General features: G+C 39.9%; 4 protein-coding genes across 5 annotated transcripts; 1 reads left to right on the forward strand and 3 right to left on the reverse strand.

The window, feature by feature from the left end:
- The first annotated feature begins 5674 nt into the window (after nt 1-5674).
- LOC138892599 (uncharacterized) lies at nt 5675-6280 on the forward strand. Its single transcript, XM_070176335.1, has one exon. It carries the CDS (start codon nt 5675-5677, stop codon nt 6278-6280), a length of 606 nt encoding a protein of 201 aa, XP_070032436.1.
- A 16018-nt stretch (nt 6281-22298) lies between these two features.
- On the reverse strand, nt 22299-26110 carry LOC104104985 (uncharacterized). Of its 2 annotated transcripts, none has more exons than XM_009613211.4 (2): nt 25977-26110; nt 22299-23284 (listed from the first exon to the last, which is right to left on the reverse strand). In XM_009613211.4, exons 1-2 carry the CDS (start codon nt 26016-26018, stop codon nt 22598-22600), a joined length of 729 nt encoding a protein of 242 aa, XP_009611506.1. In that variant the 5' UTR covers nt 26019-26110; the 3' UTR covers nt 22299-22597. The 2 variants fall into 2 exon arrangements, with proteins under 2 accessions (XP_009611506.1, XP_070031107.1); XM_070175006.1 differs by having other exon boundaries at nt 22299-23275; nt 25971-26089.
- A 5921-nt stretch (nt 26111-32031) lies between these two features.
- On the reverse strand, nt 32032-32571 carry LOC138892600 (uncharacterized). Its single transcript, XM_070176336.1, has one exon. It carries the CDS (start codon nt 32569-32571, stop codon nt 32032-32034), a length of 540 nt encoding a protein of 179 aa, XP_070032437.1.
- Nucleotides 32572-35071: 2500 nt separating this feature from the next.
- LOC138892601 (uncharacterized) lies at nt 35072-35566 on the reverse strand. The gene has a single exon (XM_070176337.1). The coding sequence runs from the start codon at nt 35564-35566 to the stop codon at nt 35072-35074; it is 495 nt and encodes a 164-aa protein (XP_070032438.1).
- Between the last annotated feature and the right edge of the window lie 36523 nt (nt 35567-72089).

Raw genomic sequence — 72089 nt, forward strand, 5'->3', positions numbered from 1 at the left:
CTTGCATGGGTTGAGTAATGTGGCTTTCTCAGATTTGTTAGAGTGCCCGGAGCCAAATCAATACAAAAATCAATATCTCTGTCGGGTGGCATCCCCGGCTGATCTGCAAGAAATGCTTCTGTAAATTCTCGAACAACTGGTACTGAGTCCATAGAAGGAACATCCGCACTGGGATCACGAATATAAGCCAAATTGGCTAGACACCCTTTCTCTACTATACGCCGAGTTTTCATATAAGAAATAACCCTGCTGGCAGAATGACCAGGAGTTCCTTTCCACTCTAAGTCTTGGCATGACAATCCAATATAGCATGATAAGGGGACAGTCAATCCATACCCAAGATGACATCAAAATCTACCATATCAAGAAGTAGAAGATCCACACTAGTATCAAGATTACCAATAGTAACCACACACGAACGATAGACATGATCTACTATAACAGAGTCTCCCACCGGTGTAGATACACACACAGAAGCACTCAGAGAATCACAAGGCACAACCAAATATGAAGCAAAATAGGAGGGCACATAGGAATAAGTAGATCCTGGATCAAATAGAACTGAAGCATCTCTATAGCAAACTGGAATAATACATGTGATCACAGTATCAGATGACTCGACCTCAGGCCTAGCTGGAAAAGTATAAAATCAGGGCTGGGCCCCACCACTCTAAACTGCGTCCCTGGGACGGCCTCTAACTGGCTGGCCTCCACCTCTAACTGTCTGACCTCCACCTCTAATAGCCTGACCTCCACCTCTAGCTACCTGACCCCTACCTCTAGCTAGCTGAGCAAGCGGTAAAGCAACCGGTGCCGGTATGATGGCACGAGAATCTTGCCGAGATCTGTTACTCGCCAATCTAGGGCAATACCTCCTGATGTGACCAATATTCCCACACTCATAACACCCATCCTAATGTCGTGGCTGCTGAAGCTGAAGCTGACCCAAATGGACCGGATAACCACTGTAGTAACTCTGGAGTGGTGGTGCACTGATAGGAGCTGAATGTGTACTAAATGTTGGCTGTCCAGAGTAATGCATAATAGGACCATGACTCCCTGAAGCACCGGGAGATACATGAAGTGCTGAATGAAACGGTCTGGGAGGATGACCCCTACCAAAATTACCTCTGCCTCCAGACGAGGCACCACTAAAACCACCGAAATGACGAGGCCTCTTATCGGACCTCTGCCCTCTCTCCTGTGCAAGAACCATCTCGATCCTCCTTGTGACATTAGAAGCCGCTTGAGTGAGTCCCTCAATAAACCTCCTTGTGACATTAGCACGACCTCGACCTCGACCTTTACCCCTGGCCATAGTTGCTATTAGGGGTTCTGGCCCCTGTCCATCGGTAGAGATATTACGTGTTCTCACCATCTGTGAGAGAATAAGAGTAGAATGGTTCAATCATCGATGATAAAATAAAATTGCACGACAGAATAAGAAAGAAGTGATATTGTTCCTAAACTTCATAGCCTCTGAGAGATAAGTACAGACGTCTCCGTACCGATCCTTCAGACTCTATTAAGCTTGCTCATGACTCGTGAGACCTATGTAACCTAGTGCTCTGATACCAACAGTCACGACCCGAAATTCCCTCCTTCGGACCGTGATGGCGCCTAACATTTTACTTGCTAGGCAAGCCAACATTAGAATAATATTAACCAATTTTTATTTTACAATTTTTAAATTATTAATAATCAAGGAAACAAAAGCGAAAACAAAGTTTGAAATATAGTGAAATAATCCATAAAAATAACGGTGTCTAAATACCATCCCAGAATTGGTATCACAAGTGCACGAGCTTCTAGAATAAATACAAATAAAAGTCTGAATAAAATAAAGCTGTCTGGAAATAAATACACAGCTAAAGTAAAATAGACGGGGACTTCAAAACTGCGGACGCCATAAAATTATACCTCAAGTCTCCTCTGGTAGCTGAAATCCGAGCAAGTCTATGGTACGCCGCTGGGACCAACTCTAAAATCTCCACAAGAAGTGCATAGTCTAGTTTCAGTACAACCGACCCCATGTACTGGTAAGTGCTGAGCCTAACCTCGACGAAGTAGTGACGAGGCTAAGGCGGTTCACTTACATTAACCTGTACGCAATATTAATAACAACAACAAATAATAGAAATAAATCAGGTAACTTATTTATAATAATTGAAGCCAACTCAGCAGTCATAATCCATTATTATTTCACCCAATTCTGTTACTGCGTGCAATCCGCTCTCACAATATATTCACATTCAATTCTATTATATATTTATTTCAATCAAGTATATTTATAGACTTCTAAGTAAGTCTGTTGCGGCGTGCAATTCGATCCACCAATATTGACTTTTAAATAAGTTTATTGCGGCGTGCAATCCGATCCCCCAATATTGACTTTTAAATAAGTCTATTGCGGCGTGCAATCCGATCCTCCAATATTGACTTTTAAATAAGTCTATTGCGGCGTGCAACCCGATCCCCAAATATTGTATATATACTTTCATTTCCGTTGCGGCGTACAACCCGTTCCCCCAATATATATATAAATTTAAACAGCTCATAAAATAATAAAAATTACTCCAATAAATACCACGTCCAATGAGAAATTATTAAGCATCAAGGCACACAATAATTATAATTTATTTATGAACAAACAATGGCAATAACAATTTATTTGGAAATCACGGAGAAAATAGACAGTTTAATATTTAATATGCTAAATGTCAAATAACAATTAAAACACATAATTCAAATAGCATGTAACAATTAATGCAGGAATTCAAGAATTAATATTTGACAAAGAATAGGAGAGAAACATTTATTATAATAATTAATTTATGATTTAAAATAATTTATGATTTTTCAAGTAAGCAGGCAAACGATTAATTCGACGACCTATAGACACTCGTCACCTCGCCTATATGTCATTCACATGCATTTCACATAACAAATAATTTAAGGGTTCTATTCCCTCAAGTCAAGGTTAACCACGACACTTACCTCGCTTTGCAAATTCTAATCAATTATTCAACTACAACTTTTCCTTTTAAATTTTACTCCGAAAGTTTCAAATCTATTCACAAATAATTTGATATATTCAATACTAATCATAGGAATTAATTTCATATGAATTTATAAATTTTCCAGATAAAAAACCGAAATTTATTAAAATATTTGACAGTGGGACCCACGTCTCAAATCCCGAAAAAACTCATGAAATCCGAACACCCGTTCCGCTACGAGTTCAACCATACATAATTTATCCCATTCTGATATAAATAGACCTTCAAATCTTAAATTTTCGTTTTTGAAAGATTTTATAAAAAGTCCAATTTCTTCCATCTAAATCCAAAATAAATGATGAATATAGACATGGATTTATGAAATATAATCACTTTTGGTTAAAGAACACTTACCCAATTCAAAGTCGTGAAAATCCCCCTTGAAATCACCCAAATCCGAGACTTGAAACTCAAAAATGAGTAAAGATGGCGACTTCCGAATTTACGGGCTCTGCCCAGTCATTTCGCATCTGCGGATAAAAGTTCCGCATTTGCGCTCGCATTTGCGAGACAAAGCTCGCATTTTTTATGCCAGGCTGCCAGGTGAAGTTCCGCATCTGCGGACACTCCTGTCGCACCTGCGACATCCGCTTCTGCGCAAAAAAGCCGCACCTGCGAAAACCCCAGGCCAGCCTAGTCCCGCATCTGCGATGGAAATCTCGCTTTTGCGAGCTCGCACCTGGGGTCGAAAATATGCAGGTGCGATTATAACAGAAGGCAAAATTTTAGATTTTGCTTAAATCCAATTCTTGATCTGATTTCAATCCGTAACACTCTCGGGGTACTCGAAACCCCGTACGAATATACCAACAAGTCCAATAACATAATATGGACTTACTCGGGGTCTCGTATCACGTCAAATAACGTTGGAATTACAATTCACACCTCGATTCAAACTTTGAGTTTTAAACTTTTTAATTTGCAAATCTCGTGCCAAAACATATTAAATGAATCCGGAATGACTTCAAATTTGGCACTCAAGTCATAAATGACATAACGGAGCTGTTCAAATTTCCAGAATCAGATTCCGGCTCCGATATCAAAAGTCAACCCCGTGGTCAAACTTGGAAATCTTTAGCCTAAATTGCTAGTTTCCGTTAAATGGTCATAACTAGAGCTATGGACCTCCAAATTAAATTCCGAGCATACGCCAAAGTCCCAAATCACGATACGGAGCTACTGAAACTATCAAAATACTGATCCGGGTCCGTTTGCTAAAAATATTGACCAAAGTCAACTCAGTTGAGTTTTAAAGCTCTATTTCACATTTTAATTCATTTTTCACATAAAAACTTTTCGAAAAAATGTACGAACTACGCACGCAAGTCGAGGAATGATAAATGGTTCTTTTCGAGGTCTTAGAACACAAAATTACTTATTAAATTTAAAGATGACATTTTGGGTCATCACAAGCATGCCCCAACGAATCTTTTCCTTTGCCTAATATCGATCGCATGATCGTCGCCACGACCGGCCACAAGATCCTCAGTTTTCTCGATGCCTATTCCGGGTACAACCAGATACAAATGAACCCTGATGATCAGGAAAATACCTCGTTCATCACCAAATACGGAACCTACTACTATAATGTAATGCCATTTAGGTTAAAATATTCTGGTGTCACGTACCAACGCCTAGTAAACCGGATGTTCGAAGAACAAATAGGGAAATCTATGGAAGTTTACATTGATGATATGTTAGTAAGTCCCTACGAGTAGAGGACCATTTGAAATATTTGCAGGAGACCTTCGGTATCTTGAAGAAATATAACATGAAGATGAACCCGGAAAAATGCGCGTTTAGGGTCGGGTCAGGAAAATTTCTCGGATTCATGGTGTCCTACCGAGGAATCGAGATCAACCCCGATAAGATTAAAGCTATCGAGGACATCACGACAGTTGACAACGTGAAAGGCCGTGCAGAGGTTAACCAGACGCATAGCTGCCCTGGGCGATTTATCTCAAGGTCCTCCAATAAAAGCCATCGATTTTTCTCGTTACTAAAGAAGAAAAATGACTTCACATGGACACCGGAGTGCCAGCATACCTTGGAGGAACCTAAACGTTACTTATCAAGTCCGCCACTACTTCACACGCCCAGGGCGGACAAACATCTGTACTTATATTTGGCAGTATCAGAGGCAGTGGTAAGTGGAGTCCTAGTCCAGGAAGAACAAGGTACGCAATTTCAATTTATTACGTTAGCCAAACCTTAGGTGAAGCCGAAACTAGGTATCCCCACCTAGAAAGGTTGGCGCTCGCTTTGATAAGCGCCTCTAGGAAACTAAAATTGTACTTCCTGTGTCACCCCATATGTGTTGTAACAACTTATCCACTTCGAAATATTTTGCATAAACCCGAGCTTTCGGGACGGTTGGCCAAATAGGCCGTAGAAATCAGCGGGTATGATATTTAATATCGACCCCGAACAGCCATTAAGTCTCAAATTTTGGCAGACTTCGTGGCTGACTTCACGCCGGCCCTAGTACCTGGGGTCGAAAGAGAACTGTTGGTAAAATCGGGTACATCTTTGGGAATCTGGACCCTTTTCACGGACGGTGCTTCGAACGCAAAAGGGTCTGGACTCGGCATCGTACTTAAACCACCCACGGGAACATGGTTAGACAATTTATTAGAACTGTAAAATTGACTAACAACGAGGCCGAATATGAGGCTATGATTGCAGGTCTCGAACTAGCCAAAAGCTTGGGAGCGGAGGTGATCAAAGCCAAATGTGACTCCCTCCTTGTGGTGAATCAGGTTAATGGAACCTTCAAAGTTAGAGAAGAACGAATGCAAAGATACATAGATAAGTTGCAAGTAACTTTGCACCGATTTAAGGAGTGGACTTTGCAACATGTGCCTCGAGATCAGAATAGTGAGGCTGATGCCCTCACAAACTTAGGTTCACCGATCGAGGACAACGAACTCAATTCGGGGGCCGCCGTACAACTCATGAGGACAGTCGTCGAAGAAAGCCACGCTGAGATAAACACCACAAGCTTGACCTGGGATTGGAGTAATAAATACATAGAGTATTTGGATACCGGAATGCTTCCCGCAGATCCAAAAAAATCGAGGACCCTGCGCATGAAGGCAGCACGATTCACCTTGTCCGAAGACGGAACCTTGTTCAGAAGAATGTTCGATGGCCCACTAGTGATATGTCTAGGGTCGGGAGACACCGAGTATGTTCTGAGGGATGTTCACGAGGGCACTTAAAGAAATCATTCTGGTGCCGAATCATTGGTTCAAAAGGTAATCAGAGCCGGCTATTACTGGATCGACATGGAGAAAGATGCGAAAAAGTTTGTTCGAAAATGTGATAAATGCCAAAGACAAGCACCAATGATTCACCAACCCGGGGAGCTACTCCATTCGGTCTTGTCACCATGGCCATTCATGAAGTGGGGAATGGACATCGTTGGCCCTCTTCCATGGGCACCAGGTAAAGCTCTTATGACTGATTATTTTTCTAAGTGGGTTGAAGCACAGGCCTTCGAGAAAGTTAGGGAGGAGGAAGTCATCGACTTCATTTGGGATCACATCATATGTCGATTCGGGATGCCATCCGAAATTGTGTGTGATAACGGAAAATAGCTCATCGGCAGCAAAGTAACCAAATTTCTCGAGGATCACAAGATCAAAAGAATCCTATCAACACCTTATCATCCCAGCGGGAACAGGAAAGCCGAATCAACCAACAAAACCATCATCCAAAATCTTAAGAAGAGGTTAACCAATGCCAAATAAAAGTGGAAGGAAATTCTACCCGAAGTTCTTTAGGCATACTGCACAACCTCGAAGTCCAACACCGGCGCTACTCCATTCTTATTAGTTTATGGCGCCGAAGTTCTAATACCGGTCGAAGTCGGAGAGCCGAGTATCCGGTTCCGATATGAAACAAAGGAATCAAATAAAGAGGCTATGAATACGAGCCTAGATCTATTGGATGAAAGGCGTAAAACCGCCCTCATCCGATTAGCCACACAAAAGCAACGAATCGAGAGATACTACAATCGAAGAACTAATCTTCGATATTTTAATGTCGGGGACTTAGTGCTAAGAAAAGTCACCCTCAACACCTGAAATCCTAATGAAGGAAAATTGAGTTCGAATTAGGAAGGATCGTACCAATATCTCGAGGTCAGAGGAAAAGGGTTTTACAAGCTTGGAACGATGAATGGGGAACAACTAGCAAGCAATTGGAACATATCTCACCTAAAACGGTACTACTGCTAAGGTACGACCTTTTTTCATTACTTTTCTATTTCAGATTGACACATGCAGGTGGTCGACAAGAAACGACGATGGATTTTTTAGCGAATGGCATGAAGTCTTTAGGTATGAAAGCACGTGTTGTACTCTTTTTCCCTCAGACCGTTTTTTGTCCCAAATGGGTTTTTTCGGCGAGATTTTTAACGAGGTGATGATGAATCGTGCTAACTTAGAATCAAGCCCGATTATGAATCGGCACCAAAGATCAATCCAACAATATCCAAGGTTCCTTTATAATCAACCTCGAATACTGGAGGGCTACCCTCGGATATGTGTTAGCTTCGAATATCAACTCTAACGAGAAGACTACTTGATAAAGGGAGGGTCTCGATAGATAGGATTTATTGTAAGGGTCATACGGTCAAAACGAACCGTACCTACAAAGATTGCTCGAAGAGTACTTTCCTTACAAACATCTTATGTTTTTAATAACGAGCCCAAAGGGCAGTACTTAACCGGAATATGAATGATTGCTCCCTCACTCGGGGACTGCCGTCCGACTCAAACAGATCAAGTGATCGGGCCTCAGGAGAAAAAGACCTAATAGGCAACTCCTCGACTTCTAAAGATCACAGCCACCCCGCTCGGGGACTATTATCTCGGGCAAGCCCGGATAAAACGAGAAAACAAGCCCAATAGATAGCTCCCAAACTAAAAGTCTATGGCCAATCTAACACGGCTCGGAGACGTCTGAAATTCGTAACAAATATAGGTCTTCGAAAAAAGAAAAAATTCTTTCACAAACCGGTTCTAAAGGCTACCCTCGGTAAATTCTCAAACTTAAGATATTTTCAAGAAAAACTTTGGTAACATCGAATCCCAATAACGCTTTAACCCAGAAAGGAAATAAAGGCAAGGTTTGTTCGAACCCTCGAACACAGCCTTATTGTTTCATGCTAAGGCATTTTCAACCTTTGCAAATACAAATAATAAAGCAAAGGAAAGATATGAGAGTCGAAAGGGAAAGAAAAGCCTTATATTTATATAGTTTTTTAAAAGGCCGAATCGGTCTAAACCAAAAATTTACAATGGCCAAAAACAGCCTCAGAAAAAATGCAAAAGAAAAACAAAAAGCCTAAAGTCCTAATTGGCTTGGTCTTCATCGAAGGTTGCATCTCCATCCTCGGGATCTTCTCCGTCTTCGGATTCACTTGAGCTATCGGAGTCTTCCTCAGGGAAGGCCAGCCTTCGGGCCCTAGCTTCCTCTGCTTTCAATTTCGGCCATAATATCGAAGCCCTGGGCATTAACTCCCTCGAAAGCTTCCCTTCGAGCTTGCCATTTTGCATGATCCACCATGCCCTTGGCCTTGGCCTAAATGGCCTCAACGTCGACCTGAATCTAGTCCACTTTAGCATCAGCGTTTGTGTTCGCCACGGCCACCTTAGATCTGGCCACGGTCACCTCGGATCTGGCCACTTCGATTTCGTTGGCCAAGCTTGCCTTATCAGTAACGGCCAAATCCAACTGAGACTGAAGCTCGTTGATCTTCTCGACCTACACCGAGGCTTTCTCTTTTGCAGCTTGGAGCTGGGTCTCGGCCGACTCCAATTGCACTTGGACAGTTTCCTTTTGTGAAGCTAAGATGTTCATATTCTTTTTGAATTTTTCCGCCTCGGCCTGTATCGCATCCACCTGCAAATTGAGCCATCCGATTTGTTCGAGCCTCTGCCGGACCTGCAGAATCGGATCGTTAGTAGTTATCTCCAAGTTGTCTTCACTATCGTGAAACACTCGGAATACCTGCTCGGCCATCTCGACATGCTCATTCCGAGTTGTCACTAAGTTGACCTGAAGCTTCTCACTGAGAAGCTTGTAGGTATTACTTTTCCTAGTGAGGTTCCGAACCTCAACCTCGTGCTCCTCCCGGATTTGGAGGAAAGCCTCGTGATGCAACACCGAAGCCTACAAACAAGGGAGAAGATGTTAGAATTATATACAACTACGAGTTTAAAAGAAATAATAGATAAACCTTCGAAGTTACCTGATTCAGAGCATGTTGGGACTCATTAAAAAGACAAGCGGCTCCCACCGCGTTCATCATGGCTTGGTCCTCCTCGGTCACCAAGAATCAAAGGTAGCTAATAATCTCCACGGGAGGAGAGAAAATCCGGGCATCTGCCGGGATAGAAAGCACTATATTCCGCCTACGATCGGGATTAACACTTGGGGCCGGAAATCGGTCCACCAGTTTTGGGCACGATGAAGAACCGGTAGAGCCCGATAACAGCAATTTCTTTGGTACCAGTAAACCACCAAACCCGGTGACATCCTCCGAGGCAACGGACTCAAACCCTTTCAAGAAGCCATGGATATCGGTCGCCCCCTGAATACCTTCATAAGAGCGACCTTCCAACATATTGGCCTCGCGGATCATAGCGTTCGAAATTTGAGAGGATCCGAAAATATCGATCACTCCGAGCTCGTCCCTCAAAACATCTCCGGTCTCCCTTTCGACCATTCCGGCTTGGGACGGGGTGTCCTCAATTCTTACTGGTTCAAGAACTTCGGCCAAAGCTCCCTCTTCGACCTGCGCCAGTTCGGAGGACTTTTGTATCGAAGTACCAGCCCGCACGCGGGCCACTAGTTGGGAATTATCTTCCTCTTCTCCTTTTTCGGGCTCGTTCCTTAATCGGCTAATTAGTTCTGAAGGCATAACACCAATGTCCCCCTTGGGCTTGCGAGACTTCCTCGCCGGTATTTTATTTTCCGAGCCCGGGGAACTCGGAGCCCTTTTTCTCTTCTTCTCTTTGGCCTGCTTTGGAGCAGGTGGAAGGACTTCTTCGTCACCAGATGGGGGCCTAATTGCAACTTCCTTTCCGAGGTCTGCAAAAGAAAAAAGATGAGTAAGCTCGAAGAAAAATCTGAACGATCACCATTCTAAGAAGGAAACTTACCATGATTACGGGCCTCCCGTCGACCCTTCGAAAACTCCATCCAAGCACGCTCTGAGTACAGCCTCTATAACACAAGGCCTTTGACCCATTTTCTAAGATCCGAAATTGGGTCTGGCATCTGGGCCACTGCTGCAACGCCGAAATATATTAATAAAAAAAGAAATAAGAAGAAAATCAATGAGATTAAACCTTCTAAGCGAAGTGCTACTTACGTTTCATATTCCATTTCTCGGGAAATGGCATGTACTCGGTAGGGATCAGGTCCGAAAACCTAATCGAACAAATCGGCCCATCCAACCTCGGTCCCAACCTTCATCTATGCTCGAGAATGGAGCCTTATTGGCTCGGCGAGCAAGCTTGATCAACCCCCCTCGATAAAGTCGGGGACTGTAGAGGCGCATAAGGTGGTCGAGCGTAAAGGGACATCCCTCGATTTTTCTCACAAAAAATTGGAAGAGAATCACTATTCTCTAGAAGGAGGGGTGGATTTGGCCGTGGGTCACATCATACCTATTGCAAAAGGTAATAATGATGGGTTCTGAGGGACCCAATGTAAAGGGGTAAGTGTAATCACTTAGAAACCCCTCCACGTAGGTAGTGATCAAGTCCTCGGGGCAAAGGAACCACCACATGCTTATCGACCCAGTTGCAGTCCTGTTTAACCCTAGGGAGGGGTTTTTCGGTGATTGTGGATATGTATCTTGAGACCGGTTCACATCGGCCCGCTACCAAGGAGGCCTTTTCGACCCTAGAATTAGTAACAGTCAGGCACCCTGCCGGAACGAATTCCTCAGGGCGGGGTTCTGCCGCAGCCTCACCACCAGCGGGCCGTGATGAATAAGCAGCCTCCTTTTGCGGTACTGTCTTGGACGTTTTCGCCATTAAAGAACAGGAGAAAAGAGAATTAAGATAGTATACGGATTGATGAGAATTCAAGAAATTTTGGTGCAGAAGTTGTAAAACAAAGGGACTTTTTGAGAAAGAGCAAGAGCAAGAGCAGGAAGAGCTTTTGAGCATGAAAAGTTTTGAATGAGGAAAAAACTAGAGTACTTATAGCTTGCTGGTGACGGTTCAGAACCGGTAGTGGCCGACCAGTGACTGACAGGCACTTAATGCCTTGATAACTAGACCGACAGGACATTTCGAGTTGTTGCTTACGTCATGATCGGGTATACAAGTGACGTTCGTCACTTACATCATTGCCTGTCGAGAAGAAGCTCGGAAATTCATATCTTTTCTCGTCATCTTCTCTCCGAGAAATGAGGGGACTATCTGTATACGGTTGAAATCGGGCTTGCCTTTCGCATGACTTATCGAGAGTAGAACATGGTAGTGCAAAGTTCAAACTCGTGTTATATCAAACCATGATGCGAAGGCAGATTACCGAGCTCGTGACTCAGAGATCGATTAAGATCGAGCTCGCCCAAGATCGAGACCAAGCAAGATCAAGGTCGGCAATTATCGAGACTGGCCAAGATCGAGATCGGCCAAGATCGAGACTGACCAAGATCGGGACCGAGCAAGATCGAGTGAAGCTTACCGAGACAAATGGCGAAAAGCCGAAATATCCGCAATCAGGCGAGAATCACGGCGGAAATCACGGCGAAAATCAAGGAGCGGCCGACTAATTAGCCTATCATGAGATTCCTAATTGTATTAGCATTGTATCAATAGTAGGACTCCCCTACTATATAAAGGGGGTCTAATCATTTGTAAAGAGGGATTTTTTCACGCAATATAAAGAAAATACTACCTTCTTTTAGCTTGCAATATCTTGTTATTCTGTTCTTATATTACTTGAATCTCCACTTGGTTTGAAGGTGATCGAACTCGAGAGCTAAGGCTATTCGATTCGTTTGGTTTGCGTTCATTTCTTTTACAGTCAATTTCAATATTAATATATATATATACATTTTCTCAATTTGTGCCAAGGTATATCACGTATCCTTAAAACTGCGTATAAATTCAATTGTTATCCGTTTTTCGGGTAAACATTCTTGTTTTGAGAGACAGTCTTGAATGGTGTATCAAAGTTTCCCCTAAGGTAGTCTTTTTTGTTGAAGGATAATAATAAAAAATATATTAATGGACGTAACTCATCAAAATATTTGGTTTGAATTTATTTAAAGCTCGTCTTGAGATATTAAATGTACATTTAAAATTTGTACGTGCGCTTTAAAAGGTAAATACTTATGAAATCTTTATACGTTATCATTTGTTTTTCATAATTGACTTTTATAATTGCCATTTTTACCTTTTCCTAATCTCCTTATTTTCTCCAACGTGACCTGATGAGATTTCTAGCTTATTTTTAGATGTATGTACTTCTTGATTTTTGTGAATAATAACCACGAGATAATATTCTTCTTTCATCGCTTGGGGATAACAACTGACATCACCGATCTGTTAATTGTTTCTCGCAAATTGCGACTAGCTAAAAGATTTAAGGCCGAGTTAAAGAAAATAAACAACACCTTAATTGTTTTGCAATGCAATCATTAGAAAATGTATACGACAGTGTTCAATTAACAAGTGTAAGCATGCAGATTTGTGTGAATTGTGCTAATAATTTGCACTTTGGAGGATTAACTCTTACATATTGTTGTCGTCGCTGATTAACAAGAGAAGAGTGTGTGATGACCGGATAGGTCATTTAGAATTTTAACCCTTAATTCTGTATTTCGAAACCTCAAATAGCTCCTCTTAATCTTTCTCGATTTTGCGTGCGCAGCCGTGTCTTTTTCCGGAAGGCTTTTATGTGAAAAAATTGATTAAAATGTGAATTTGTGTCTTAAAATTTTATTTGAGTTGACTTCGGTCAACGTTTTGAGTAAAATGGACACGGATCCGTATTTTGACGGTCTCGGTGGGTCCGTATCATGATTTGGGCTCGGGCGTATGTCCGGAATCGAATTCGGAGGTCCCTAGTTCGAGTTATCGCAATTTGTTGAAGATTTGAAGTTTGAAGAATTTTTAAATTTGACCGAAGTTTGAATTTATTACTACCGGGTCTGAATTTTGGTTTCGGAGCTTGGTATAGGTTCATTAGTGTATATATGACTTGTCTGCAGAATTTGGTGCTAAACGAAGTTAATTTGACGTGGTTCGGACGTCCGGTTGTTATAATGAAAGTTCTTAAGTTTTATTAAAAATTTCATTCGTTTTGCTGTCTGATTCGTAGTTTTAGATTTTATTTTGGTATTTTGATCGCGCGAGCGAGTTCGTATAATATTTTTGGACTTGTGTGCATATTTAGTTTGGAGACCCGAGGGCTCGGGTGAGTTTCGGATAGGCTACGAGTGTTTTGAACTTAAAGAAAATGCTGGTTTTTAGCTTCAGCTACTTTCTGGTGTCTTCATCTTCGCGATCACGAAGAATGTCCTGCGATCGCGAAGGCCATTTTGGCCGCTGTACATCACGAACGTGTCTGGTCCCTCGCGAACGCGATGAAGACCTGACGCACATACTTTTAATATTTCAAAAACGGGATTTCACCCATTTTTCACTATCTTTCCATTTGAGATCGACCTAGAGGCGATTTTGAAAAGAAAATTCATCACCAATTCATAGGTTAGTATATTTTAACTCATTTTCTTCCATTTCTAACATCACCAATTAATTTCTAGCCTTAATCTTTGTTCTTCCATGGTAAAAAAAACTAGGGATTTAGGATGAATTGGGGGGAGAGGGGTTTGTAAATTTGGGATTTAGACCTCAATTTGGGGTCGAATTTTGAAACAAATTATATAATCGGGCTCGGGGGTGAATGGGCAAATGAGTTTTGGTCCAAATCTCGGATTTTGACCAAAAAAGTCCGGGGTTGACTTTTTTTGACTTTTTGGGAAAAGTATAAAAATTCTAACTTTATGCATTGCAATTTATTCCCTTAGCATTATTTAATGTTATCGAGTCGATTGTGGTTAGATACGGTTGGTTTGGAGGCAGATATTAGAGGAAAGGCCCCGGTAGAGCTCTGAGTTGACTGCGGAGTGAGGTAATTATCGTGATTAACCTTGATTTCAGCTTAGTCCAGTTGGACAAGGATTTGACTTATGAGGAAGAGTCTGTGGCTATTCTAGCCCGAAGGTCCGATAGTTGAGGTCAAAGAGTTATCCTTCAATTCGAGTGTAGTGGAGAGGCCAGCCGATCGAGGCAGCCACATGGGAGTCCGAGTCGGACATGCGGAGTAGATATCCACACCTTTTCACCAGTTCAGGTACTTTTCTGTGTCCGTTCGAGGACGAACGTTTGTTTTAGAGGTGGAGAATGTGACGACCCGATAAGTCATCTAGAGTTTTGACCCTTAATTATGTATTTTAAAACCTCAAATAGCTCATTTTAACCTTTCTCGATTTACGTGCACAGTCCGTGTCTTTTTTCGTAAGGATTTTATGTGAAAAATTGATTAAAATATGAATTTGTTCCTTAAATATTTATTTGAGTTGACTTCGGTTAACATTTTGAGCAAACGGACCCGAATTCGTGTTTTGATGGTACCGGTGAGTCCGTATCGTGATTTGGGACTTGGGCGTATGCCAGGAATCGAATTCGGAGGTCCCTAACTCGAGTTATCGCAATTTGTTGAAAATTTAAAGTTTAAAGAATTTATAAATTTGATCGAAGTTTGAATTTATTGCTACCGGGTCAGGATTTTGGTTTCGGAGCTTGGTATAGGTTTATTACTGTATTTATGACTTGTCTGCAAAATTTGGTTCTAAACGGAGTTGATTTGACGTGGTTTGGACGTCCGGTTGTTATAATGAAAGTTCTTAAGTTTTATTGGAAATTTCATTCGTTATGGTGTCCGATTCGTAGTTCTAGGTTTTATTTTGGTATTTTGATCGCGCGAGCGAGTTCGTATAATATTTTTGGACTTGTGTGCATATTTGGTTTGGAGCCCCTAGGGCTCGGGTGAGTTTCAGATAGGCTACGAGTCTTTTGAACTTAAAGAAAATGTTGGTTTTTAGCTTCAGCTAGTTTCTGGTGTCTTCATCTTCGCGATCGCGAAGAATGTCCTGCGATAGCGAAGGCCATTTTGGCTGATGTGCATCGCGAACGCAGCAGGTCCCTCGCGAACGCGATGAAGACCTGACGCACATACCTTAAATATTTCAAAAACGGGATTTCACCAATTTTTTACTATCTTTCCATTTGCGATAGACCTAGAGGCGATTTTGAAGAGAAAATTCATCACCAATTCATAGGTTAGTATATTTTAACTCATTTTCTTCCATTTCTAACATCACCCATTAATTTCTAGCCTTAATCTTTGTTCTTCCATGGTAGAAAACTAGGGATTTAGGATGAATTGGGGGGGGGGGGTTTGTAAATTAGGGATTTAGACCACAATTTGGAGTCGGATTTCAAAACTAATTACATAATTGGGCTTGGGGGTGAATGGATAAATGAGTTTTGGTTTGAATCTTGAATTTTGACCAAACAAGCCCGGGGTTGACTTTTTGGAAAAAGTATAAAAATCCTAACTTTATGCATTGCAATTGATTCCCTTAGCATTATTTTATGTTATCGAGTCGATTGTGGTTAGATACGATTGGTTTGGAAGTGAATATTAGAGGAAAGGCCCCGGTAAAGCTCTGAGTTGACTGCGGAGTGAGGTAATTGTCGTGATTAACCTTGATTTCAGCTCAATCCAGTTGGACAAGGATTTGACTTATGAGGAGGAGCCGGTGGCTATTCTAGCCCGCAGGTCCGACAGTTGAGGTCAAAGAGTTATCCTTCAGTTTGAATGTAGTGGAGAGGTCAGTCGATCGAGGCAGCCACATAGGAGTACGAGTCGGACATGCGGAGTAGATATCCACACCTTTTCACCAATCCAGGTACTTTCTATATTCGTTCGAGGACGAACGTTTATTTTTGAGGTGGAGAATATGATGACATGATAGGTCATCTAGAGTTTTAACCCTTAATTCTGTATTTTGAAACCTCAAATAGCTCATTTTAACCTTTCTCGATTTACGTGCATAGTCCGTGTCTTTTTCCGCAAGGCTTTTTATGTGTAAAATTGATTAAAATGTGAATTTGTGCCTTAAAATTTTCTTTGAGTTGACTTCGGTCAACATTTTGAGCAAACGGACCCGAATTCGTATTTTGATGGTATCGGTGGGTCCGTATCGTGATTTGGGACTTGAGCGTATGCCAGGAATCGAATTCGGAGGTCCCTAGCTCGAGTTATCGCAATTTGTTGAAAATTTGAAGTTTAAAGAATTTATAAATTTGACCGAAGTTTGAATTTATTGCTACCGGGTCTGGATTTTGGTTTCGGAGCTTGGTATAGGTTCATTACTGTATTTATGACTTGTCTGTAAAATTTGGTGCAAAACTGAGTTGTTTGACGTGGTTCGGACGTCCGGTTGTTAAAATAAAAGTTCTTAAGTTTTATTGAAAATTTCTTTCGTTTTGGTATCTAATTCGTAGTTCTAGGTGTTATTTTGGTATTTTGATCGCGCGAGCGAGTTCGTATAATATTTTTGGACTTGTGTGCATATTTGGTTTGGAACCCCGAGGGCTCGGGTGAGTTTCGGATAGGCTACGGGTGTTTTGAACTTAAGTAAAATGCTGGTTTTTAGCTTCAGCTAGTTTCTGGTGTCTTCATCTTTGCGATCGCGAAGACTGTCCTACAATCGCGAAGAGTTGTTTGTGACAGGGGAGGAGATTGTTCTTCGCGAACGCGAGGTCCTGGTTGCGAACGTGAAGTGGATGGGGACTTGCCCTCCGCGAACGCGACTGCCTCTCCGCGAATGCGAAGTATTGTGGGCTTGGGGGGAGAATGGATTGAAGTGCTACACGAACGCGGACACTGGGTCGCGAACGCCATGGTCAGCGGCGAAGAACCATCGCGAATGCGAAGGCCATTTTGGCCGCTGTGCATCGTGAACGTGGTAGGTCCCTCGCGAACGCGATGAAGACCTGACGCACAGACCTTAAATACTTTAAAAACGGGATTTCACCCATTTTACACTATCTTTCCATTTGAGATCGACCTAGAAGCGATTTTGAAGAGAACATTCATCACTAATTTATAGGTTAGTATATCTTAACTCATTTTCTTCTATTTTTAATATCACCCATTAATTTCTACCCTTAATCTTTGTTCTTCCATGGTAGAAAACTAGGGATTTAGGATGAATTGGGATTTTTTACAAATTCGGGATTTAGACCTCCATTTGGGGTCGAATTTTGAAACTAATTATATAATCGGGCTCGGGGGTGAATGGGTTTTGGTCCAAATCTCAGGTTTCGACCAAACAGCCCGGGGTTGACTTTTTTTCAATTTTTGGGAAAAGTGTAAAAATCCTAACTTTATGCATTGCAATATATTCCCTTAGGCATTATTTGACGATATCGAGTCGATTGTAGTTAGATACGGTATGTTTGGAGGCAAATTCTAGAGGAAAGGACCCGGTAGAGCTCTGAGTTGACTGCGGAGTGAGGTAAGTGTCGTGCTTAACCTTGATTTTAACTCTGGACAAAGATTTGACTTATGAGGAGGAGCCGGTGGCTATTCTAGCTCGCAAGTTCGACAGTTGAGGTCAAAGAGCTATCCTTCAGTTCGTGTGTAGTGGAGAGGTCAGCCGATCGAGGTAGCCACTTGGGAGTCCGAGTCGGACATGCGGAGTAGATATCCACACCTTTTTACCAGTCCAGATATTTTTCTATGTCTGTTCGAGGACGAACGTTTGTTTTAGAGGTGGAGAATGTGATGACCCGATAGGTCATCTAGAGTTTTAACCCTTAATTCTGTGTCTCGAAACCTCAAATAGCTCATTTTAATCTTTCTCGATTTACGTGCGCAATACGTGTCTTTTACCAGTAAGCTTTTATGTGAAACATTGATTAAAATATGAATTCATTCCTTAAAAATTTATTTGAGTTGACTTCGGTCAATGTTTTGAGCAAACTGAGCCGAATCCATATTTTGATGGTACCGGTGGGTCCGTATCGTGATTTGGGACTTGGGTGTATGCCCGGAATCGAATTCGGAGGTCCCTAGCTCAAGTTATCGCAATTTGTTGAAATTTTGAAGTTTAAAGGTTTAAAGAATTTATAAATTTGACTGAAGTTTGACTTTATTGCTATCGGGTCCGCATTTTAGTTCTGGAGCTTGGTATAAGTTTATTACTGTATTTATGACTTGTTTACAAAATTTAATGTAAAAAGGAGTTGATTTGATGTGGTTCGGACGTCCGGTTGTTAAAATGAAAGTTCTTAAGTATTATTGAAAATTTCATTCGTTTCGGTGTCTGATTCGTAGTTCTAGGTGCTATTTAGGTGTTTTGATCGCGCAAGCGAGTTCGTATAATATTTTTGGACTTATGTGCATATTTGGTTTGGAGCCCCGAGGGTTCGGGTGAGTTTCGGATAGGCTACAGGTGTTTTGAACTTAAGGAAAATGCTGGTGTTTAGCTTGTGGTGGTTTCTGGTGTCTTCTTCTTCACGATCGCGAAGAATGTCCCGCGATCGCGAAGGGTTGTTTGGGACAGGGGAAGAAATTGTTCTTCACGAACGCGGGGTCCTGGTCGCGAACGCGAAGTGGAGGGGGGCTTGCCCTTCTCGAACGCGACTGCCCCTCCGTGTGCGCGAAGTATTGTGGGCTTGGGGGGAAACTGGATTTGAGTTCTACGCGAGCGCGAACCCTGGGTCGCGAACGTGATGGTCAGGGGGGAAGAACCATCGCAAATGCGGAGCACTTATCGCGAACGTGAAGGCCATTTTGGCCGCTGTGCATCGCGAACGCGGCAGGACCCTCGCGAACGCGATGAAGACCTGACGCACAGACCATAAATATTTCTAAAACAAGATTTCACCCATTTTCACCATCTTTCCATTTGAGCTCGGCCTAGAGGCGATTTTGACGAGAAAATTCATCACCAATTCATAGGTTAGTATACTTTAAATCATTTTCTTTTATTTCTAACATCACCCATTACTTTCTAGTCTTAATCTTTGTTCTTCCATGGTAGAAAACTAGGAATTTAGGAAGAATTGGGAGTTTTTGCAAATTCGAGATTTAGACATTAATTTGGGGTCGGATTTCGAAACTAATTACATAATCGGGCTCGGGGGTGAATGAGTAAATGAGTTTTGTTCCGAATCTCGGATTTTGACCAAGCGAGCCCGGGGTTGACGTTTTTTGACTTTTTGGAAAAAGTGTAAAAATCCTAACTTTTTGGGTACAACGTATATGTGAGGTGACGAGTACTTATGCGTTGTTATTGGGTTAAAGCATTCGGGAGGACTTATTTTCTTGTAATTTATTGCCTACTTTACTTATGATATCCATGCTTAGATTAATTTATTTCTTATTTGATCGATCTTTCCGCATTTATGAATTAATTGCGATGGTTGAGTATATTTGGAAGTTGAGGTTTGACATCTTGGGTCCATTATTGACGTAAGGTTTATTATTGCATTATCTATCTCCCAAAATTTTATATTCATTATTACATGGTAAGGGAGAGTGTTAAAGTACGAAGGGTGATGCCGTGCCGTTTAATGCTTCATTTATTGATTAATACATAGTGAGGAAGAGAGTAAAAGCACGAAGGGTGATGTCGTGCCGTATTTATCGTTTCATGGTGAGGTTGAGAGTAAAAGCACGAAGGGTGATATCGTGCCATTATTATCATTTCATGGTAAGGTTGAGAGTAAAAGCACGATGGGTGATGCCGTGCCATCTTTATTCATTATGTTTATCCGATTTTATTAGTTGATGATTTATTTGACTGTCTTATATTGTCATTCCTGTTGTAGTTAAGGTATCTTGTTCCCCTTTCACATGTCCCCTCCCAATCATACATATTAAATCTTTATTTGTTACTATGTTGCACATATATCTACGTTTGTACAAGTTAAATTACGTGAGTGTCCTGTCATAGCCTCGTCACTACCTCGTCGAGGTTAGGCCCGATACTTATGGAGTACATTGGGTCGGTTGTACTCATATTACACTCTGCACTTCTTGTGCAAATTTTGGTACTGGTCCTAGCTGTACGTGAGGCGCATCAACTCGGATTATCACATTTGGAGACTCGAGGTAGATCTGCTGGCGTCTGCAGACCTTGAAGTCCCCTTCCTCTTTCCTCATTTACTGTTCATTTCATTCTAAACAATTATATTTATTTCAGACTCTGTTTGTAGAATGCACTTGTGACTACAGATCCGGGATTGTACTTAGATATTTTTGGTTATTTCACCTTTTCGCACATCATTCCAGTTTATTTCAGTTTAAATGAGTTTTAATTACTTGAATTGCTTAAAATGACATACGATTTACTCTAACGTTGGCTAGCTTAGCGAGTGAAGTGTTAGGCGTCATCACGGTCCCGAAACCGTTTCATTTACCTTCCTCCTATATCTAATTCAAATATTTTTCTTTTTCCTTTTTTGTTTTTGTTTTTGTATATATGTTTCTTCTTCAGTTTTCTTTTCTCTTTACCTCTCAAGTGTTACTGTTGGTTTCTTTTTCCCGTGTGGTATGAAAGTGGCAAAGATGATATTTCTTTGATAACATTAATTTAATAGTTGACTACCATGAATTATAGAAAATATTTTATATTTAAGAAAGATACTTTATCAAAACAATTAGTTATCTCTAAAAGAAAGAAAATAACTTCCTAGAAAATGATTTTCTTTTGTAAATAATTTGAGTTCTTACTTTATTTCGCTCGTCTCAATTTTCAATTCCGAATAATAATGTTAGCGTTCTATTCTTTTATCTAAAGTATAATGTTCATGGATGAGACAAATTCCAAAATTTAAATGGAAATTTCGGGATCAATGTTATATTTTCATGTTCACTTTAGGGGCGGCTCGGGGAGGCGAGTAAAGTCTTTGCTTTAGGCCCCTAAATTTTGGGCCCCAAAATTATTTTTAGTTGTGAATTTTTTTATCTTATTTTCACTTAGACAATATTAAAGTTTATAGAAAAAAAAAAGTCCTTATAAAAGTAGAAAGAATAACGGTCTATTTTTTAACAATAGAAATGTTTTAGAAATTTGAATAAGATACTCAAATCTTCATATTGGTAAATAACTTTTTTACAGTAAGATCTAAGGTACGCATTGTAAATACGTTCTAACATCTTATCAACGTGAGTTTTCTCACTAATGTGAATATAATATTATATTTTATAAGATAACTACACTATAGGCATAAAGAGCGAAGTAAAGAAACCAACGTAAATATGCTTTATTTTTATATGCTTTAATTTCTATTGTACAACTTAAACAAATATTTTTAAAAATAAGCAGGCAATTGTCAATTTGTTATTCTTCATATAAATTTGTACTCTCTCCGTTTTAATTTATGTGAACTCATTTGACTGGACACGGAGTTTAAGAAAAGAGAGAAGATTTTTGAACTTGTGGTATAAAATGAGGCACATATATTTTGTGTGGGTATAAATTATTGCATAAAGATAAATTGTTTCCAAATAAGGAAAGATGTCATTCTTTTTTGCACGGACTAAAAAAAAAATAGGTTCACATAAATTGAAATAGAGGGAGTAATAGTTATTATTTCTTCCTTTATTGAGTTAACTAAATAAGATTAAAATCCATCATTTTCAGCATTTTATATCAAATTTGGCTTTAAATTTTATTTTGCAACTCATACTTATTATTAAAAATAATATTTATCTAATTTTGTAAGAAATTATAGTCATTGTTACGGGGTACACGCGCAACGCGCGTGCCAAAACACTAGTATGACTTATATGCACCAACTTGAGGGGGAGTGTTAGATAATAAAATACATAGTAATATATTAGTGTTCCCCATCGGAGAATAGGTATCATGGTTATATAATATCTGTATATAAATAAGGCTTAGTGTAATACAAAATAATATCAATAATACTTTTCTCTCGTGCCTTTATATCTCACATTCACCTCATTCCATTTTAGATTTGGTATGATAAGCCGTCTTAAGTTGACATAGTGATCCTTATTCTCTCCTTTGGCACTTTAATCCAACCATAAAGATGCTTGAAATTTTACATGAAGGTGCAGCCACTCGTTGGTACACCATACAAGCTCGTGAAGTCCCACTTAAAGAAGCATAGATATTGTACATTTACTTGATGAAGTCACAAACCAAACATTAAGGCAATAAGATGGTTAGATAATACAGTGTTGAAGAGCTACATTTTTGTATTCAACTATAGTCCGCATTCGCAACCCCATTCTGCAGCGCACAACTGAGAACTCTGGAATTCAAAAGAACCTTAAACTGGTGCCGCGGAACGCATCTGTTGTACACAAACTGCTCATCTCGGGTTCTCGTAAATGGATAGACCAATACCATGCCCCAAATGCCAAGAAGAAACCAGCTATAGCAACCATCTAACTCAATACTCATTGAAATGGATAGCACCAACTTTCCACACAATGTACGTTGTAGCAAACATAACTGTGCTGATAAATATAAATGAAAATGCAACGAGAAAGACATCAAATCCTCCTGGAAACTCAAAAGTCCAGCCTGGTTTTGGCATCCCTCTTTTGTTATCATCGAACAAATTCGTAGGAGCCTCTGGAAGTCCTGATCTCTTTTTCCCCTTCTCACTTTCTCGCAAGGCCTCAATTAATTTGCTTCCAAGATCAGGTTTAGAGGCTTTTGATTCATTGTACCGGCTGAGGACCCTAGCTGCCCTAAGTTTCTCTCTTGCTGTCAATGGAGATCTCTTAACAGTTGGTTTTGGAATGGCGGAAGATGCTTCCTGTTGCAAGTTTGTGGAAGTTACAGACCCATTTGAAACTTTGAATGCTTGCACTGTCGACTCTGTTTGACCACTGGACTGCACTTCACCTTCTGTTTTTGAAGATTCAGAGGATAATGGATTCACAGTAGGTGTAATAACTTCAGAGTCCTTATCATTAACTTCCGTTTGAAGACGATCATTTTTAGCAACTAAAAGAAAGAAACTCTGCTTAGTAACATATGTGCATCTTCTTAACCCTAGCACCTGAAAGGAAGATGGAAAGTGCGGAACCTTCTGTAGTGAGGCACTCCTAGAGAGATGGCAGTAGTTGGCCTGCAGCTCTCATTGAGAAGAAACAAATAAATTGTGGTGATAAAATTGATGCCAAATTCATAAATCAATAATTGTGAGCATCACTCCTAGCCTAAACAAAAACAACACTTATGCCTCAATTGCAAACTACTTGAGGTTGCTATATGAATCATCCATATATATTTTGCTCCCTTTTGGCTCCTTTCATTCCACTACTCAATAGTTTGTGCTAAGTCAAATTCGAGTTTTTGTGAAATTAGGGATTCTCCAATTCTCATACATGCCACTAAACTGTCATACAATCTCTAATCAAACTAGAAAGACTCATGTCAAACAATGGATCTAATGTAGGTGTGTCAATGACAATTACTCTTAACCCCAATTAGTTAGTATTCGCCTATAAGGACACATTATTGCATTTGGTTATTTACTAAGCTTACATGGATTTCTAGAAATTGTAAGCAGTAAGTATTTGAAGACAACTTCCATTCAAGTGATTTAGACTTACCATATCACATTTTAACACTTCAACTATTGAGGAGCTGCACCTGCTGACCAATACATTTGGAGGTCCACGTAGAACATGACCAGACTGTCTCAAGCAATTTTCTCGCTTTTTTTATTTTCATATGTGGTATTTGCATATTCTGTCGGATGTGATCATTTCTAATCATGTCTGATCGCTCATATCTTCACATCCTAACTTGTGGATATATTGTACCTTAGAGGCTCAACATTCACTCCAATATGTGATTGTTGGTTCACCACTATAATATAAAAACTAGCCTTTCATTTTGGTAGGGTCCTCCTATCGCACATAACTCTTATTCATACCTCCATTTCAACCATCATCTTTTAGTTTTGTGTTATATCTCCATCTGTTATATTATTCTCCTAAAAGACCGAGTGTATATATCAGAAATATTTGCATTTAAGCATATAATCTAATATCACCTGTATAACATTTGTCTTGCTTATATTAAAACTCTTACTCGCTATAGTGCCTCTCCACAGTTCAAGTTTTTTCTTGCTAGTTTCATTAGCACAACATTGTCTCCGAATAGCATGCACCATGGGACCCCATTTTTGTATATTATTGGTTAACTAATCCATAAGTAAGGTAAAAAGGTATGGGCTCAAGCAGTGTAAAACCACAGATATGGAAGCTCATCTCTATCTCCTCTTGGTATTCTTACACGTGTCATGGCTCCTCAGATATATCCTTTATGAAGTTTATGTATATTATCGGAGTTCATTTGTTCTTCAGAGTCCACAAAAGAACTTTTCTTTGACATTTTATCATATGTGGTAGGTCAATGAATATCAATGGAAATCATGCTTCCATTCCTTATAAACTTTCATCATTTTCTTGAAAAACATATAGCCTCCATCTTAGTTCTAATAGGCATAAATCTGCCCACATTCGATCACCCTTTCCTGATGTTTAATCGTATGACTCATTAGGTATTAACATACAGCTTTAAATAGCTCACTTGTACTCATTTATCGAAACAAGGTACTCTTTCTTCACTACTTTGGCATCTTTCAACTATTAAAATGACATTGATTTTCTTAATAAACCATATTACTTCATGCTATCCAAGCCACTCCCATACATGTATATTGTACCATATGGACCACAAGTTTGTCTATTCTTTATATTCACAGCATTTTTCACTTCTGCAAACCTAATTCTACGAATGTAATGAGGTTACTGTCTTAAAAGAGGTATCAATCTTTAAAGTTATCCTCGTAATTTGAGTTGAGCAATCGATCAAATAGCCTCTGCCTCTCCATCCCTCTTTGATCTCACTGTCTCCTGTCAAAACTTATTGGAAATCATTTTTAATAAATTTAAGCTGATCTATTTATCCCTCTTTTCTGTCAATCATACTAGTTTATAAATTTCTTTCTCCTTTTTCCGCATTTCTAACTTTTGCCAGAAATCCCATAGGGTTTACCTCAGGCTTTGATTGCATCCTCTTAATCTCCACTCTTAGATCTCTTATACTTTTCAATAGCTTCTCCACTTTTTCTTTTGGTAACTTCATGTGCCACTAGATCTCTTTTTACTTTAAATGCTCTTTGCACTTCAACTACTACTTTCTTGATGTACGTTGTCATTTCCTTCCTCTGGGTATTGTGTCCGCTCCTAAGTTCCATGATCCGACCTTCAATAGCTTGTCATTAAATGCTATTTGGTTTTTGTTGTTTAGTGCCTACCACTTAATTATGCGCTGCTTGCAACTCCTCCTTTTTGCCTATTCCTGTGCAAGCTATGTTGGGCAATAAGTCTATTAGCTAAGACTTAAGCTTGAATTAAGTTTTATGCACTGAATTTTTTACACCATCAGCGTAATTTAAGAGGTTGCTTATAATTTATTAAAGATTGCCAATCAATGTTTCATATAGTATTTTTACACAAAAATTAAACTCATTTCTAATTAAGTACTGTGGAATCATGACAATATCCAAGGGATCCTAATATATCATTTACACGTTAAGGAAAATGAATTATTGCTTCAGCTACCTCCTTTGCCAACTAATCACCGGCGTAATTTAGTATCAAATTACCACAATTAACGCTTAGAATAACAAAACCCAAAAGCAGCAAAGCAATTTATACAACACTTAAGCAATGAAACGTGAGAAGCGTGAACAAGTAAAAAGGTCTATAATTACAGGGAAAAAGAAAGAGAAGGAGGAGACATACAGTTGGGTGAAAGCCTAGAACGGAATTCAACGAAACAGCCATGAACTCCCTACTTATTGTGTGTGGTTGCTCAGAATGAGTTAAGGCCCAACCATGAAATCTTGCAGGGCAAAGTTTGCTTTGGAGATGAGAGGGAAAACTTTACACCCAGCTTTCTGAGGACGCTGCTTCGTCTTCACTTACCAAATGAATGGTGCAGATTAGAGATCCGTATTTATCCTCCAATATATTTTTCCCAGGATCCATTTGTCAGCTGTACTGATTTTCTGCCGGTATTAGTTATTTCCGCATAATATGTATTTCAAATCAAGTCTTTTGTATATATTTATTATATAATAAAAGAAGGGAAAATAGTCAACAATTTCTTTTTATTACGAAAAAATAATCATTTATATCCTCTTATAGCCCCGCCCCCCTCCCCCAAACCCCCACATTATAGAAGTGGTGCAAAATATCTATCATCCATTGGGGCCCTTCACTATGCCCACCGTCATCCCACGTGACCTAACGTTTTATTGAGATGAACGACGCATAGCATGCTACATTACCGTCCCTATTTTAGCCTCTCCTATTTCTTCTTCCACCAACATCTCCCCTTTACCTGATCATACAAAAATAATTATATAGATAAGAAAGCAAGATTTGTGCCAATTTTATTAATTTCTGTTGATTTTTAATGGTATTTAATTTTTCATGTCCACCTTATTTATTTATGCCAAAAATCTTTCTTGATTTCTTGTTTTAATGGCAGATTTAACTTTTCATTTTGCCTGTGATTCTTAGTTTTTCAGTATGCCTAAGTTGTGGTATTATGATTTTATTTTTTATCCACGATTTGGCATGTGATTAGCTAGATATGAAAAGTTTTAGTTTTTTATTATGTAAGTTTTGCATTCAATTATTCTATGTTAGTATGTCAAATTTAGAGACTTGGCCACCGTATCGGAGCAACCACAATTTCTACTCACATGTAAATAAACAACTAACACATACGAGGTTTCACGGATTACCTCTTGAAGCATGAATAAAGCTCCTCTATCATGAGAGTCTCCAAGTTCCACAGAAACACTATGAAATCTTCACTATCAGCACAATTACAATCCTCGAATGTTCCATGGTCTTTTTCTGTATTAACCAAATAATATTCGAAAAATAATAATTTCGTGTGGGCGAAATATTTTAAGAAAAATGGCCTAAAATTCAGCCATTTTCCTTCCTTCACTCTAGGTGAAAAACCTTATGTATTTATAGCACAAGTTTTAAGGGTTAAAACCCTTTTTCAAAACCTACTGGGTTTCTTTTCTGCCATGAAAAGATTTTTTTTATTTCTATTATTTAGGCACAACGGGGACCATAGAATTTAATTACAAAGCTTCCTATTATGGAATTAATTTAAAAAATTCAAAATTAATATCTACCATAATATTTTACGAATTATTCCACTAAACATTTATAATTGCACTTCTTAGTTCAATTTCACAATTCTTCTATCAAATCTTATTTAAATTTCCATGTTAAGATCCAAATACTAATTAATTAAATTAAATTAATGATAATTTAATTTATTTATTATTTTCTTTAGGCTTTCGCTTAACTTATTTCATGTGTTGGATACAAAATTCATCAGTCGGATTTAACATGAAAACTAATAAGCTTTCATAAAGGTGTATCATCAATCTTGTGTCTAAAGCATAAATTTCATCAACTAATTATTATTTTGCATGTTAAATTCATCAGTCGGGTTTAACATGAAAATTAATGAGCTTTCATAAAGGTGTATCATCAATCTTGTGTCTGAAGCAAAAATTTAATCAACTAATTATTATTTTGCATATATATATATATATATATATATATATATATATATATATATATATATTATTGTCTAATTTACCAGGTATATTGACCAACGAAAGAATCGCGCTTTTTAATAAATAAAAATAATAAATAATATACATAACTAATATTAGTTATATCAAGATTAAGAGTATAAGTACATTTAATTACTAGAGAATTTATTTTATTAAGTCAGTATAAAATATTTATCTCTACTTAGTCCGTTCAACACATACAGAATATATATATATATATATATATATATATATATATATATATATATATATATATATATATATATATTATCTAATTTACCAAGAATATTGACCAACGAAAGAATCTCCCCTTGTAATAAATAAAAACAATAAATAGTATACATAACTAATATTAATTATATCAAGATTAAGAGTATAAGTATATTTAATGACTAGAGAATTTATTTTATTAAGTCAGTATAAAATATTTATCTCTACCTAGTCCGTTCAATACATACAAAATGTATTAGCACAAGAAGTCAGAATTAAACCATCTTTCATAATCATGATAAATTATATTTAATCTTGTGATACAACATTCTTGATTGTTTATCCAATTCCATCATTAGATTGCGAACTCAAACTTTATACTTGTAAGAGCTGACGATTCAATCTTCTGTGTATAATCTAGACTTTATACACTAAGTCATCTACTATATAAGCTAAGGACAAAGACGAATATATATTCCATTTAAAACTTTATTAAGATTGAATAAATAATTTCATAATAAATACTATATCCAAACTTATGATTAATAGTATATATATGTCACGACCCAAAATTCCAGCAAAGGCCATGATGACACCTACCTCCAAGACTAGGCAAGCCAACATGCAATATGAATTCAAAACAATGAAACAAGATAAAATATGTTCGAAATAACATAAATAGTGGAATAAAACTTCAGAAATAGCTAATAAAATAATACCATAACATCAAATTTTAAGAACCAGGTAGTATAGAGTCATGAGCTCTAAAACCGGATACAAGAGATGTCTCAATAATACAATAATGTCTGAATGTATAAATACCAATAGATAAGGGAAGGGGACTCCAAGGGCCTACAACGTACATGCAGCGCTACCTTGAATTCTCTCTATTAAAAGTAATGCGCACTCCTGAGATCTACTGCCACCAACACTCGGATATACACAAAAATATGCAGAACTATAGTATGAGTACGGGATAACGTGTACTCAATTAGTATCAAGACAAACATCGGTGAAGTAGTGATGAGATTCAAGTTATATGATACTCACTAGCAATAATCTGTGCAATATATTATCATCACTGAAATCCCAACCTCGAGGTCGAGATGGTGCTTAACATTCACTTGCTAGGCAAGCCGACATGAAATATTAATTAATCAATTTTAGCAGTTAAAAACAAAATAATAATATTTAACAAGAAATAAATGCCAAATCTAACACAGTGCTAATATAAACCACGTGATAATATCTACTCCCAGAAATCCAGAGTCACAAGTACACTGGCAACTAGAAGTCTACAACCATAATCTGAAATAAATACAATTGTTCGAAAGAGAATAACAATAAAAATGGAAAATGGAAGGGGACTTCAAGGTCTACGAACGCCAGCGGATCTACCTCGAGTCTCCGTATAAAAATGATCCGAGCTGATGCACCTCAAGCACCGGTGGGACAAATACCAGTATCTGCACAAGAAGTGCAGAAGTGTAGTATGAGTACAACCGATCCAATGTACTCCGTAAGTATCGAGTCTAACCTCGATGAGGTAGTGACGAGGCTATGACAAGGCACCTACGAAAATAAACATGTACAAGTGTATATAAAACAACAGAATAGCAAAAAAAAATGATAAAATACTAACAGAGAGGGGACATGCGAAATGGGGAATATATAATAGATACTACAAGTATGAAGATACGAAATAACTAAGTAAATCACCAAAACCGAAAATCAGTTAAATCAATTATATGAAAATGGCACGGCATCACCCTTCGTACTTTTACTCTCGTCCTCACCATGCAATAATATGAATGTAATGGCACGATATCACCCTTCGTGCTTTTACTCTCGTCCTCACCATGTAATAATATGAAAAAAATGGCACGACATCGCCCTTGGTGCTTTTACTCTCGTCCTCACCATGCAATAATATAAATCCGAATAATAAACAATGTGGGGAATAATTTAACTTCAAATATGATGTCATAATATCAAACTCCAACTTCCAAAACATATTCAACATCTTTAAAATAAGCAATAATTACGAAACGAATAATTAAAGAAGTAATAATCTAGTCTAAGCATGGATAACATAATTAACGAAACAATATAATACAAAGAAACAATTTTCACTCGCATACTTTATCACAATGACAACGCATAGGTACTCGTCACCTCACATATATATTGTCCCCACACATAAAACATGTAGCAAATAGACCAACGGGTCCTAATCCATCAAGTCAAGGTTAATCACAATACTTACCTCACTTCCGCGATCAAATCAATGCTCAACCGCGGCTTTTTCTCTAGAATTAGCCTCCAAACCAATCAAATCTAACCAAATATAGTTCAAAATAAGCTTTAAAAATTACCCACGAGTGAAAAAGATTCAGTCTTTAATGTTTTTGGAAAAAAGTCAACAAAAGTCAATATCAGGCCTGCTAGGTCAAAACACGAGATTCAGACCAAAATCCAATTACCCATTCACCCCCGAGCCTGATTATGTGATTAGTTTCGATGTCCGATCTCAATTTGAGGTCTAAATCTCAATTTATCAAAATTCCCAATTCTCTACCCAAATCCCTAATTTCTATCATGAAAAAGCATAGATTAAAGGTTAAAATCAATGGATGTTTACGAAAATGTAAGAAAACAAGTTAAAATCTACTAACTTATGACATTTGGGATGAAGAACCTCTTCAAAATCGCCTCTAGGTCGAGCTCAAACTTCAAAATGGTGAGAAATGGGATAAATCCCGATTTTGGGATTGTTTTAATCACTAGCGTCAGGTCTTCTTCGCCTTCGCGAAGGACCTGACGCGATCGCGATGCAGCAACGTCCAAAGGCCTTCGTGTTCACGAGCCATTCTTCGCGTTCGCGAAGGCTTACTCCTCCTTCCTTCGCATTCGCGATCCAAGGAACGCGTTTGCGTAGAGTAACTGACCAGCTCCCCCTAGTCCCTCCCTAACCCTACTCGTTCGCGAGAGGCAGGTCGCGTTCGCAAATGGTAAACCCCTAACTACTTCGCGTTCGCGATGAATGAACTCCTCCCCATCCCATATTACCCTTCGCGATCGCGAGAGAGGCTTTGCGATCACGAGGAACATTGCACTAGACACCAGAAAACCAGCTGAAGCCTGCAACTCTAAGTCCAAAAATGACCTGTAGCCTATCCAAAACTCACCCGAGCCCCTCGGGCTCCAAACCAAACATGTACACAAGTCTAGTAATATCATACAAACTCGATCGCATGATCAAAACACAAAAATAACACCTAGAACTACAAATCAGACATCAAAGTGCATGGAGTTTTCAAAGAAACTCAAGAACTTTCAAATTTACAACCGAGCATCCGAATCCTATCAAATCAACTTCATTTTGTACCAAAATTTGCATACAAGTCTTAAATAGTAAAAAGAAGCTATACCAAGTCCAAGAACCAAAATCTGAACCCGGTAGCTAAAAATTCAACCTACGGTTAAACTTTGGAAATCTTTAAACCTTCAAATTACTAGTTTTCAACAAATCGCGTCAAATCGAGTTATGGACTTCCGAATTTAATTTCGGGCATACGCCCAAGTCCAAATCACGATATAGACCCACAAAAATCGTCAAAATACCGATCCGGAGTCGTTTACACAAAATGTTGACCGTAGTCAACTCAAATAATTTTTAAAGCAAAATTCATATTTTCTTCAATCTTTCACATAAAAACTTTCCAAAAATAATGATACAGATTGTGCACGCAAATTAAGAAATAGTAAACAAAGCTAATCGAGGTCTCAAAAAATGAAGTAAGGTCTAGAACTCAAAATGACATATCGGGTCATCACATTCTCCACCTCTAGAACAAACGTTCGTTCTCGAACGGACATAGAAAGGTACCTGGACTGGTAAAAAGGTGTGGTTATCTACTCCGCATATCAGACTCAGATTCCCACGTAGCTGTCACGATCGACTGACCTCTCTACTACACTCTAACATAAGGATAAGTCTTAGACCTTAACTTCCGAACATGCCGTGCTAAAATGGCCGCCGACTTCTCCTCGGAAGTCAAATCCTTGCCTAATTGGACTGAGCTGGAATCTAATACATGGGATGGATCACTGTGATACTTCAGGAGCATGGAAACATTGAACACCGGGTGAACTGCTGATAAGCTAGATGGCAATGCATGCTTATAGGCCACTTCACCAACTCTCTCAAGGATCTCAAAGGGTCTAATATACCTAGGGCTCAACTTGCCCTTCATCCTGAACCTCATCACACCCTTCATGGGTGAAACCCGGAGCAAAACCCTCTCTCCAACCATGAATGCAAAATAACGAACTCTCCAATCGGCATAACTCTTCTGCCTAGACTGTGTTGTACGAAGCCGATCCTGAATCATCTTGACCTTTTCCAAGGCATCCTGAACCAAATCGGTACCCAACAATCGAGCTTCTCCATGCTCAAACCAACCAACTGGAGAACGACACCGACTCCCATATAAGGCCTCAGAAGGAGCCATTTGAATACTCGATTGGTAGCTATTATTGTAAGCAAACTTTGCAAGCGGCAAGAATTGATCCAAGAACCCCTGAAATCCATAACACATGCGCGAAGAATATCCTCAAACATCTGAATGGTGCGCTCTGACTGTCCGTCCGTCTAAGGGTGAAATGTTATGCTCAAATCAACTTGTGTGTCTAACTCACATTGTACAACCCTCCAATAGTGTGATGTGAACTGTGTGCCCGGATCAGAAATAATGGACACCGACACACCATGAAGATGAATAATCTCACAGATGTAGATCTCAGCTAACTGCTATGAAGAATAAGCAGATTCCACCGGAATGAAGTGCGCTGACTTGGTCAACCTATCCACAATGACCCATACTGCGTCAAATTTCTTCAAAGTCCGTGGGAGCCCAACAACGAAATCCATGGTAATACGCTCCCACTTCCACTGGGGAATCTCAAGTCTCTAAAGTAATCCGCCAGGTCTCTGATACTCGTACTTCACCTGCTGGCGATTCAAACACCGAGCCACATATGCAACTATATCTTTCTTCATTGTTCTCCACCAATAATGTTGCCTCCAATCCTGATACATCTTGGCAGTACCCGGATTAATGGAATATCGCGAACTGTAGCCTCCTCAAGAATCAACTCATGAAGACCATACACATTGGGCACACAATTCTAACCCTGCATCCGCAACACCCCATCCTCTCCAATAGAAACCTCTTGGCATCACTGTGTTGCATCGTGTCCTTAAGGATAAGCAAATGGGGGTCGTTATACTAACGCTCTCTGATGCGCTTATACAAAGAAGACCAAGAGACCGTGCAAGCAAGAACCCAACTAGGCTCCAAAACATCTAACCTCACGAACTGATTGGCCAAAGCCTGAACCTTCAACTGTTGAGACACGTAAGAAATCACCTTGCCATCCCGCATTAATATTGTACAAGGCCTAGCACGCAATGCATCACAATACATAGTATAGGATCCTGAGCCCGTAGGCAACACCAACACTGGGGTTGTTGTCAAAGCAGTCTTAGGCTTTTGAAAGCTCAACTCACACTCATCGGACCACCTGAATGGGGAACCCTTCTGGGTCAATCTAGTCAATGGGGCTGCAATGGATGAAAACCCCTCCACGAACCGACTATAATAACCTGCCAAACCCTGAAAGCTCCAAATCTCTGAAGCTGATGTAGGTCTAGGACAGTTCTGAACTGCCTCAATCTTCTTAGGATCCGCTTTAATGCCCTTGCTAGATACAACATGCCCCAAAAAGGCATCGGAGTCCAACCAAAATTCATACTTTGAAAACATGGCATATAACTGACTATCTTTCAGAGTCTGAAGTACAACCCGGAGATGCTTCTTATGCTCCTCTCGACTGCGACAGTAGATCAAGATGTCATCAATGAAAACGATTACAAAAGAATCCAAATAGGTCTTAAATACCTGATTCATCAAATCCATAAATGCCGCTGGGGAATTTGTCAACCCAAATCATATCACTAGGAACTCATAATGCCCATACCGAGTCCGAAAAATTGTCTTAGGGACATCAAATGCCCCAATCTTCAACTGCTAGCCAGATCTCAAATCAATCTTCGAAAATACTTTGGCACCTTGAAGCTAATCAAACGAGTCATCAATCCTCAACAACAGATACTTGTTCTTGATGGTGACTTTGCTTAACTGCCGATAATCTATACACATCCTCATCGAACTATCCTTCTTTTTCACAAACAACACTGGTGCACCCCAGGGCGAGACACTAGGTCTAATGAATCCCTTATCAAGCAAATCCTGCAACTGCTCCTTCAGTTACTTTAACTCAGGCGGGGCCATACGGTATGGTGGAATAGAAATGGGCTGAGTTCCCGGAGCCAAGTCAATATAGAAGTCGATATCTCTATCGGGTGGCATCCCTGGCAAATCTACAGGAAACACCTCTGGAAACTCATGCACAACTGCTATTGAATCCATGGAAGGAACCTCCGTACTAGAATCACGAATATAGGCCAAATATTCTAGACATCCCTTCTCGACCATATGCCGAGCCTTCATATAAGAAATAACCCTACTGGTATAATGGCCAGTAGTTCCTCTTCACTCTAATCGAGGCAACCCCGGCATGGATGTGGTCACCATCTTGGCGTGATAGTCTAATATAGTGTGATAAGGTAACAACCAATCCATGCCTAAAATAACATCAAAGTCCACCAGACTATGTACACAAATCGAGAAGCACTAAGCGGAGCTAATCAAGGTCTCGAAGCATGGAAGTAAGGGCTAGAACTTAAAATGACCTATTGGGTCATCACATTCTCCACCTCTAAAAGAAACACCCGTCCTCAAACGTACATAAAAAGGTACTTCGACTGGTGAAAAGGTGTGGGTATCTACTCTGCATATCAGACTCAGACTCCTAAGTAGTTGCCTCAATTGGCTGACCTCTCCATTGCACTCTAACATAAGGATAACTTTTAAACCTCAACTTCCGGACCTACCGTGCTAGAATGGCCACCGACTCCTCCTCGTAAGTCAAATCCTTGTCCAATTGGACTAAGCTGAAATATAATACATGGGATGGATCACCATGATACTTCCAGAGCATGGAGACATGTATCACCGGGTGAACTACTGATAAGCTAGGTGGAAATGCAAGCTTGTAGGCCACTTCACCAACTCTTTCAAGGATCTCAAAGGGTCTAATATACCTAGGGCTCAACTTGCCCTTCTTCCCAAACCTCATCACACCCTTCATGAGTGAAACCCGAAGCAAAACCCTCTCTCCAACCATGAATGCAACATCACATATTTTCCGATCGGCATAACTCTTTTGCCTAGACTGTTTTGTACAAAGTTGATCCTGAGTCATCTTGACCTTTCCCAAAGCATACTGAGCCAAATCGGTACCCAACAGTCGAGCCTCTTCATGCGCAAGCCAACCAACTGGAGAATGACATCGCCTCCTATATAAGGCCTCATAAGGAGCCATCTGAATACTCGATTGGTAGCTATTGTTGTAGGCAAATTCCGCAAGTGGCAAGAATTGATCCCAAGAACCCCTGAAATCCATAACACAGGCCGGAAGCATATCCTCCAATATTTGAATGGTGCGCTCGCGCTGTCCGTCTGTTTGGGGGTGAAATGTTCTACTCAACTCAACCCGTGTGCCTAACTCACATTGTACGGCCCTCCAGAAGTGCGATGTGAACTGCATACCCCAATCAGAAATAATGGACACTGGCACACCGTGAAGACGAACAATCTCAGGAATTTAGATCTCAGCTAACCGCTTTGAAGAATAAGTAGATGCCACAAGAATAAAGTGCACCGACTTGGTCAACCTATCCACAATGACCCATATTGTGTCAAATTTCTTCAAAGTCCGTGGGAGCCCAACAATGAAATCCATGGTAATAGGCTCCCACTTCCACTCAGGAATATCATATCTCTGAAGCAAACAGTCGGGTCTCTGATGCTCGTACTTCGCCTGCAGGAAATTCAAACACCGAGCCACATAAACAACTATATCTTTCTTCATTCTTCTCCACCAATAATACTGCCTCAAATCCTGATACATCTTGGCGGCACCCAGATGAATGGAATATCGCAAACTGTGGGGCTCCTCAAGAATCAACTCACGAAGCCCATCCATATTGGGCACACAAATCCAACCCTGCATCTGCAACACCCCATCCTCTCCAATAGAAACCTGCTTGGCATCACTGTGCTGCACCGTGTACTTAAGGACAAGCAAATGGGGGTCGTTATATGGACGCTCTCTGATACGCTCATACAAAGAAGCCCGAGAGACCATGCAAGCAAGAACCCAACTAGGCTCCAAAACATCTAACCTCACGAACTGATTAGACAAGGCCTGAACATCTGATGCTAGCGGTCTCTCACCAAATATGCCTTCCCGGGATGATACAAAATGGTAATATCATAGTCTTTCAACAACTCTAACCACCTCCACTCCCTCAAGTTGAGATCCTTTTGCTTAAACAAGTACTGTAGACTCCGATGATCTGTGAATACCTCACACGACACGCCATAGAGGTAATGCCTCCAAATATTCAATGCATGAACAATCATTGTCATCTCTAAGTCATGAATAGTGTAATTTTTCTCATCAACCTTCAGCTGTCGAGACGCGTATGCAATTACCCTGACAACCCGCATCAATACTGCACCAAGCCCAACACGCGATGCATCACAATACACGGTGTAGGATCCTGAACCTGTGGGCAACACTAGCACTAGGACTGTAGTCAAAGCAGTCTTGAGCTTTTGAAAGCTCAACTCACACTCATCAAACCACCTGAATGGGGCACCCTTCTGGTTCAATCTAGTTAATGGGGCTGCAATAGATCAAAACCCCTCCACGAACCAGTAATAATAACTCGCCAAACCCAGGAAGCTCCAAATCTCTATAGCTGACACAACATGCCCCAAAAAGGCAACCGAGTCCAACCAAAACTCACACTTTGAAAACATGGCATATAACTGACTATCTCTTAGAGTTTGCAACCCAAAGATGTTGCTCATGCTCCTCTCGACTGTAAGAGTAGACCAAGATGGCATCAATGAAGACGGTCACAAAAGAATCCAAAGAGGGCTTAAATACCCGATTCATCAAATGCATGAATGTTGCTGGGGCATTTGTCAATCCAAATGACATCACTAGGAACTCAAAATGCCCATACCGAGTCCGAAAAGCTGTCTTAGGGGCATCCGATGCCCTAATGTTCAATTGATGGTAGCCAGATCTCAAATCAATCTTCGAAAACACTTTGGCATCCTGAAGCTGATCAAACAACTCATCAATCATCAGCAACTAATACTTGTTCTTGATGGTGACTTTGTTCAACTGCTGATAATCTATACACATCCTCATCGAACCATCCTTTTTTTTACAAACAACACTGGTGCACCCAAGGGCGAGACACTAGGTCTAATAAATCCCTTATCAAGCAAATCCTGCAACTGCTCCTTCAGTTCCTTCAACTCAGGTGAGGCCATACAGTATGGTAGAATAGAAATGGGCTAAGTTCCCGGAGCCAAGTCAATACAGAAGTCGATATCTCTGTCAGGTGGCATCCCCGATAGATCTGCAGGAAACACCTTTGGAAACTCATGCACAACTGATACTGAATCCATGGATGGAACCTCTATACTAGAATCACGAATATAGGAAATAACCCTGCTGGTAGAATGGCCAGGAGTTCCTCTTCACTCTAATTGAGGCAACCCCGACATGGCTCAGGTCACTATCTTGGTGTGACATTCCAATATAGCGTGATAAGGTTACAACCAATCCATGCCCAAAATAACATCAAAGTCTACCATATCAAGAAGTAGGAGATCTACACTAGTCCCAAGACTCCCAAAAAAATCACACAGAAGCGATAAACACAATCTACAAAAATAGAATCTTCCACAGACGCGGACACATACATATGAGCACTCAAAGAATCACGAGGCACAACCAGATATGAAGCAAAATAGGATGTCACGTAGGAACAAGTAGAGTCCGGATCAAATAGAACTGAGGCATCTCTATGGAAAACTGGAACAATATATGTGACGACGACGTTAGATGACTCGACCTCAGGTCTTGCTGGGAATGCATAAAAATGGGGCTGGGCCCCACCACTCTGACGTTCGCCTCTCGGACGACCTCTAGCTGATTGGCTTCCACCTTCAATGGCCTGACCTCTACCTCTAATGGTCTGACCTCCACCTCTGGCAGCCTGACCCCCGTCTCTAGCTAGCTGAGCTGGCGGTGAAGCAACCGGTGCAGAACCATGGCCCGACAACTCTACTGTGGCATGCCGCCCTGTGACTTGGGGCAAAACCTAGAAAGGTGCCTCGAATATCCACAAGTATAACCAGCCCTCGACTGCTATGACTGCTGACCCTAGAACTGGCCCTATCGATCTGGATAACCACCCAGATAACTCTGAATCAGAGGTGTACTAATAGGAGCTGATGGTGCATTGTAGGCTAGCTGCTTAGGATGAGATACATAAGGACCACAACTACCCGACTGCTGGTAGAATGGTAAGGAGTTCCTCTCCACTCTAATTAAGGAAACCCCGGCATGCATAAGGTCACAGTATTGGCGTGACATTCCACTATAGCGTGATAAGGTGACAGCCAATCCATGCCCAAAATAACATCAAAGTCCACCATATCATGAAGTAGGAGATCTACACTAGACTCAAGACTTCTAATAAATATCATACACGAGCGATAAACACGATCTACAATAATAGAATCTCCTACAGGCGTGGACACATACACAAGAGCACTAAAAGAATCACGAGGCACAACCAGATATGAAGCAAAATAGGATGACACATAGGAATAAGAGAGTCCAGATCAAATAGAACTGAGGCATCTCTATGGAAAACTGGAAAAATACATGTGACGACGACGTCAGATAACTCAGCCTCAGGTCTGGCTAGGAATGCATAAAAAGGGAGCTAGCCCCCACCATTCTGACCTTCGCCTCTCGGATGGCCTCTAGCTGTCTGTCCTCCACCTCTAATGGCCTGACCTCCACCTTTAATGGATTGACCTTGTCACGACCCAAATTGGAGGGTCATGACTAGCACTCGGACCATACTTGCCGAGCACCGATGTATATTTTATCTAACCTTCCTTATTATCTTTAAAGGCTGACGAGATCAATATAAATAGTAAACATGAATCATAAATGACCAAAAATGAAAGATAATGGCATGAACATACAAAATATGGGACGACAAGGCTGTCAAGAAACTATATATAAGGTACGAGCTGCCACGCTGCCATGAGAGGCTATACAACATAAATCAGCCGACAAGGCATTCCAGACTATACATGAGTCGACACTTGTCTATGAGCCTCTAAAGGAACATAAGTGTTGCAACATTTACGGAACAGGTCCCTGACATACCCATAATGTCTATAACAAAAATGCATACCAAGACCACGACAAGTCTGGAGAAGGGATCTAGCCAATAACCGCTGAACTGGGCAGCCTACTATGGTGGGGGAGCTTCACCTACCTGTCTATCAGGACCTGCAGTATGACATGCAACATCTACAAATAAAACGGACGTCAGTACGAATAAAGTACTGAGTATGTAAGGCAGGAAAGCATAAGTAAGAACAACAATGTAAAAAGGGATAGAGAATATACAACCTGTAACATCTGGGTACCTCTGAGAATTACTGACATGAAATGCATGATACATACAGGAAAGCATAAGTAACAACAACAATGTAAAAAAGGATAGAGAATATACAACCTGTAATATCTGGGTACCTCTGAGAATTACTGACATGAAATGCATGCATACATACATACATACATATATATATATATATATATATATATATATATATATATATATATATATATATATATATACATAAACTTTTAAAACATAGGCCTCTTTGGGCATCATCATCATCATATCGTACCCGGCCGTAATAGGCTCGGTAAAAATGTACCCGACCATCATAAGGCTCGGTAGAATCGTACCCGACCACGTGGAGCTCGGTAAAATCCAACTGATCAGTGTTTGCACAATAGGTTCCGTACCCGGCTGACTATAGCGTGGCTCGGTATATTAAAATAGATACATATATATAATGCGTGCTGGACTCATTGGAATCACATTCTGAACCTTTCGGAGTGACGTAAGGTCGGTATCCTCCGTACACATTATTAGGAATAACTCTTCATCAAGAATATTGTAATAATTAGGAAGTACCAACAACATTGATAACATAAGAATAAGAGAAGTAACATCAACATCAATCGTTCCATAAGAAGGGAAACAATATGAGTACTGCTAACTTCTAAGAGTGGAGTATCTTTGGAAGCTCATTTGTTACATTATGTACAATCGGAGTCGTGCAAAAAAAGGAAAGGGATAGACTCACATACCTTGTATATATAGCCCAACCTCAAGCTATGCAAATGTCACGAATCCTTAGTCTACAATAAGAGAAATGACACTATCGTTATCGTTTAAGCGTCGTAACTATTAAGTATCGACTGCAACCTATTTTACGATGAAACATACATCACCTCTCTTATTTATATGACTTCCCACAAGATAAAACAATCACCAAACAGCCCAAACAAAATTAATAATAATCATATTGAGCCTCCCAAAATAGTCCACCAACCAACAACATTACTAACAAGCCTTTCGATATATATCTCACAAGTTCTAGCTTCAACGACTTAGCCATAACTTGGATAATCTTAAATACATGTAGGGTAAGAGGTTTCTTACCTTTAAACTGAAAGAACAACTCCAATTTGACCTTAATTGACCACGAAATATCCCCCTAATGCTTCCACAAGAACAAGGAAGCGAAACTAGCAATCAATTAGGGGTTTTCGGCACTAAAATCACTTTAGAAGACTTGAAATCACCTAGGGTTGATATTAAAAACTTGTGGGAGTATTTTACAGAACATAAAGCACTTAAAACAACCTCCCACGTGAGCGGGAATAACACAAAAATCAGCAACAACAAGAAGAACAAGAAACTTACTAGCGCCACGGGATTCCCGACACTTGATTTGTGTTGTTTGCCCTTTGTTTTGGTCTCGAATCATGAGACAAACTTGAGAGAGTGTATTTAGGGTTCTAAGTTCTGAATATACTGAAAAGGAATGACTTAAAACGGGGTTGAGACGTCTTATATATATCCATATGTCTCAACCGCCTATGTGGGCCCCATAGAGAGTTGCTTGGCGCAGTCTCGCGAAAACGCGAATATCTCTCTACTCCGAGATCGTATCGATGAACGGTTTAATGCGTTGGAAATTAGACACATAGATTTTCAAGGGTAGATAACCCCGTAATTCCAAGTAAAGGTGGATAAAAGCGTAGTAATATTTGACCTAAAGTTTAAGTAAAATTATGAATGTAAGTTGCGACAACTTTTGTCGACTTTTGTTTCATAACTCATTTGACTTCAAGACTTATGATACGGATATTATATGATTCAAATACCTTAAAACACACCCTCTTGGGAATATTAAGCACCTCTAGTTTTACCCGACGGGTTACATCATCCTTACATTCTAATACTTGTTAACCACTCTTATACACCCTTGTATCGTTTAAGAGCAATAGGATTAACTTTTTATCATCTCAAAGATAATCTCTTCTCGGATTTACGTCGACTAACTTACAGCATGATCCCCCCAGGAACATTCTTCCTCGAATGTAAGGGTTTATGGGGAGTCTAACTCATTGTGGATTCCGACGAAAATTTCCGGCTGAGTTTCCCCTATAAAATAGACACTAGCAAAACTTGCAAGCAGTTAAACCCAACCTATGGCCTTACAAGTCTATAAAAAGCATTATGGATATGTACATTATCTGCATATCACCATTTTGCATTAAGAAAGAGTATTCGCAAGCTATTGCTTACCTCATAGAGCTGTTTCACCTTCTAATGCGTCATGCGTTCCCCCGGCATCCTTGTTATCTTCAATCTGGAACAGGTAAGGGTATTTATACTTCATATCCTCTTCTACTTCCTATGTCATTTCATCCATATTCTTGTTCCTCCACAATACTTTGACAGAAGCTACATATTTTGTTCTCAGCTTGTGAACTTGTCGATCTAATATAGCCACCAGCACTTCTTCATATGATAGATCCTCCATAACTTGTACATCTTTAAAAGGGACGACCCAAGAAGAGTCTCCAATACATTTCCTCAACATATATACATGGAATACCGAGTGGACAAATTCCAATTCAGATGGCAATTCTAACTCATAAGCAACCTGTCCGATTCGTCGAAGAATTTTATACGGCCCGATATACCGCGGACTCATCTTAACTTTCTTTCCAAAACGCATAACACCCTTCATCAGTGAGATCCTCAGGAAAACCCAATCATCAACCTCAAACTCCAGATCACAACGTCGGACATCGAAATAAGACTTTTGCCTGCTTTGTGCTGTCCTAATCGCTCTCGTATCACTTTCACCTTCTTAATGGCTTGGTGAATCAAATCTGGCCCATATAATTTTTGTCTCACCGACTCCGAACCATCCAACTGGTGATCTACATCTCCTCCCATACAGTGCCTCGTACAGGGCCATTTTAACACTGGAATGGTAGCTATTATGGTAGGCAAATTCTATGAGTGACAAATGGTCATCCAAATTCACCTTGAAATCTAGAACATATGCTCGCAGCATATCTTCAAGTGCCCGAATGGTACGTTCATGTCACGACCCAAATTGGAGGGTCATGACTAGCACCCGGGCCATACTTGCCGAGCACCAATGTACATTTTATCTACCCTTCCTTATTATCTTTAAGGGCTGACGATATTAATATAAACGGTAGACATGAATCATGAACAACCAACAATGAAAGATAATGGCATGAACATATATAAGATGGGACGACAAGGCTGTCAAGAAACTATATATAAGGTACGAGCTGCCACGCTGCCATGAGAGACTATACAACAAAAATCAGCCGACAAGGCATTCCAAACTATACATGAGTCAACACCTGTCTATGAGCCTCTAAAGGAATATAAGTGCTGCAACATTGCCGGATTAGTGCCCCAACATACCCATAATGTCTATAACAAAAATGAAAACCAAGACCACGGCAAGTCCGGAGAATGGATCTCACCAATAACCGTTGAAATGGGCAGCCTACTATGGTGGGGGAGCTTCACCTACCTGTCTATCAGGACCTGCAGTATGACATGCAACGTCCACAAATAAAAAGGACGTCAGTACGAATAAAGTACCGAGTATGTAAGGCATGAAAGCATAAGTAAGAACAGTAATGTAAACAGGGATAAGAAATATATAACATGTAACATCTGGGTACCTCTAAGGGCTACTGGAATGAAATGCATGATACTGTCATGCCCCAAAATCGAGGAGCGCGACTGGCACTCAACCGTGTGAACCCGATCGAGAAAGCCTGTTAGATTTCATTCTACCCAAACTCATCCACAAATGGAGATAATACATATTTTCATTAATTAGACCAAATGGTGTTCACGTCTACAATACCAATTCATTTCCAACAGTTTCATCATTTTTAAAGTCTCAATGGACAAGTAATACAACCACAACATAACATATTTTGTCTTCCCCAGCACCAATACACAACCCACACTATGTCTACGGAGTCTCTATAGATAAAGATGAGTACAATGATAATATCGGCAACAATGCCCCGGCTATACCTCAAACAGAATACACAAAGAACATAAGATACATGACCCCGGGATGAAGTGGGGCTCACCAAGTCAGCTGGGAAGAAGGTGTACTGCTATCACTGATCAATATCTCTTATTGTGGAACCACCTGCATCCATTTAAAATATGCAGCGCACCCGACAAAAGGGACGTCAGTACTGTCGAATAGTACTAGTATGAAAACTAAACATTAATTTAAGAATTCAAAAATACAAGATGAATATGATGAACCAGTGCAACAATAGAATAATATAGATAACCGTTTAAACCACAGCAAGCTTATTAAAATCTATCAATAACATTTATAGGATTTAAGATGAGATCCTCTGTAACCATCTTCACACAAAGCGGCCCCGCCGCCTCACCCGATGTATGTAGGTGGAACTGTCCGTACAATACCACAACTCTAATCAAGCGGCCCTGCCGCCTCACCCCAATGTATGCAGGTGCATGTATAACCACAGTACCAAGAACCTACACAAAGCGACTATGCCGCCTCGCCCCAATGTATGCGGGTGGAAATGCATCAACGATACCAATACCAACACAAAGCGGCTATGTCGCCTCACCCCAATGTATGCGGGTGGTGGTGCCACAACAATACCAAAACTATACACAAAGCGGTCGTACCGCCTCACCCCAATGTGAGCGGGTGGAGGTGCAGTCCCACAATACCATAATCCCTACACAAAGCGGTCATGCCGCCTTACCACAATATATATGCGGGTGGAGGTGTATCACAATCACAAACTCTATACCATAATCCCAACACAAAGCGGTCATATTGCCTTACCCCAATGTATGCGAGTGGAGGTGTATCACAATCACAATCTCTATACCATAACCCCCACACAAAGCGGTCATGCCGCCTCACCCCAATGTATGCGGCTAGAGGTGTATCACAATCACAATCTCTACACAACTTGGCATAATAACTTTCACATCAATCATGACTAGAAATTATAACATGTGGATACATAATCCATAGTTTGAGACACATCCTCAATTTATAATGCAATATGATAAGAGCATTTGAAACACAAATTGAACATATATCTTCATCACAAAACTTATCGGAATACTCCATTTATAATCAACATCTCGGAACTTACAAGGATATTGGGAATTCCAATTCTTAAAGAAGAGTTTAGCCAACATATCTCACTTGAGCTTCCTTACACTCTAAATGTTTCGAAATTCTTAGAGACTTCAATATATTGTAGAAATATAACAAATTGAACCAAAATTAGGGAGATGCTCATGGTTCTAGCTCATTTGAGCATTTTATCAAACACTAAGTGTGGATTAAGGTTCGAGGCCCTTTTATGGAGGATTCCATCATCCCACAACCCAATCTTTACCATTTTTAGCTCAACAATCTTCCTACACCCTTTGATAACACATGCATGCAAAATAAACAACCCTCTTGTCCAGAAATTATCTCGCTAATTATCCATTTCTACACAAAATTCGAAAGTGAGGGTTAGGGTGTAGAATCTTACCTCTAAGATGAAGTCCTAGTGAGTTTCCCTTCTTAATCTTCCAAAACTTGGGCAAGAATTGAAGAACAATTATTGAAGAACTTCTTCTCACTCCAAGGCACTCTCTCTCACTCTAAAATATCTGATTATATCTCAAAAATGGCCAAAAGAGTGTATTCAACGAAATAGGGTCGGTTTTTAAAACCCAAAAATGGAGCTCCGGAACGGTTCTGCGGTCGTATATGCGACCGCATAATGGATATGTGGACCGCATATCGATCGCATAATTGCTGACAAAAATGATCAAAAATCTGTCTGTGTATGCGGTCACTATGCGGTCTGCATAACTGTTATGCGGTCGCATAATGCACCGCATAACAGTTATGTGGTCTCATAGTCGACCGCATAGCTGCTTCCGGAATGGCCCTCTCCTGCTCACTTCTGCGGCCATTATGCGGCCCACAGAGTGATTATGCGGTCGCATAATGGACCGCATAAACGCACTTTTCCGCCAAAAATTTTCCTTTCTTTCCGGTACATTGTTCAACCCAAAAAGTCCGAGCCGCGGCAAACAAGCTGTCAGCGAAGAATTTCTATAATCCTCAATACGTAAAAATCATTCGGCACCACGAAACATTATTTTCTTTGCAAAATTTACCGGACTTTACACTTAAGTACTTCGAAATATTTTCGGGGTGTTACATTCTCCCCCAACTTAGGATCATTCGTCCTCGAATGAGGGTAAAAATCCGTCATTAGCATCTTATGCAACTTAGTTTGTTTTATACCACAAACTAGCAGCCCCAAATTTGACTAACTCCCTAAATTTCCAAAAATTTTGCTAGAGTTTCCTTTGTAATTAGGCCTATCCACATGTCAGAGAGCCCCAGAAACACATCCTAACAACATATACATATTCCAACGACGTAACATAATACAAAATAATACCAACTGTGGCCTTATAAGCAATATATTTCCAGAAGGGAACACCATTAGCGCCAGTTGTTCAAAGGATACACAAATTCATAAAAAGTAAGTCTTATAATTTTCCTAGATCACAACTTTATAAATACATGGTCATTCAAACAAATAAGGATACTTTTTCTTCATTTCGTCCTCGGCCTCCCAAGTAGCCTCTTCAACCTGTTGGTTTCGCCATAACACTTTCACTGAGGCAATTTCTTTATTTCTCAATTTTCGGACTTGCCGATCAATAATAAAAACCGGAATCTCTTCGTAAGTCAATTTCTCATTTACCTCAATAGTCTCAACCAGAACAATGAGTGTCAGATCTCCAACTACTTTCTTCATCATAGACACATGAAACACCGGGTGTACTAATGACATCTCAGGTGGTAGCTCAAGCTTGTACGCCACCTCACCGATCCTCTGAATGATTTTGTACGGTCCGATATACATCGGACTTAATTTCCCTTTCTTACCAAATCGCATTACCCCTTTTATGGGGGAAATTTTCAAGAATACCCAATCATCTTCTTTGAACTCCAAATCCCTACGACGAACATCCGAATATGATTTTTGATGACTCTGAGCAGTCTTTAATTGCTCCTTAATGATTTTAACTTTTTCCATAGCCTGATGCACGAGGTCTGGCCCTATCAACTCTGCTTCTCCAATTTTGAACCACCTAATGGGAGATCTACATCTCCTACCATATAAAGACTTAAACTGTTCCATTTGAATGCTAGCATGATAGCTATTGTTATATGCAAATTCTATGAGTGGTAAATGATCATCCCAACTACCTTTAAAGTCTAGAGCACAAGCGTGCAACATATCCTCAAGCGTCTGAATAGTCCGCTCTGCCTGCCCGTCAATCTGCAGGTGAAAGGCTGTACTAAGATTCACCTGAGTACCCAATCCTTGCTGAAATTTCTTCCAAAAATTAGCAGTGAATTGTGCTCCCTGATCAGAAATGATGGAAATTGGGGTGCCATGCAACCTGACTATTTTTTTGATATACAACTGAGCATACTGCTCCGCTGTGTTGGTAGACTTAACCGGCAAAAATGTGTTGATTTCGTGAGTCGATCCACAATCACCCAAATTGAGTCAAACTTGCGCGGAGTGCTTGGTAATCCTACCACAAAGTCCATATTAATCCTTTCCCACTTCCACATTGGAATTTCTATGTTCTGTGCCAACCCACCAGGCCTTTGGTGTTTGGCCTTCACTTGCTGACAATTTGGACATCTTGCCATAAAATCCGCCACATTCCTCTTCATATCTTTCCACCAATAGACTTTCTTAAGGTCATGATACATTTTCGTAGAACCTGGGTGCACGGAATACCTAGAAGTGTGAGCTTCAATCATAATTCTTTCCCGGAGACCACCCATATTTGGAACACATAGTCGCCCTTGGTACTTTAGTGTACCATCATCCCTGCAAAGATAAAAGGCCATGATCTTATGTTTATGAATCCCCTCTTTCAACTGCACTAACAATGGATCGTTGTATTGCTTCTCTTTGACTTCTACAACAAGCGATGATTCAGCCCTATTTTGCACAATTACCCCTCCTTCACCAGAGTCCACAAGACGAACTCCCAAACTAGCCAATCGGTGAACTTCCTTGGCTAATGGCCTCTGATATGCCTCCAAGTGAGCCAAACTACCCATAGATTTCTGGCTAAGAGCATCATCCACAACATTGGCCTTTCCCAGATGATATAGAATATCAATGTTGTAGTCCTTAAGTAACTCAAGTCATCTTCTCTGCCTCAGATCCAATTCTTTATGCTTGAAAATATATTTAAGGCTCTTATGGTCCGTGAATATATCAACATGGACCCCATATAAATAATGACGCCAAATTTTCAATGCAAATATCACTGCCGCAAGTTCTAAATCATGTGTTGGATAGTTCTTCTCATGATTCTTTAGTTGCATAGAAGCATAAGCTATCATATTCCCATGTTGCATTAATACACACCCAAGCCCGATTCTTGAAGCATCACAATATACCACAAATCCATCTATACCCTCTGGTAGAGTCAACACCGGCGCCGTAGTTAATCTTGCTTTCAATTCCTGGAAACTGTTTTCACAAGCATCTAATTATTGGAACTTAATTGCCTTCTACGTCAATTTAGTCAATGGAGAGGCAAGAGTAGAAAACCCCTCCACAAACTTTTAGTAATATCCAGCTAAGCCTAAGAAACTATGAATCTCTATTGGAGTTGTAGGCCTTGGCCAATTCTTCACAGCCGCAATTTTCTGAGGATCAACCTTAATCCCCCCACTAGAGACAACATGACCCAAGAATGTGACAGAATCGATCGAAAATTCACATTTCGAAAATTTCGCATACAACTGGTGTTGATACAGAGTCTGCAACACTGCCTTGAGGTGACCGGCATGGTCCTCTCGATTGCGTGAATATACAAGAATATTGTCAATAAACACTATCACAAAAGGATCGAGGAATGGCTTGAAAATGCGATTCATAAGATCCATGAAGGCTGCTGGGGCATTTGTTAGCCCAAAAGACATCACCAGAAATTCAAAATGCCCATACCGGGTTCTAAAAGTTATTTTCGGAATATCCCACTCCCTGATCTTCAATTGGTGATACCCGGATCTTAAATCAATCTTGGAGAAGTACCTGGCACCTTGCAATTGATCAAACAAATCATCTATTCTTGGAAGCGGGGTACTTATTCTTGATTGTGACCTTATTAAGTTGCCGATAGTCAATACACATTCTCAGTGACCCATCTTTATTTCTTACAAAAAGGACCGGTGTTCCCCAAGGGGACACACTTGGCCGGATAAAACCCTTTTCTAACAAATCTCTCAATTGTTCCTTTAGCTCCTTCAATTCTGCCGGTGCCATTCTGTAGGGTGGAATAGATATAGGATGCGTGTCTGGCATCACATCAATCCCAAAATCAATCTCCCTGTCTGGTGGAATCCCAGGGAGTTCATCCGGAAATACTCCCGAAAATTCATTCACAACAGGCACGGACTCAAGTGTAGGTGCCTCAGCATCGGTGTCCGTAACCCAGACCAAATGGTAAATACATCCCTTGTTGATCATCTTTGTGGCCTTAAGGTAGGAAATAAACCTACCCTTTGGAACCACATCATCACCCTTCCACTCAATAACTGGCTCATTTGGAAATTCGAACCTAACAGTTCTGGTTCGGCAATCAAGCTTGGCAAAATATGAATAAAGCCAATCCATCCCCATTATCACATCAAAATCGACCATTCTCAATTCAATAAGATCGGCCATGGTGTCTCGACCACGCAATGTGACAACACAATCCCTATAAACCCGCACAGCCAAAATAGACTCACCAACCGGAGTAGATACAGAGAATGACTCATAAAGCTGTTCTGGTTCTATCCCAAATTCCATAGCAACATAAGGTGTGACATATGACAAAGTGGAACCGGGATCAATACGAGCATATACATCATGAGATTGGACAGTCAATATACATGTGACAACATCTGGAGAAGCCTCTGATTCCTAACGTCCCCACATAGCATAAAATCTGTTGGGTCCTCCCGAATTCTGTGCACCACCCCTAGCTACACCATGCCCTACGGGTGGTGGGGTGCCTCGAGCTGGAGGTGTTGTGGATGTAGTAGCTGCAGAATTAGTTAGCTGTGCCGCACCTCTGCCCATATTTTGGCGGGATGAGCGGCAATCTCTCTGAATATGACCCCTCAAACCACACCCATAGCACACTGGTAGGTCCATGAAATAGGACACAAAGTGTATCCTCCCACACTTAGGGCATGGAAGCCTCCGCTGCTGAAACCTTTTGTCGAGCCGAACCTGCTGGTAGGATCCCTTGTTGCCCTGACTGGGTCCAGATGATTGTGCACCCATAGAAGACTGGGCGAATGATTGGTATGGTCCTGATGATGCTCCCCTGAATGTCGACCTACCACCAATACCACCCGAAGAACCACCAAAGTTGCCCACGGACCGGGCCTTGCTGCTACTCTGACGCTCTATTCTATTCTTCAATTTGCGGGTCTCTATGGCTTGAGCAAATACCACCATCTTACCATAGTTCATATCAGAATTCAAGGCAGCTGTAGAGGCCTCATTGATAACCAAGGGGCTAAGGCCCTGTATAAACCGGCGTACTCTAGCCTCCATAGTGGGCAACATGTGAATAGCATACTTGGACAGGTGCACAAACTCCATATGGTACTCCCACAAATTCATACTACCCTGCTTCAGGCTTTCAAACTGAGCGGCACGAGCTGCCATAGTTTCGGCAGGCAAGAAATGATCCATAAAGGCATCTGTGAACTCACCCTACCTTGCCGGAGGGCTTCCCTCCTCACGGGATTCCTACCATAACTCAAACCAAGAATAGGCCACCCCTTTCAAGCGATAGGAGGCCAACTCTACTCCCTCCGTCTCTGTAGCATGCATAACCCGGAGAGTTTTATGCATCTCATCAATGAAGTCCTGGGGGTCCTCCTCGGGATCAGTACCCGTAAACACTGGAGGATCTAATTGAAGAAACTTGTTCACCCTGGTACTAGCAGATTCCCCTGGATGACTGGAAGAAGTAGGCCAACACTCTATCTCTGGGCCTGAGAAGCCACTATCTATGTCAACATTTGTATGGCTCTTCTAATATCAATATCAGACACACCAGAATCGGAAGTTGGAGCTGGAGGTGGAACTGGAATATCAGTTGGAGGAACCGTTGCACCTTCTGTAGGTATGGGGACAGGTGCGGTCTGATCAGTTGTAGTAGAGTCAGGCAGTGTAGTAACTGGAGGAATATTCTCACTCCTCGGGTGCTCACCCGCATCATCAATTATAGAGTCAACTGTCACTCCTGGGGTGACATTGGCTCTTTGGCAAGTTCTTGCCTTCTTCTTAGGTGCCATGTACTAAATATTCGAGCAACGCAGGAGTTAAAGGAGGAACAATCTTACAACCAGCTTTATCGCACGATCAAGAACATGAAAGAAGGGTATTATTCCTAAATGCCCATGTAGCATACTAATTATAGATGTGGTCGACAACACACCGATAATAAGGACTCTACTAGACACGGCTCAAAGACATCCTAGGACACTTTAAAACCTTAGGCTCTGATACCAAGTTTGTCACGCTCCAAAATCGAGGAGCGCGACCGGCACTCAACCGAGTGAACCCGACCAAGCAAGCCTGTTAGATTTCATTCTACCCAAACTTATCCACAAATGGAGATAATACATATTTTTATTAATTAGACAAAATGGTGTTCACGTCTACAATACCAATTCATTTCCAATAGCTTCATCATTTTTAAAGTCTCATTGGACAAGTAATACAACCACAACATAACATATTTTGTCTTCCCCAGCACCAATACACAACCCACACTATGTCTACGAAGCTTCTATAGATAAAGATGAGTACAATGATAATGCCGGCAACAAGGCCCTGGCTATACCTCAAACAGAATACACAAAGAACAAAAGATACATGACCTTGGGATGAAGTGGGGCTTACCAAGTCAGCTGGGAAGAAGGTGCACTGCTATCACTGATATTATATGATTCAAATACCTTAAAACACGACCTCTTGGGAATATTAAGAACCTCTAGTTTTACCCGACGGGTTACAACATCCTTGATTCGTGTAACTTCTAATACTTGAAAACCACTCTTATACACGCTTGTATCGTTTAAGACCAATAGGATTAACTTCTTATCATCTCAAAGATAATCGTTTCTTGGATTTACGTTGACTAACTTACAGCGTGATCTAACGTACGTGAATAAGGGTTGTAACACCACCCCCCCCCCCAGGAACATTCATCCTCGAATGTAAGAGTTTATGGGGAATCTAACTCATCGTGGATTCCGACGAAAATTTTCGGCTGCGTTTCCCCTATATAATGGACACTAGCCAAACTTGCAAGCAGTTAAACCCAACCTATGGCCTTACAAGTCTATACAAAGCATTATGGATATGTACATTATCTGCATATCACCATTTTGTATTAAGAAAGAGTATTCTCAAGCTATTGCTTACCTCATAGAGCTGTTTCACCATCTAATGCATCATGCGTTCCCCCGGCACCCTTATTATCTTCAATCTGGAACAGGTAAGGATATTTATACTTCTTATCCTCTTCTGCTTCCCATGTCATTTCTTCCGTATTCTTGTTCCTCCACAATACTTTGACAGAAGCTACATTCTTTGTTCTCAGCTTGCGAACTTGTCAATCTAATATAGCCACCGACACTAATTCATATGATAGATCCTCCGTAACTTGTACATCTTTAAAAGGGACGACCCGAGAAGGGTCTCCAATATATTTCCTCAGCATATATACATGGAATACTGAGTGGACAAATTCCAATTCGGATGGCAATTCTAACTCATAAGCAACCTATCCGATTCGTCGAAGAATTTTGTACGGCCCGATATACCGCGGACTCATCTTACCTTTCTTTCCAAAATGCATAACACCCTTCATCGGTGAGATCCTCAGGAAAACCCAATCACCAACCTCAAACTCCAGATCACGACGTCGGACATCGGAATAAGTCTTTTGCCTGCTTTGTGCCGTCCTCAGTGGCTCTCGTATCACTTTCACCTTCTCAATGGCTTGGTGAATCAAATCTGGCCCATATAATTCTATCTCCCTGACTTCGAACCATCCAACTTGTGATCTACATCTCCTCCCGTACAGTGCCTCGTACAGGGCCAATTTAACACTGGAATGGTAGCTATTATGGTAGGCGAATTCTATGAGTGGCAAATGGTCATCCAAATTCCCCTTGAAATCTAGAACATATGCTCGCAACATATCTTTAAGTGCCTGAATGGTACGTTCATGTCACGACCCAAATTGGAGGGTCATGACTAGCACGCGGGCCATACTTGCCGAGAACCAATGTACATTTTATCTAACCTTCCTTATTATCTTTAAGGGCCGACGAGATTAATATAAACGGTAGATATGAATCTTGAACAACCAACAATGAAAGATAATGGCATGAACATACATAACATGGGACGACAAGGCTGTCAAGAAACTATATATAAGGTACGAGCTGCCTTGCTGCCATGAGAGACTATACAACAAAACTCAGCCGACAAGGCATTCCAAACTATATATGAGTCGACACCTGTCTATGAGCCTCTAAAGGAACATAAGTGCTGCAACGTTGCCGGAACATGTCCCCGACATACCCATAATGTCTATAACAAAAATGCATACCAAGACCATGGCAAGTTAGGAGAATGGATCTCGCTAATAACCGTTGAAATTAGCAGCCTACTATGGTGGGGGAGCTTCACCTACCTGCTTATCATGACCTGCAGTATGACATGTAGCATCCACAAATAAAAAGGACGTCAGTACGAATAAAGTACTGAGTATGTAAGGTAGGAAAGCATAAGTAAGAACAGTAATGTAAATAGGGATAAAGAATATACAACCCGTAACATCTGGGTACCTCTGAGGGCTACTGGAATGAAATGCATGATACTGTCACGCCCCAAAACCGAGAAGCGCAACGGGTGCTCAACCGAGTGAACCCGACCGAGCAAACCTGTTAGATTTCATTCTATCCAAACTCATCCACAAATGGAGATAATACATATTTTCATTAATTAGACCAAATGGTGTTCACGTCTACAATACCAATTCTTTTCCAATAGCTTCATCATTTTTAAAGTCTTAATGGACAAGTAATACAACCACAACATAACATATTTTGTCTTCCCCAGCACCAATACACAATCCACACTATGTCTATGGAGCCTCTATAGATAAAGATGAGTACAATGATAATTTCGGCAATAAGGCCCTCGCTATACCTCAAACAGAATACACAAAGAATAAAAGATACATGACCCCGGGATGAAGTGGTGCTCACCAAGTTAGCTGGGAAGAAGGTGTACTGCTATCACTGATCAATATCTCCTACTGTGGAACCACCTTCATCCATTTAAAATATGCAGCGCCCCCGATAAAAGGGACGTTAGTAACGTCGAATAGTACTAGTATGAAAACTAAACACTAATTTAAGAATTCAGAAATACAAGATGAATATGATGAACCAGTGCAACAATAGAATAATATAGATAATTGTTTAAACCACAGCAAGCTTATTAAAAGCTATCAATAACTTTTATAGGATTTAAGATGAGATCCTATATAATCATATTCACACAAAGCGGCCCCGCCGCCTCACCCGATGTATGCAGGTGGAAGTATCCGTACAATACCACAACTCTAATCAAGCGGCCCTGCCGCCTCACCCCAATCTATGCGGGTGGATGTATAACCACAGTACCAAGAACCTATACAAAGCGGCTATGCCGCCTCACCCCAATGTATGCGGGTGGAAATGCATCAACGATACCAATACCAACACAAAGCGGCTATGCCGCCTCACCCCAATGTATGCGGGTGGTGGTGCCACAACAATACCAAAACTATACACAAAGCGGTCGTACCGCCTCACCCCAATGTAAGCGGGTGGAGGTGCAGTCCCACAATACCATAATCCCTACACAAAGCGATCATGCCGCCTCACCCCAATATATATGCGGGTGGAGGTGTATCACAATCACAAACACTATACCATAATCCCCACACAAAGCGGTCATACCGCCTCACCCCAATGTATATGGGTGGAGGTGTATCACAATCAAATATCTATACCATAACCCCCACACAAAGTGGTCATGCCGCCTTACCCCAATGTATGCGGGTGGAGGTGTATCACAATCACAATCTCTACACAACTTGGCACAATAACTTTCACATAAATCACGACAAGAAATTATAACATGTGGATACATAATCCATAGTTTGGGACACATCCTCAATTTATAATGCAATATGATAAGAGCATTTGAAACACGAATTGAACATATATCTTCATCACAAAACTTATCGGAATACTCCATTTATAATCAATATCTCGGAACTTACAAGGATATTGGGAATTCTAATTCTTAAAGAAGAGTTTAGCCAACATACCTCACTTGAGCTTCCTTACACTCTAAATGTTCCGGAATTCTTAGCAACTTCAATCTATTGTATAAATATAACAAATTGAACCAAAATTAGGGAGATGCTCATGGTTCTAGCTCATTTGAGCATTTTATCAAACACTAAGTGTGAATTAAGGTTCGAGGCCCTTTTATGGAGGATTCCACCATCCCACAACCCAATCTTTACCATTTTTAGCTCAACAATCTTCCTACACCCTTTGATAATACATGTATGCAAAATAAACAACCCTCCTGCCTAGAAATGATCTTGCTAATTATCCATTTCTACACCAAATTCGAAAGTGAAGGTTAGGGTGTAGAATCTTATCTCTAGGATGAAGACCTAGTGAGTTTCTCTTCTTAATCTTCCAAAACTTGGTCAAGAATTGAAGAACAATTATTGAAGAACTCCTTCTCACTCTAGTGCACTCTCTCTCACTCTAAAATATCAGATTATAGCTTAAATATGGCCCAAAGAGTGTATTTAACGAAATAGAGTCCGGTTTTAAAAACCCAGAAATGGAGCTCCGGAACAGTTTTGCGGTCGTATATGCGACCGCATATCAGTCGCATAATTGCTAACAAATATGATCAAAAATCTGTCTGTGTATGCGGTCCGCATAACTATTATGCGGCCTCATAGTCGACCGCATAGCTTCTTCCGGAATGGCCCTCTCCTGCTCACTTCTGCGGCCATTATGCGGCCCGTAGAGTGATTATGCGGTCGCATAATGGACCGCATAAACGTAGTTTTCCGCCAAATATTTTCTATTACTTTCCGGTGCATTGTTCAACGCAAAAAGTCCGAGCCGCGGCGAGCAAGCTCGCCGTGAAGAATTTCTATAATCCTCAACACGTAAAAATCATTCGGCACCATAAAACATTATTTGCTTTGCAAATTTTACCGGGCTTTACACTTAAGTACTTTGAAATTTTTTTGGGGTGTTACAGATACATATATACATAAAAATTTTAAAACATACGCCTCTGTGAGCTTCATCATCATCATATCATACCCGGCCGTAATAGGCTCGGTAAAAATGTACCCGACCATCATAAGGCTCGGTAGAATCATACCCGACCATGTGGAGCTCGGTAAAACCCAACTGATCAGTGGTTGCACAATAGGTTCCGTACCCGACTGACTATAGCGCGGCTCGGTAGATTAAAATAGATACATATATATGATGTGTGTTGGACTCATTGGAATCACATTCTGAACCTTTCGGAGTGACGTAAGGTCGGTATCCTCCGTAAACGTTATTAGGAATAACTCTTCATCAAGAATCTTGTAAGAATTAAGAAGTACCAACAACAATGATAACATAAGAATAAGAGAAGTAACATCAACATCAATCGTTCCATAAGAAGGGAAACAATATGAGTACTGCTAACTTCTAAGAGTGGAGTATCTTTGGAAGCTCATTCGTTACATTATGTACAATCGGAGTCGTGCAAAAGAAGGAAAGGGATAGACTCACATACCTTGTATATACAGCCCAACCTCAAGCTAGGCAAATGTCACGACTCCTTAGTCTACAATAAGAGAAATGACACTATCGTTATCGTTTAAGCGTCGTAACTATTAAGTATCGACCACAACCTATTTTATGATGAATCGGACAACACCTATCTTATTTATATGACTTCCCACAAGCTAAAACAATCACCAAAAAGCCCAAATAAAATTAATAATAATCATATTGAGCCTCCCAAAACAGTCCACCGACCAACAACATTACTAACAAGCCTTTCGATATATATCTCACAAGTTCTAGCTTCAACGACTTAGTCGTAACTTGGATAATCTTAAATAAAAGTAGGGTAAGAGGTTACTTACCTTTAAAAAGAAATAACAACTCGAATTCGACCTTAATTGACCACGAAATATCCACCCAATGTTGCCACAAGGACAAGGAAGCGAAACTAGCAATCAATTAGTGGTTTTCGGTACTAGAATCACTTTAGAAGACTTGAAATCACCTAGGGTTGATATTAAAAACTTGAGGGAATATTTTACAGAACATAAACCACTTAAAACAACCTCCCACACGAGCTGGAACAACACCAAAATCAGCAACAACAAGAAGAACAAGAAACTTACTAGCGCCACGGGATTCCCGACACTTGATTTATGTTGTTTGCCCTTTGTTTTTGTCTTGGATCATGAGACAAACTTGAGAGAGTGTTTTTAGGGTTCTAAGTTCTGAATATACTGAAAATAAATGACTTATAACGGGGTTGAGTTGTCTTATATATATCCATATGTCTCAACCGCCTATGTGGGCCCCATAGAGAGCTGCTTGGCGCAGTCTCGCGAAAATGTGAATATCTCTCTACTCCGAGATCGTATCAATGAACGATTTAATGCGTTGGAAACGAGACTTATAGATCTTCCATTTAGGGGTATATAACCCCGTAATTCCAAGTAAATGTGGAGAAACGCATAGTAACATTTGACCTAAAGTTTAAGTAAAATTATGAACGTAAGTTGCGACAACTTTTGTCGACTTCTGTTTCATAACTCGTTTAACTTCAAGACTTATGATACAGATATTATATGATTCAAATAACTTAAAACACAACCTCTTGGGAATATTAAGCACCTCTAGTTTTACCCGAAAATACGGGTTACAACATCCTTGATTCATTTACCTTCTAATATTTGTTAACCACTCTTATACACCCTTGTATTTTTTAAGACCAATAGGATTAACTTCTTATCATCTCAAAGATAATCTCTTCTCGAATTTACGTCGATTAACTTACAGCATGATCTAACGTACGTGAATATAGGTTGTAACAACCTCCCCCCCCAGGAACATCCGTCCTCGAATGTAAGGGTTTATGCGGAGTCTAACCCATCATGGATTCCGACGGAAATTTCCGGCTGAGTTTCCCCTATAAAATGGACACTAACTAAACTTGCAAGCAGTTAAACCCAACCTATGGCCTTACAAGGCTATACAAAGCATTATGGATATGTACATTATCTGCATATCACCATTTTGTTTTAATAAAGAGTATTCTCAAGCTATTGCTTACATCATAGAGCCGTTTCACCTTCTAATGTGTCATGCGTTCCCCCGACATCCTTGTTATCTTCAATCTGGAACATGTAAGGGTATTTAGACTTCATCTCCGCTTTTGCTTCCCATGTCATTTCTTCCGTATTCTTGTTCCTCCACAATACTTTGACAGAAGCTACATCCTTTGTTCTCAGCTTGCGAACTTGTCGATCTAATATAGCCACCGGCACTAATTCATATGATAGATCCTCCGTAACTTGTACATTTTTAAAAGGGACGACCTGAGAAGGGTCTCCAATATATTTCCTCAGCATATATACATGGAATACCGAGTGGACAAATTCCAATTCGGATGGCAATTCTAACTCATAAGCAACCTATCTGATTCGTCGAAGAATTTTGTACGGCCCGATATACCGCGGACTCAGCTTACCTTTCTTTCCAAAACACATAACACCCTTCATTTGTGAGATCCTCAGGAAAATCCAATCACCAACCTCAAACTCCAGATCACGACGTCAGACATCGGAATAAGTCTTTTGCCTGCTTTGTGCCGTCCTCAGTGGCTCTCGTATCACTTTCACCTTCTCAATGGCTTAGTGAATCAAATCTGGCCCATATAATTTTGTCTCACCAACTTCGAACCATCCAACTGGTGATCTACATCTCCTCCCGTACAGTGCCTCGTACAGGGCCATTTTAACATTGGAATGGTAGCCATTATGGTAGGTGAATTCTATGAGTGGCAAATGGTCATCCAAATTCCCCTTGAAATCTAGAACATATGCTCGCAGCATATCTTCAAGTGCCTGAATGGTACGTTCATGTCACGACCCAAATTGGAGGGTCATGACTAGCACCCAGGCCATACTTGCCGAACACCAATGTACATTTTATCTAGCCTTCCTTATTATTTTTAAGGGCCGACGATATTAATATAAATGGTAGACATGAATCATGAACAACCAACAATGAAAGATAATGGCATGAACATACATAACATGGGACGACAAGGCTGTCAAGAAACTATATATAAGGTACGAGCTGCCACGCTGCCATGAGAGACTATACAACAAAAATCAGCCGACAAGGCATTCCAAACTATACATGAGTCGACACATGTCTATGAGTCTCTAAAGGAACATAAGTGCTGCAACATTGCCGGAACAGGGCCCCGACATACCCATAATGTCTATAGCAAAAATTCATACCAAGACCACGGCAAGTCCGGAGAAGGGATCTCTCCAATAAACGCTGAAATGGGCAGCCTACTATGGTGGGGGAGCTTCACCTACCTGTCTATCAGGACCTGCAGCATGACATGCAGCATCCACTAATAAAAAGTATGTCAGTACGAATAAAGTACTGAGTATGTAAGGCAGGAAAGCATAAGTAAGAACAATAATATAAACAGGGATAGAGAATATATAACATGTAACATCTGGGTACCTCTGAGGGCTACTAGAATGAAATGCATGATACACACACACACACACACACACACACACACACACACACATATATATATATATATATATATATATATATATATATATATATATATATATATATATATATATATATATATATATATACTTTTAAAACATACGCATCTGTGGGCATCATCATCGTTATATCGTACCCGGCCATAATAGGCTCGATAAAACTATACCCGACCATCATAAGGCTCGGTAGAATCGTACCCGACCACGTGGAGCTCGGTAAAATCCAATTGATTAGTGGTTGAACAATAGGTGTCGTACCCGGCTGACTAAAGCGCGGCTCGGTAGATTAAAATAGATACATATATATGATGTGTGTTGGACTCATTGGAATCACATTCTGAACCTTTCGGAGTGACGTAAGGTCGGTATCCTCCGTACACGTTATTAGGAATAACTCTTCATCAAGAATCTTGTAAGAATTAAGAAGTACCAACAACAATGATAACATAAGAATAAGAGAAGTAACATCAACATCAATCGTTCCATAAGAAGGGAAACAATATGAGTACTGCTAACTTCTAAGAGTGGAGTATCTTTGGAAGCTCATTCGTTACATTATGTACAATCGGAGTTGTGCAAAAGAAGGAAAGGGATAGACTCACATACCTTGTATATACAGCCCAACCTCAAGCTATGCAAATGTCACGACTCCTTAGTATACAATAAGAGAAATGACACTATCGTTATCGTTTAAACGTCGTAACTATTAAGTATCGACCACAACCTATTTTACGATGAAACAGACAACACCTCTCGTATTTATATGAATTTTCACAAGTGAAAACAGTCACCAAACAGCCCAAACAACATCAATAATAATCATATTGAGCCTCCCAAAATAGTCCACCAACCAACAACATTACTAACAAGCCTTTCGATATATATTTCACAAGTTCTAGCTTCAACGACTTAGCCGTAACTTGGATAATCTTAAATACATGTAGGGTAAGAGGTTACTTACCTTTAAACAGAAAGAACAACTCGAATTTGACCTTAATTGACCACGAAATATCCACCCAATGTTGCCACAATAATAAGGAAGCGAAACTAGCAATCAATTAGTGGATTTCAGTACTACAATCACTTTAGAAGACTTGAAATCACCTAGGGTTGATATTAAAAACTTGAGGGAGTATTTTACAGAACATAAACCACTTAAAACATCCTCCCACACGAGCTGGAACAATACAAAAATCAGCAACAACAAGAAGAACAAGAAACTTACTAGCGCCACGGGATTCCCGACACTTGATTTATGTTGTTTGCCCTTTGTTTTGGTCTTGGATCATGAGACAAACTTGAGAGAGTGTTTTTAGGGTTCTAAGTTCTGAATATACTGAAAAATAATGACTTATAACGGGGTTGAGTCATCTTATATATATCCATATGTCTCAACCGCCTATGTGGGCCCCATAGAGAGCTGCTTGGCGCAGTCTCGTAAAAATGCGAATATCTCCCTACTATGAGATCGTGTCGATGAACGATTTAATGCTTTAGAAACGAGACTCATAGATCTTCAATATGGTGGGTAGATAACCCCACAATGCCAAGTAAATTTGGAGAAAAGCTTAGTAACATTTGACCTAAAGTTTAAGTAAAATTATGAACGTAAGTTGCGACAACCTTTGACGTTTTTTGTTTCATAACTCGTTTGACTTCAAGACTTATGATACTGATATTATATGATTCAAATACCTTAAAACACGACCTCTTGGTAATATTAAGCACCTCTAGGTTTACCCGAAAATACGGGTTACAACATCCTTGATTCATTTAACTTCTAATACTTGTTAACCACTCTTATACACCCTTGTATCTTTTAAGACCAATAGGATTAACTTCTTATCATATCAAAGATAATATCTTCTCAGGTTTATGTCGAATAACTTACGGCGTGATCTAACGTACGCGAATATGGGTTGTAACACACCTCTACCTGTAATGGCTTGACCTCCACCTCTGGCAGCCTAACCCCCGCCTCTAGTTGGCTGAGTTGGCGGTGAAGCAACCGGTGCAGAACCATGGCATGAGAACTTTGTTGTGGCATGCCGCCCTGTGACCTGGGGAAAATCTACAAAGTTGCCTCGGATCTCCACAAGTATAACAAGCCCTCGACTACTATGACTGCTGACCCTGGAACTGGACCTATCGACCTGGATAACCAACCTAATAACTCTGGATCGGAGGTGCACTAATAGGAGTTGATGGTGCACTATAGGCTAGCTGCTCAGGATGAGATACATAAGGACCATGACTACCTGAAGCATTAAGGTATGCATGACGCACTGACTGAAATGGCCTAGGAGGATGGCCTCTACCAAAAGTACCCCTACCTCTAGATGAGGCACCACTAAAACCACCGAAATGACGAGGCCTCTTATCAGATATTGCCCCCTATTCTTGGCCTTCTGTAGCCTAATACTGAAAGTAAGTCCATCAATGAATCTCCCCACTCTCTCCTTCTCAGTAGGGAGTAAGATAACTGTATGGCGAGCTAGGTCGATAAATCGGTTCTCATACTGGGTAACAGTCATGCTACACTACTGAAGGCGCTCAAACTGCCTGCGATACTCCACTCTCAGAGTGAAAGGAATAAAATTCTCTAGAAATAGCTGTGAAAACTGATCCCATGTAAGTGAAGGTGAACCAGCTGGTCTGGTCAACACATAATCCCTCCACCATCACTTGGCAGAACCGGTCATCTGGAACACTGCAAAGTCGACCCCATTGGTCTCAAAAATAGTTATGTTTCACAACACCTCATGGCAACGGTCCAAGTAATCTTGTGGGGTCCTCATAAGGTGCACCACTAAAGTGAATAGGCAAGAGCTTTGTGAACTTGTCCAATCTCATCAATCCCTCAGAAGACATCGCGGGCCTCTCCCCAGTCTATATAACAATAACAGGCTAAACCACCCTAATTAGATGGACTGTTGGAGGCTGATATATGGGAGCCATCTGATCCGCAGTGTGAGTAGCAGGATTTTGTGCTCCCCCCAGCTTGAGAGATGGTTGGTGCCACCGGAAATGCATCGGTTTGGGCCACACTCTCAATAAGGCCCACTAAGCGGTATAGAGAGTCATGAAGCATGGGAGTAGCTATAAATCCCTCTGGAAACTGAGCGGGTCCGATTGGAGCAGTCTGAGCTAGGATCCCCTCCTCATGATCAATATGAGGCTCCACTGTGGCTGCTGGTGCTCGAGCTCCAGGCTGAGCTATGCCTCTTGCTCGACCTCGGCCTCGACCTCTACCCCTGGTAGTGGCTGTATAGGGGCTCCGGCTCCTATTCGGCTGTAGATGCAGTGCATGTTCTCATAATCTATGAGAGAAAAAGAAAGGAATGATTCAAACATCAATGATAGAATAAAATTGACGACAGGGAAAGAAGGAAGTGGAATTTTTCCTAAAACTCCATAGCCTCTAGAAGATAAGTACAAAGTCTCCGTGTTGATCCTATAGACTCTACTAAGCTTATTCATGACTCGTGATACCTAAGCAACCTAGTGCTCTGATACCAACTTGTCACGACCTGAAATCCCAACCTCGGGGTTGTGATGGCGCCTAATATCCACTTGCTAAGCAAGCCGACGTGAAATAATTAATTAACAAATTTTAGCAGTTAAAAACAGAATAATAATAATATATAACGAGAACTAAATGCCAAATCTAACACAATACTAATATAAACCACGTGATAATATCTATTCCCAGAAATTCGGGGTCATGAGTACACGAGCAACTAGAAGTCTACAAGCATAGTCTGAAATAAATACAACTGTTCGAAAAAGCATTACAATAAAAATGGAAAATGGAAGGGGACTTCAAGGTGTGCGAACGCTAGCAGATCTACCTCGAGTCTCCGTATGAAAATGATCCGAGCTGACGCACCTCAAGCACACCTGAGACCATTATCAGTATCTGCACAAGAAGTGCAGCAGTGTAGTATGAGTACAACCGACCCAATGTACTCCGTAAGTGTCGATCCTAACCTCGATGAGGTAGTGAAAAGGCTATGACAAGACACCTACATAAATAAACGTGTACAGGTGTATATAAAAAAGTGGAATAACAAGTAAAATGATAAAATACTAACTGGGAGGAGACATGTAGAAAGGAGAAGATATAATAGATACGACAATTATGAAGACACAAAATAATCAAGTAAATTACCAAAACTGGAAATCAGTTAAATCACTGATATAAAAATGGCCCAGCATCACCCTTCGTGCATTTACTCTCATCCTCACCATGTAATAATATGAATGTAATGGCACGACATCACCCTTCGCGCTTTTACTCTCTTCCTCACCATGTAATAATATGAATGAAATGGCACGGCATCACCCTTCGTTCTTTTACTCTCATCTGCACCATATAATAATATGAATGAAATGGTACGACATCACCCTTCGTAATTTTACTCTTGTTATCACCATATAATAATATGAATAAAATAACATTGCATCACCATTCGTGCTTTTACTCTCGTCCTCACCACGCAATAATATAAATCCAAATACTAAACAATGCGGGGACTAATTTAACTTCAAATATGATGCCATGATATCAAACTCCAACTTCCAAAAAATATTCAACATCTTTAAAATAAGCTTTAAATACGAAATGATTAATTAAAGAAGTAATAATCTAGCCTAAGCATGGATAACATAATTAATGAAACAATATAATACAAAGAAATAATTTTCACCCACATACTTTATCCCAATGACAACGCATAGGTACTCGTTACATCACATATACGTTTTCACCATATATAAAACATGAAGCAAATAGACCAACAGGTCCTATCCCTTAAGTCAAGGTTAATCACGACACTTATCTCACTTCCGCAATCAAATCAATGTTCAACCGCTGCTTTTCCTCTAAAATTAGCCTCCAAATCAATCAAAACTAACCAATTATAGTTCAAAATAAGCTTTAGAAACTACCCATGAGTGAAAAAGATTTAGTCTTTAATGTTTTTGGAAAAAGTCAACAAAAGTGTAACACCCCGAAATATTTCGAAGTACTTAAGCGCTATTAAGAAAGTTGATGTATGCTAATTATATTATTTTGTATGTAGACAAGGTCTATTATAAGAATCATATCAATTTATCATGATAATATATGTATGAGGTACATTAAGAATGGTTTATGGTCTAAGAAGTGACCCAAGGCTAAGGCAAGTTGAAACTTTTATGATGGGATAAAGTTTCAAGTGAGTTCGCACAAGACCTAACTTTAAATGAGCATATATCGATTGATATTAAGAGTTATATGGTGTATTACCTATCAAACGAAAGTTTTGTGTGTCTAGTTTCCAACGCTTCAAACCATGCATCATTTGGACACACCTACAAGAAGTTATGACCAAATTACCAAAGGCTGGATCTGTGATCAATTTCGCGACCGCAAAACGGTTCCGCGGACCGCATACACATCGCAAAGTGGAGCAGAGACGGGCAAATTTTTAAAAAAATATTATGCTGTTGCATAATTATTATGCTGTCGCATAATTGATTATGCTGTAATTCTGCTGCCCACAAAACGATTATGCTATAGCATAATTGCACCACATAATTGACTTCGGGGGTCATTTTTGGAAATTTTCATATCCGATCCAATTTTGATATAAGGCCTTAGAGGTTCATTTTAGAAGGTAAAATGTGATTTTATAGAGAGAGGAGAGAGCTATCTTATAGAGAGAAAGAGAAGACCTAGCTATTTTGTTCATCAATTCTTGCTCAAGGCTTGAAGATTTCGCAAGATCTTCATCTAATAAGCTTTGTGTTGAAGTAGGTCATGAGAAGTATGATTCTTGGGTGTGAGAGTATTATGTATACATATATGTACCAATAAGTTTTGTGGGGAGATTTTTGAGCTTAAATAAGTAAAGATTGAGTTGTGGAATGAAGAAAATCTTGTAAAAGAACCTTGTAGTTAAATTTGCACACCTAGTGTCTGATAAAATGCTCAAATGAGCTGAGATCATGAATATCTTCCTAATAATGGTTCCATTTTGTTATGTCTCAAAATAGATTGGGATTGCTAGAATTTCTGAAATGTTGTAGTAATTTAAGGAAAGCTCAAAGCGAGGTACGTTGGCTAAACTTCTTTCATAGAATTGAATTCCATGATTCTCTTGTAAGTCCCGAGTTATTCTTTATAAATCAATTATTCCAAATAAGCTTTGTGTTGAAAGGTATGTATTCAAAATGTATTTCGGATGCTCTTATCATATGATGTTATCCTTCGGGAATGTGTTCAAAGCATGAGTTGGGTATAAAAATATTATGACTCCATGTAGCATTTCAAGTGAAGGATATTATGCCAAATTGTGTAAAAAGTCTCAATATACATAAGACTCTTATTTGCTCATAGGTGTACTAAAAGTCGTGATTTGAGATTCTTTGTTGTCGATAATCTATAAAGATGCTTGAAAGTAAAAGTAGTGAGTTGGGAATATAAAGTGTAAACACCGTGCAAATAATGAAAGTTATGATTGTGGCCAATAGATCCAATGAAATGAAATGATGTATGAAATATGATGATGAGTATTGAAAGTAATGAAATAAAAGTATGGAATATAAGATACGGCCACTGTGCCATGAATGAAGAATAACATGTATGGAAAAAAGGGAGCCAATGAAATAATGATGTTTTAAGTAATTGAAAGTACTAATGAAGTGATAGTTTGAACATGAAATGCGGTTGTTCGCCTAAATGAGAATGATGAGGTGTTGTATGTCCCAATGGTTTCAACTGTAGTTATATGCTTCTGAAATAATGTATGTAAATGACTTCGATGTTAAGTCCTCAAGAATCATGAACTTAGCTAATGACCTCAAGATGTCAAGTGAGTGAATAATGAGATGGAAGGGAGATGTCCTATGCTAAATGATGATGAACCTTAAGAAAACAAATTGGGCTTATGTGCCATTGAAATTGACTTATTGATTCACCATGCATGTGCTAATGTAATGTGCTATGTTCCTCCATGATGAGCATGAACATGAAGTGTTCCAATGATCCGGGAACTTACGACCTTAATGTAATGTTAATCATGTAGCTTTGACTTTATACATGGTTATATGCATAATGATGTGTTATGAACCATATGGACGGTCTATGAAATACATAGGTATATTGTGTTATGAAATCCTGTGGACGGTCTATGAAACACGTAGGTATATTGTGTTATGAAATCCTGTGGACGGTCTATGAAACGCATAGGTATATTGTGTTATGAAATCTTATGGACGGTCTATGAAACACATGGGTGTATTGTGTTATGAAATCCTGTGGACGGCCTATGAAACGCATAGGTATATTGTGTTATGAAATTCTGTGAACGGTCTATGAAACACACAAGTGTATTATGTAAGTAAACACTGTGAACGGTCTATGAAACGCACAGGTGTATTGTGTAAGTAAACACTGTGAACGGTCTATGAAACGCACATATGTATTGTGTAAGTAAACACTGTGAACGGTTTATGAAATGCACAAGTGTATTATGTAAGTAAACACTGTGAACGGTCTATGAAACGCACAGGTATATTGTGTAAGTAAACACTGTGAACGGTCTACGAAACGCACATGTGTATTGTGTAAGTAAACACTGTGAACGGTCTATGAAATGCACAAGTGTATTGTGTAAGTAAAAACTGTGAATGGTCTATGGAACACACATGTGTATTATGTAAGTAAACACTGTGAACGGTCTATGAAACGTATAGGTGTATCGTATGGTATATGTGAATCCTATGAATGGTCTATGAAATGCATAGGGGTAAGATAAGAGAGGGATATGGACGGTCAAGTAAGACGCATTGTCGACGCATACATTATGAGCCATTTTCATTGGCCTTGTTTGTACATGTTGTTTCAATTACTTTATATTATGTGTTACGCGTATAGATCATATGGCTCAGTTGACCCTAAAAGAAGTTTAGAATGATGCAAGTATAATAAGGCTTGATATTTCAACCTACGCAATGTTTTGTAGTCTTTTGATGTACTTCAATGAAAGAAATATAAAATGCTATGATTGATATAAAAACAAAGGGTTTGATGTCTCGAATAAGATAGCTATAAAAACAAAGGGTTTGATGTCTCGAATAAGATAGCCTAGCCGATCGGGTCGTGATCGGACTCCGTGTTGAGAGGACGGTTAAGATAGCCTACACTTGTATGACTAACATATATATAATGACTTGCAATAAGAATATAACAAGATGCCATATCATCAATTATCAAATCAGGAGCTATCAACTCAGCATAGACAAATCAACCTTGACAGTCAAGTCATCAACAAATAACATAGGCATAAAGTAGCATGTTATAATTCAACATAAAAGTATATGAAATGCATAATAAGGCATATGATTCACTTGCATGGTCAAGCTTCCACTTGTATGCTCAAAACTCTATATCATTGGATTCTATATCAGAATCACTCAATATCAGTCAATTTACCACAATCCACGGTACGCCATCAAGAGAGAAATTGTCATGCCCCAAACTCGGGGAGCGCGACCGGCGCTCAACCGAGTAAACCCGGCTGAGCAAGCCTGTTAGATTTCATTCTACCCAAACTCATTCATAAAATAATAGGAGATGTACTCCATTAATCAAACACTGATAAGATTTCATTAACAACTTCCTTTTTCATTCCCATTAGCAGCTTCCTTCATAATTTTCAAAATATTACGACTTTATAGAATTAATGAAAAACATGATTTCCAAATACCAACATATCTAGTTCAGTTCCCAATATCAACCACAACCCAAAACCTGTCTACGGAGCCTCTAAGAACAATAGAAGAGTAATATGGAAATGCCGACAACAAGGCCCCGGCTATACCTCAAAAAATAGTAAATGAGAAACAAAAGATACATGACCCCGAAATGAAGTGGGGCTCACCAAATTAGATGAAAAGAGTGTATTTCTATCACTGATCAATGTCGTCTGCTGTAGAACCACCTGCATCCATTAAAGATACAACGCTCCCAGCAAAAGGGACGTTAGTACTCTTGAATAGCACTAGTATGTATAACTAAAAATCCTCTTTCAAAATAGAATGCCCATATAAGAAAAGGCAACACATAGAAACAGCAAGTCATAATCAACAATATCCAAACGTCCAGTTAAAAGATAATAATTTTCAAAATACGAACTTCATATATAATTTTGGTTGGGAGATCATTAGCACCTTTGGTTGGAAGATTATTAGCACCGATATACCATTGTTCACAATACCAATGTTCATAATACCAGTGTTCACAATACCAATGCCACCGTACTTTTAACACGGAGTCCGATCACGACCCGATCGACTAAGCTATCTCATTAGAGAATCAACCACAATTACTATCAATACCAATACCACCGTCAATTTAGTACGGAGTCCGATCACGACCCGATCGGCTAGGCTATCTCATTAGAGAATCAACCACAATTACTGTCAATATCAATACCATCGTAAATTTAGTACAGAGTCCGATCACGACCCGATCGGCTACGCTATCTCATTAGAGAATCAACCACAGTTACTGTCAATATCAATACCACCGTAAATTTAGTACGGAGTCCGATCACGACCCGATCGGCTAGGCCATCTCATTAGAGATATCAACCATAATTACTATCATTACCAATACCACCGTAAGTTTAGCACGGAGTCCGATCACGACCCGATCGGCTAGGCTGTCTTATTTGAAGACATCAACCAAAATCTCAATTTCAATTAAGAGGAATAATTTTATCACATAAATCTCATCCTAAATAAGGAGAATAATTCACAAAAATAACATAGGTGCAAATATATTTACCTCATCATCTTTCACATTGTATAAATCTCCACTAGTATAATTAGTCATTCACAACAACAATATTTCCTTGGCTCTTTTGGCCATTCACAAGATTTTTTATTCAAGGCACGGTGGCCATATTTGATATTCCACACTTTCATTTCTTCCCTCTCATGTATCATCATCATAAACATCAACATACATATAATATTCCGGAAATCACAACTTTAAGTTCATTAGAAATGAACAATTTAAGCACAATAGATTTCTTTCCGAGAAATGGAGTGATATAATTGGCAATTGATGCACAAGTTAAAACCATCAACAAGTAACACACCATTTATTCTTGAAATAATTTTCCCCTAAAAGGATAATACAAGATTTTCACTCACGAATATGTAAGAATGCAAAATACATTGGAAATACTCACATAGCATAGTATTTGTTAAAACAACCACTTATGGCATGACTTGAGTACGAAAACTTTAGGCAACTCTATTTTCGAAGTCATTTTAAAACATTTGAGTCGAGGCTCATTTCATAACCTTTCTGACATCATTTCATTTCATTGGCACCATTGGCCACAAGTATAACTTTCACTCTTGCACATTGGCCACACTTTATATCCCAATTCACTTATTTTATTTCCAACCACCTTTATAGGTTATCAACAATAATACATTTCCAATCCAGACTTTAGGTACACATATGGGCAATTTCGAGTCTTAAGAATATTGAGATTTTCTCACACAATTAGTATACTAGTTCTTATCTAAAACACGAATCAAAGGCACAATTTTTTAATATGCAAACCATACTTTGAGCATCTATCTTTCGACATAAGGCTCATTTGGAATAAACATGTTTATAGGGAATAACCCGGAATATAGAAGTTATTATTCTTGAGCCAATCATACTTGATCTTATGGAAATATTATGGATATTTATTCTAAGAGAGAAAGTTTAGCCAACATACCTTGCTTTGAGCTTTCCTTAAATTACTACAACATTCCGGAAATTTTAGTAATCCCAATCTATTTTGAGACATAACAAAAATTGAACCATTATTAGGAAGATATTCATGATCTCAGCTCATTTGAGCATTTTATCAAACACTAGGTGTGCAAATCTAAGTACAAGTTTCTTCTACAAGATTTCCTTCACTCCACAACTCAATCTTTACTTATTTGAGCACAACAATCTTTCCACAAACCTTATTAGTACAAGCATGTATAAATAATACTCTTATACCCAAGAATCATACTCCAAATCAACCATCTTTTACCCAAATTCGAAATTGAAAACTAGGGTATGGAACCTTACCTCTTAGATGAAGAACTTGTGGGGTTTTCTTGTTAATCTTCCAAGCTTTGAGCAAGACTTGATGAATAATTAGCCTAGGATTTTCTCTCTCTCTAAAACACTCTCCCTTCTTTCTAAAACAACAGAATATTTGCTCAAAAATGACCCTTTGCGTGTATTTAACGAAGTAGGGTTGGGTTGTAAGAACCCAAAAATTGAGCTCCGGAACAGGTTCTGCGGTCGCATATGCGACCGCATAATGGATATGCGGACCGCATATCGATCACATAATTACAGACCAAAATGATCAAAAATCTGTCCGTGTATGCGATCACTATGCGGTCCGCATAACTGTTATGCGATCGCATAATGCACCGCATAACAGTTATGCAGTCGCATAGTCGACCGCATAATTGCCCCCAGACTGGACCTTCTCCTGCTCACTTCTGCGACCATTATGCGGCTCGCAGAGTGATTATGCGGTCGCATAATGGACCGCATAAACGCGCTTTTCCGCCAAAATTTTTTCATTACTTTTCGGTGCATTGTTCTATCCTCAAACATGTAAGTCTACTCCGGCACCACGAAACCTTGAATTCACTTGCAAAATTTACGGGGCTTTACACTGAAGTACTTCAAAACTTTCTGGGGTGTTATAGAAATATAAGAGGATGGCCCTAGGAGATGGATCCATATCCACATGCTGCACGGCAAAGACCTCATGCCAAAATAGTAACAATATCATCATAACCATACGATAAAAACCTCGTGCCACAACATAATCAACACCACAATATCCGCACGGAAGAGACTCGTGCCAACACCAAATCAATCCGCTCAATATATCCATATGTGCCTTAATTATAACAATTCAAGATACAAATTTATCATAAGGGAGAGATATGCTCACAATTCATCAATAAGGTGCACAACGACATAATAATAATACTCCGTCCGTTTAAACAATATTGGCACTATATTCTTATTAGTCTGTTTTAAAGAGATTGACACATTTCAATATTTCCTTAATAGAAAGCATTTATAGCCACACTAATGGCTATGGCAGATTTAAGACCACAAGATTCAAATTTTTTACAGCGGCACAAATGCTATAGCTT

Source organism: Nicotiana tomentosiformis, chromosome 5 (genome assembly GCF_000390325.3).
Source record: "Nicotiana tomentosiformis chromosome 5, ASM39032v3, whole genome shotgun sequence".
Lineage (NCBI taxonomy): Eukaryota > Viridiplantae > Streptophyta > Magnoliopsida > Solanales > Solanaceae > Nicotiana > Nicotiana tomentosiformis.

Coding starts and splice junctions, on each gene's coding strand:
- LOC104104985 (XM_009613211.4), bottom strand. CDS start 26,018: ATGGCTGTTTCGTTGAATTCCGTTCTAGGCTTTCACCCAACT. Junction 23,285..25,976: donor TTCTAGGCTTTCACCCAACT/GTATGTCTCCTC, acceptor TGAGAGCTGCAG/GCCAACTACTGCCATCTCTC.
- LOC138892599 (XM_070176335.1), top strand. CDS start 5,675: ATGGTTAGACAATTTATTAGAACTGTAAAATTGACTAACAACGAGGCC.
- LOC138892601 (XM_070176337.1), bottom strand. CDS start 35,566: ATGGCTCCTTATGAGGCCTTATATAGGAGGCGATGTCATTCTCCAGTT.
- LOC138892600 (XM_070176336.1), bottom strand. CDS start 32,571: ATGGCTCCTTCTGAGGCCTTATATGGGAGTCGGTGTCGTTCTCCAGTT.